Source organism: Lemur catta, chromosome 14, assembly GCF_020740605.2.
Source record: "Lemur catta isolate mLemCat1 chromosome 14, mLemCat1.pri, whole genome shotgun sequence".
Taxonomy (NCBI): domain Eukaryota; kingdom Metazoa; phylum Chordata; class Mammalia; order Primates; family Lemuridae; genus Lemur; species Lemur catta.
The window spans coordinates 51,228,999-51,297,698 of record NC_059141.1 but is presented as its reverse complement, the minus strand read 5'-3'; the positions used below and the strand labels follow the sequence as shown (position 1 = coordinate 51,297,698).

Sequence of the window (68,700 nt, the reverse complement as noted above, 5' to 3'; positions counted from 1 at the left end):
CTGTGCATGGTGCACCAGGCATCCTCTACTAACCAATGAGAGATGGCACGCCAGCCTGTGTGCTCCTTCTCACCCTGCTCCGGTGCGTCCCTGGTAGCCGTGGTTTATTGTGCGCTTCCTGTGAGCTGAGGCTGTGCTGAGCTCTTTGCACACACCTTCCATTCAATCCACTTGACAGCAAACTCTCAAGAGTTAGGCATCCCTCCAATTTTACAAATAAGCAAAACTGAAGCACAGAGGTGTTAAAACCTCATAGTGGCAGAGCCAGGATTCAAAGCCAAGCCTGTCTGTCTCCAAAGCCCAGGCTCTGAAACTGCTAGATACTTGGACTAAGCTAGCATCGGAGAAGGCCTGTGGTTTAGGGCTTGTTTAGGACTGCAGGTACAACAGTAACAAGATGAACTGGGCTGCAGTGGAAACTGAGACTCAGAGAACAAAGGAACATCAAAGATGCTTTCGTTAGCTCATTCATTCCTCGACACACAGTTGTTAGGTACCTACCACATGCCAGACATACTGTAGAGGCTGGGGATATAGTGGTCAAAAAAAAGAGACAAAACAGCCCATCCTAATTAGGGGAGACAAATAAATAAGTCAGTCAACTGTATTCTATGTTAGGTGATGTACGTGCTAAAGGGAAAAATAAAGGCTGGGTGTGGGGTGGAGAGAGCCATAGAGAGCTGTATGGACTCAAGCCTGGGAGATGAGGGATAACCCGGGGGCATGAGCTTCTTGGAGGGACTGATGCAGATAAGGAGAAAGGCCCTAATGAGGTGAGCCCTGATGCTCCCAAGGCACATGGTGATGCTGGGGTGTAAGTGGTAGGGGCAGCGGGCTTGTTGGGAACACGTGGAGTTCCAGAGGCCCTGTTCACTCTGCCAAAGACAGTGTGGCCAGGGTAGGGGCAGCCTTGTCCAGAATACACCCAGCCCGGCCCCTCCTTGTGCTGGCAGGTGTGGGGTGGAGGCAGAGTCCCATTCATGCATCATACATTTTCTGAGCACCTAATGAAATCAATTTCATTCTTCAGGGGTCTCTGACCACTGCCAGTCTCTGGCCCCATTGAAGGGCTTGGGATGAGGTGGGAGGTGAGTTTTTAGCACCTGAACCCTTACTTCCAGCAGAGCCATGAGCAGTGACCTATTAAGCCAAGAACAGTGGAGAATATGGTGACAGGGGTTTGTCACCAGCAACAAGGAGCTTGGAGTTTAGTTGGGAGAACAAGAGGACTGTGCACGAGTTTGCGAAGTAACCCAACATGGCTGTTGCTCACAGCACATAGCTACTGTCTCCCCAAGCTGTTAGATCAGCTAGACTTTGGGGGAAATAAAAATGCAAAAAGAAAATGGCCTTGCCAAGACTCTCTCCCTGGGTGCATGGGAAATATGGAAGGGAATGGAGGAGGAGGAAGAAATGTCATTCCCTGTAATTGGGACAGGGTTCGGAACTCTCATGGCTGGTTCCTTTGTCCACCTTGCCCCACCTCCCCCAGTGCTTTGTGGAGGCTCTCTCCTGGCGGCCCTGGAACAATAACTGGGCCTGCCCTGGATAACTTTCCCTCCAGGTGCTCTTCACCGGGGCAGTGAACACCCTGGAAGATGACTATTCAGTCTACCAGGAGTAGGTGGATACTTACATGTATGTGCGCATGCATGAGCATATAGACCTGCACTTATGTGTTCACTGCTTCCTTCAAACGCCCCCACGGTATCTGTGCTAGTTCTCAACTTATTGCTACTCAGGTCCAAATCTACCCACCAAAACCTGCTCTGTGATGATGGGCAGAATTCCCATAAACACCTCTCCTGTGCAGTGAGCACACTGTAAGCTTTCTCAGTAGAGGGTGCTGAGAGAACATTGCAGGAGGAAGGAGCTTCTCTTGCCGGTTTTGGCGACTATGAGGACATCCAGTATTGCTCTGCCCCTGCCATGTGCCCAGAAGGTCCAAGGCAGTCCTGGCCTGGCCTGTGATTCCCTTCCTAGGACCCTCCCAACACAGCCATGCTCCATGCCTTCAGTCCACACTGGAGACCTGACTCCCACGTGCCCACACACCCAGGTGTGCCACAGAGGTTTGTTTCCCGCTCGCCCAGTGATTACAGACCAGCTCTGGCCCAGGCAACCCAGCACATTTCTCTGCCATCTAGGGGCTGCAATGATACCTTCTCCAACAATGTCTGCTTCCCAGCCTGGGGAGGGGACCTCCTTCCAAAGTTGTCCCCTTGGGTACTCTTTCTCAGCTGTAGGGAGAGTAGCCCTGTAGGGTTCTGTTTTCATCATACAGTTTCTGTTTTATCATAGCTTTATAATTCTTTATATTAAACTTCCATTGTATAAACCACTAGGTGGTTTCTGTTTCTTTTTTTTTTTTTTTTGAGACAGTGACTCATTCTGTCACCCTGGGTAGAGTGCAGTGGCATCATCGTAGTTCACTACAACCGCAAACTCCTGGGCTCAAGTGATCCTCCTGCCTCAGCCTTCCGAGTAGCCGGGACTACAGGCACACGTCATGACCTAATTTTTATATGTTTAGTAGAGACGGGGTCTCTCTCTTGCTCAGGCTGGTCTCAAACTCCTGAGCTCAAGCAATCCTCCTGCCTCAGCCTCCCAGAGTGCTAGGGTTACAGGTATAAGCCACTGCGCCCAGCCTGGTTTCTGTCTTTCAATTGGACCCTGACAGATACAGTATTTGTGGCCCCCCAAATATTAAGATCCACCGTACCTTATCCCAGATAAAACAAAAATATAAAAACTCTCAGTGCATTGCCCAGCACATAGAAAGTAATCAATCTAAGTAGTGATGTTACTGCCATATGTTGGAGAGGGAGATCAGTTCCCGCAAAGGGTTGGCAGCTCTTAGATGTTCCCTCTCGCCTGTGTAGCTTGAGCTGCATTCTCTCCTGGTGTAGCAGCAACATAACGAGTCATTAGAACTACCATTTATGGAGCACACACTCCATAGCAAGCAGTGTGCCATGAGTTCCGCGTGCACCATTAGCCCCATTTTGCACATGAAGAAAGCTGAGGACTAACAGAGTTAGAAACCTGCCCGAGTTTGCACAGCTGACCTGGGAAGGGGTGGAATTTGAACCCACGTATATACAATTCCAAAGACCGACGCCTTAACTGCCACAGTGTATTTCTTCATGGCATCTATTGCTGTGTCATGCTCTGTGCTAAGCGGTTCACAGTAGTTATGTAACATGTTTCCCATAACAACTGTGTTTGGTAAGCAGTGTTTTTGTTCCTATTTTATAGATTAAGAGACTAAATGTCTTACTCAAGTCCTCTCAGTTAGTGCGGGGTGGAGGCGGGATTCAGAATTGGCCCTCCGACTCCAGAGCCCACGCTGCCAGTGTCTACGGTGTACCACCTCCCTGGCTCGCATGATAGGAGTGAACTTCGGGGTGAGAATGGACCTAGATCTGGGGACTGTGGTGGGTGAAACACTGGAAAGCACATGATATTTGACTCACATACGGTCCCTGCTGTTCCCAATGATGCCATCTATGTGTGTTAATAAAAGATAGAAAGCTGGTAAAGGAGAAGGGTAAGGGACCACACGGGCCATGCCATCTCCCTACTATACCTAACCCTAACCCTAACCCCAACCCTAACCCTAAGGAGCAGGAGTGATCTGCAGGCACCTGTACAAGGCTGGCTTAGGGGATCTATGAATGTTCATCTCCAACCCTTCCCCAGGGAGGGGATTCCCTGACATTCAACATCTGGACCTGCCCAGGGCAGGTTGGGCTGTTAACAAACCCAAAAGACAGGGGGGTTCTCTGTTGCTCACCGCACAGAAAGCCAATTACTGAGACAACAAGGATTGTCAAGGAAGAAGGGATTTATTGTGGAGGATACACCAACGGGGAAGTGGGAGGAATAGACTGCCTCAAATCTTCCCCCCCACAACCAATGGGGTCAGGGGTGTCTCTGGAGGTGAAATGAACAATGCATGAGGTGAGTGAGCATCGTTACATGTTTGAGGTGGCACGCGGGGCACGCAAGCACAGTGAGAAACCGTGCTAGCGATTTCATGATACATACATCTCATGATCAAAAAATGGTGGATAAGTCCCTCCCAGGGCGAGAATTTTAGTAGTATCATGAGCTGGGGGTTAAGATCGGTCATTCTTTAAGCCTCGTGTGCAGACAGGATGCAGGGAGTAGGCTGCTCAGTGGATTCCTGGGCACAATCTGTGGTGGGGCGTCGCTTATCTTGTCTCCGCTGGACAAACAGCTGGTGTAAGGCTTTGCAGTTATCTCGTGGCTGCAAGGAGGTTCTGCTGTTTCTGGGAAAGAAACTCAAAAGGGAATGCATCAGTGCGAAAGCAAGTTACAAGCTTCTGGTCAGCAAATTTTACTGGCCTGGGAACTTGAAACATAAGAGAACTACAATGAAAAAAACTATATAAAAAAAGTTTTCTTGCTTATGGAGCCAGTTACAGGGCCATTGGAGCCCTGTAAACCATGGGTACCCCATGTTATACCTCTATACCAACCAACCGTGCCAACCTGATTATAAAATTCAGAATATTTGTAGGTTGCTAATAAAAATCATGACTATTCCAGATACTGAGACCAAAGAGCATATTCTTCTCTAGGTCTTCTTCATAGAGAAGCCACGTCCTTGACAACATCCCTACAACAGATAGGGGATCGATGTTTACAACCATATTTTGTGTAATGTGTATAATGTCCTTAGTGTAGACTGAGGGCCACCAGCCAAAGCAAAAGCATTAAAAGAAATCCTTCAAGGAGCCAGTGGGAAGCAGTCAAACACACGCTTTGCTGCTCTGGCTAAACTGGTAATATATCTAAGAACATGTGTCTAGAGATCACATAGACTACATACTCTGCACCCGCTTATCTACAAATGGCTTGTCTCTTAGCCAAGCTTTTTAAAGTACAGTGTGGCTATGAGGTTGAGATTCTACTTGGAATGTTGATACTTTCCATTGCCAGTTCAGAGAAGAGCCACAGACCTTAATAATAAACGGAGCTGGGGCTTTGACTAGATAGCACCAGAAGGAACATGTTCCTGAAGAGAAGGCCAACCCACATCCTCTCCAAAGCGCATCAGGGGAGTCCCTGCAGGCAGAGCCAAGATTCTCTTCGGGAGAGACTTGGAGACATCTCTAACAATGCAACGAGTGGGTAATTGAGTCCCGGCAGGTCCACAGCATAATGTACACTAGCAATAAAAAATTAGCCTAAAAAAATTGTAAAGCAGGTGTGCAACCATAAGCCCTATTTGGCTTCCTGCCCCCCAAATCTGCAGCATATCTGATTTCAAGAAATGAGCCCCGCTAGTTAAACTGATTGTAAAATGGATACCCAAAGTAACTAAATAAGATGATGTACTGTTTACTATTATTTTCTATAGATCTCCCTGAAGTTGGAAGATAGCTGTTAAAATGATCATAGTTAGGCTTGCAAACTATTAAGCAAAAGCTATGCAAATGGATGTTGCTTATATAGGCTGGAGCAGGGTGATCAACTTGTTCTGGTTTGCCAGAGACTTTTCCCTGTTTTAGTGCTGAATGCCCCATATCCTGGGAAGCCCCTTGGTGCCTGGCAAACTGGGGAGGTTGGTGACCCTAGCTGGAGGCCAGGCGATCCCTGGCTGTGGATTCACATGTTGAGGTGAGGGGGCTTGTTGACTGATGGAATTTCCTGCAGGGTGTCAGCTCGTCACTGAGGGGACCAGCACGTATCAGCGTATCAGTCATTTGAGGCCCTTTGTCTGGGATGTTTGTTTTCTCCACAGATGAGTCCTCCAGTTCCCTATCTGTGGACTGTCAATCAGGTTGCTCACTTCCTGGGGACAGAGGCACCACCTAGTCAATATGCAGATTTTTTAAATTTAATTAAATTAATTAATTTTATTTATCTGTACAAATTTATGTATGTGGCACATGTAAAATTTTGTTCCATGTATAAAATGTGTAGTGACCAAGTCAGGATATTTAGGGTGTCCATCACCCAAGTACAATATATTTTCGTTTGATTATACAACACCCCACTCTGCTATAAAACATTGAATTTATTCCTTCCATCAAACTGTTTGTTTGTACCCTTTAACCCACTTCTCCTCATCCTCCGCCTGCCCACACTCACTGTCCCACTCTCTGTTGTCTATCTTCCCACCGTCTAACTCCATGTGATCAAATTTTTTAGCTCCCACATTTAAGTGAGAACATGTCAGTATGCAGATTTTTGCTTAATCTTTGTCTAGCCTCTGCCTCACATCCTCCCCCCAAATCCGTTGTGCCTCACACCCCCATTCTACAGCTCCCCCAGCTCAATGTATATGACAAATAAGTCTTCTTCCTCCCACGGGTGGGGGTCCCCTGGCTGAAAAGGGTGGGGAAAGTGGCCCAGGCTTTCCACTGATGCCCCTGTCCCCGTTTTCAGCCTCACACTGTACCTCCCTCACCTCTCTCTGTGCTGAGCCTCTCTGAGACTCTGGGGGTAGAGTGGGGAGAACCACTTGGCTTCCCCTGGTTTTTTCCCTCTGGGGCATCCAAGTTAAAGCATCTACTTCTGCCAGCTGCGTTATCACTCCTACATGTGCTTCCTAGCTTCAAAAAGTGTGTCAAAAATTCTTTTGACTGCTGTTTTCTCCTCTCTTGTTCCTTTTGTCCTGGCAGGATTTTACCTATGCTCTTCCTCTACTGTCATTTTATTTGGATTCAGGGAGGGAGAGGGAATAAACTTGTGCTGTGAATCAACCACGTTTAATTGGACACCCATTTCTCTAGGAGCCTCTCTTCTTGTAACACCCCCTGAGTGGATGCTGGCACTTCTGAAACTGTCTTCCATGTCTGTTAGCTTTTCTTCTCTACTTTGTGTTGATTTATCCCATTCTGCTGTTTACAGGGAGAATTACTTGGTGCAATCTTTCAGCTCACTAATTACCACTCAGCTGCATACATTCTACTACTTAGCTCATCACCTGAGGCTTTTTTTAAATTATAAATATATTTTCCATCTCCAACATCTCTAATTGTTTCTTTTTCATCCTCTTTTACTTGAGAATGTTAATTACACTTACTTCAAAGCTCATTACTGGTTGTCCTATTTGTTCTGCTTAATCTTGCGATCTGGAGCCAGACAGCCTGGGGTTACATTGTGGCTTCTCACATGAAGCTGTGTGACTCTAGGGGAAGTTACCCAATCACCTTACACCTTAGTGGCCTCATTTGTAAAATGGGGACAAAAACAGTTCCACCTTATAAGAGTTCTGATAGGATTAAAGTATTTTTTAAATATATGCAATATGTTTAGACTAGTGCCTGACATAAATGCTCAGTAAACATTAGCAATGGTTTTTATGTTTCCTCAAGTGTAAGTCTCCCTTTCATGGTGGTGATTTGTAAATGATACTTAATTTTTTGACAGTGAACTCATCTTTGCCCATGAGATTTTCTGCAAGAAATCCACTTGCATAGCTTGCTTTGACAGAGAAGTGAAAACCATTTCATGAATGTGTGTTCCATACAGCTTTCAAGGAGCATGCACCGTCGGGTGGATGCTCTCATAGCTGGTCTTAGGACTGTGGCTGCTACCCATTCTTCACTGGCTTTGCCAGTCATCTGGGGCCCTGTCCTATCTCTCACTCCCTAATATAGCTCATTGCAGGAGACAGACACTGCTGTCCTGGCCATCTTGTCTGCAGGGGTGGGGTTTAGGGAGACATGCAGGAGTCGACGCATCTAGCTGCTCCCATGGGAGTACTTGTCTAACCCTCCATTCCTTCATCAGTAGCCCTCTGGCCCCCTTTTGTCCTGGGCATTCATACCTCTGGCCATGGAGTGCCCTTGTTGCTGCTCCCACTTTTGCAGCATTTATTGCAGTACATACACACATGCAAGAACATACGTAGTATATTCTTGGCCACTGTTCATGAGCTGGGCTGCAACATTAAATCTGATCCTGTCTGCTTTGAGCCTCTTGGAAATGCCTCAATGCTTCTGATTCCCTGAACATTTTCTGCTATCTTTTTGAGGACACAAATTTTTTTCCTTCTCCGTCATTTCTGGAGTTTTCATCTAGGAGGACAGACTCAGCATGTGCTCAGTCCACTATCATGAAAAGGGAAGGCAGACAGTTTCTAGAAAAGATGAGAATTAGGCAGAATCTTGGAGAATAAGTAGGAAGAGCTGAAGCGAAAAGAGGAGATGAGAGCATGGAAGGCTGAGGAGACAGCTTGAGCAAAGGTGTGGGGAAGGAGATGCAGAGTGGTTGGTGGTGAAGATACCAGCAATTTGACATTTTGAGAGAGGCAGGAGTTGAATGGGCTGCAAAAGGAGAGGCCAGGGCACGAACAGTCTTATGCGTCCTGTTAAGGGGCCTAACTTTATCCTGGAGAGCCCCTGACAGTTTTATGAAAGTGACATGGTGTGATGTGCATCTTGTTCACCCTGGAGGGTGGATTCAAGGGGACTGAGACTGGATCCAGAAAGACCAGCTAGAAAGCCCCTGCACAAGTCCAGGCTAGAAACCAAAAGGACCGGAAGATCAGGTACATACGGGATGAAGAGTAGGGGTCAGATTCAACAAATATTTAGGAAGCAAAATCTATAGACAAGGAGGAGGATCTAACATTGTTTTCTTTAGATATAATAAAAAGGCCGGGCGCGGTGGCTCACACCTGTAATCCTAGCACTCTGGGAGGCCGAGGCGGGCGGATCGTTTGAGCTCAGGAGTTCAAGACCAGCCTGAGCAAGAGTGAGACCCTGTCTCTACTAAACATAGAAAGAAATTACATGGACAGCTAAAAATATATATAGAAAAATTAGCCGGGCATGGTGGTTGGATGCCTGTAGTCCCAGCTACTCGGGAGGCTGAGGCAGGAGGATTGCCTGAGCCCAGGAGTCAGGTTGCTGTGAGCAAGGTTGACGCCACGGCACTCTAGCCTGGGCAACAGAGTGAGACTCTGTCTCAAAAAAAAAAAAAAAAAAAGACACTTGAGCCTTCTTCCAGTATGGCCACATGCTTTTTAAAAATTTGCACAAGCTATTTTAACTGCAGTTAATATTGCTGGTAATAGCATGCAAATTTTTATGACTATGGTCAAAGTTGGAAATACTTCTATCAAGTTTCATGTATGAGCTATAAGATTACAGGGCATTTGAAGTTTTTCTATGCAGCATCTAAACTTAATGCTTCTTGAATGGATACAAGTATTATCCAGTTTGTCACAGATGGTCTTATTGTAATGATGGATTTAGTTTTATGTCATCCTTGTAGATGTATGTATTTCATACCAAGTTATAAAATTTAATCTTTTCCTAGTGTGTGCATCTAGAACTTGGGGACATCATCAGAATAATATATATCAGATAAGCTAAGCTGTGATCAGATACAGTGAGATGCATAAAACATTTCATTTCACATGAAAGCGTCCTTCTATTTGCAGTACACCTCCAGTTTGTGCCTTACTACACAGGGGTTCTATTAAAATATATTTCCTGAAATTACTCAAAAAGATGTATGCATATCTGTGTGTTATAACTGCGTATGTCATCTTATTGAGTATATTCCCTACAGGAGAGCACTTCCATTTTAAATAGGCATGGATGAAAATAACCTTACATGCTTAACACTGTATATATATGGTGGTTGAAAGACTTTACCATAGACTAGTTTCCACAGACTACATTTCAAGTCTTGGTTACAGGAGCTGTAAGGCATGTTTATTATCGGATACCATCTCTGGCCCTGCTGGCTGAATCAGAACAATGTTTCTGAAAGCCATTCCTGCGCTGGGAAGACTAGCAGAAATGCAACTATACAGAAATGACTGCAAAATACACAAACATATCTCATCCCTTCCCGATCCCAAAAATGCCTGTGGCCACTCCAACATGAGGAGCATGAGGAGAAATGAGCTGGAGGGGAAATCACAGTGGGAAGAGCCAGCCATCTCAACTATAGTCACGTGCTGCACATCGATGGTTCAGGCAATGATGGACCATTTATATCACAGTGGTTCCTTAAGATTATATCATATTTTTACTGCACCTTTTCTTTGTTTAGACATGTTTAGATATACAAATATTTACCATTGTATTACAATTGCCTACAGTATTCAGTACAGTAATATGCTGTACAGGTATGTAGCCTGGGAGCAACAGGCCATACCACATAGCCTAGGTGTATAGTAGGCTATACCATCTAGGTCGGTGGAAGTACATTCTATGATGTTTGCACAATGACAAAATCACCTAATGATACATTTCTTAGAATGTATCCCCATCATTAAGTGACTCATGACTGTATTTGCACTTAAAATAGCTTACTTTTGCAATTTCTATAAAAACATATGACCAAGTAAAACACTTCTCCCACTGTGACCTCGTAAGGAGCCCACGCCAGAGAGGGGCCTTGCAACTTCCTGGTGAATCCTCCTCTATTGACAGGACTTGAAAAGTGATTCTGGCAGTGGGAAATCCAGTTGCTATCAGAGCTTTACCTGAATGTCTTGGCAGAAAGTCGTACCCCATCTGGCAGATACAGAATCCAGAAGAAAAAGCAGGTTTGGGGGGGAAATATGGTTAGTTCATTTTTTGACACGATAAATTTGAGTTTTTTGAGGGATATTCTGGTAAAGATATCTAGTAGGCAGGTATTCATTGATGCATTTATAATTGTATTATTAGCCCTCTGTTAAAACAAAGAAAATTCAAACAATCCAAAGGAACGTAGGAAAACAGAAAAAAGAAACAATGAGAAAACATATTTCACATGATATTCAAAATATTAAGCCATCGGTATGACCTGTTTGCTAACCAATTAGAATCTTGGAAAAGGTCTTAGGGGCTCTTCCTGCAACAGGCATTGCCCCCTTTTTGCCAGATCAGGATAATGTCAGGGGCAATGGCACCGTGGGGTCTCAGGGCAACAGCTATTTACCAAGCTGGATGGAAGAATTCCCATTTGTAATGATTTATAGGGTTTTATCAATGTGCTCTAGATGAATATCAGCCCTGAGGGTATATGTATAACACAAAAGATGGCAGAAATAAGTCCAAATATTTCTGTAATCATTATCACATTGGCTAAATGCACCAATTAAAAGTAGATTCTCAGATGAATTTTTAAAATCTTGTAAAAAATAAAATGTCATTTCTGAGAGACAAACCTAAACAACAATATAGAAAGAGTAAAAAAGAGAGAGAGAGAAAGAAAATATATACTAGATAAATACAATCTTAGGATAGCAATATTAATAGAAAAAGTAAACAAGGGGATATGTCACAAAAGGATAAAACAATATTAACTTGTATGAACCTAATAATTTGTTCTCAAAATTATAAGGCAAATCAGACAGAATTATAGGGAGAAATAGACAAACTACAATAAAAGTGGGAAATGTTAAACCTACTCTCTCAGAAGTCAACAGATTGAACAGGAGAAAGGAAAAGAAAAAACAGGAGACAAAAGATCTAAGTACCTGCTTAGCAAGCTGGATGGAGAGATACAGAGAGAGAATCTTGCATATAAAAAAGTGAAGACACAGTCACAAAAACTGGGACAGCGGGATAAAGTTGTATATTAGGCCACAAAAGATGTCTCAGTAAATTCTAAAAGAGCACATTTTCTCATCCCTAAGCATTAAAATTAGAAGTCAATAACAAAATGATAGCTATTTTTAAAAAGCCATAATTTTGAAAACAACAACAAAAAAATGAAAACATAAATAATCTGTGCATTAAGGATAAAATCCTAATGAAAATAAAAAAATATTTATAACTAAGAGATAACATAAGCATGGCATAGTCAAACGTGTGATAATGCAGCTAAAGCAGGATTTAGAGGGAGACTTATAGTCATACACATTTACTAGAAAACCAAACATTTTTAAAATACATGACTCTAATGTTCAACTCTAGAAACCAGAAAAAGAACACTAGAGTAAACCCAAGAAGAGTAGAAGGAATGTAACTACAGAGACAAAAACAGAAATTAAAGCATTAGATAATTTTTTTTTAAAGAAGTAACATGACTTAAAAAATTATAAGTCAGTTCTTTGCAAAGTCTGGCGAGACCGATCAGAAGCCTTTCGGGATCCTGTCCTCTCACGTGTCCCCAAGGATCCTCTTTGAAGCCTCTGTTGTGTGGCCTTTATGATTTGTTTTCCATTCGATTATGAGTTGTGTTAAAAGCAAGGGAGTTTTCTTTCTCTCTATCCGCGGCACCAAGCACAGGGCCAGTGACATTGGTTGTACTCAATCCTTGTCTGTTGAATGAATCCGTATAAGAAAGGGTAATGATACTGTACTACTCACGGCTATACAGGATGTGACTTTTTTTTTTACAAGGCACTTACTTACCTTTACTTCTTTTTATGATTGTTTCAGTCCTGAGAAGCAATGAACCAGGGATAATTTTATGAATTTTTATAGATCATTTTGAAGATCTTATAGGGGCTCGGAGGACAGACACATCGCTTGCAAGTGTCAGGGTCAGAACCATTACCCAGGCGTGGCAACACTAGGTTTAGCGTCTTTTCCCTCAACCCGTGTTCTGTAGGGGCCTCAGAGCGGTGACCCGCGCCCATTGGCCTTGAGGACCAGGACCTTGGCTCCGGCCCTCTGCAGTACCTCCTCTGCCCCTAGGATCTTGCTGGCACTTAGGGCTCAACATGTTTGCTGAAAATAAATGGTTGAAAATTATAAAAAGGTGAGCACAATGGTAGCTATTCACCATTCTGGCCTTCAAGAGCTCTGACGCAGGAAAGTGTGTGCTACATACAGGAGGAATTCCACCCTAAATGATTTATTATTTTTTAACGTGGTGTTCAAAGAAACATGCGCTCAGCCACGGAGAAAAGTAGGCCATTCAAAGCAGCTCGCCTTTGCGGCCGCTGTGGGGCGGGGGACCCGGGCGCGGCTGTGCAGGCAGAGGGGCTGGGTCAGCGCCAGGTGACCTTCCCCGACCAATCCCCCTGGCCCAGAGAGAGTGCCGCGTGACAAAGGCTGCCCGAGAACGCGGCACCAGTTTCGTGGGGGCTTCACACCTGCCCCCCGGTCCCACCCGCTCCTGCGCCGAGGCGGGCGCCCCCACCAGGGTAATAAGCAACCCTGGGAGAGTCTTTCCCTGATGCCTTTGACCGTCCGCTCCTCTTCTGTTCCTAGAGGACATTTTCTCCGAGCCGCTCTGAAGCCCTTGGTCTCAATTTCACCCTCACCAGCCCACTCATGTCTAAAAAATGCTGCTAGAGCCGCGCCTAGAGGGGTGTGCGTTCTAGAGGCCACGGAAGATGACTGGACACCCAGGGCCCGCTGTGGGGCCGCAGCCAGGCTGCCCGAGGGCGCGGCTCCCGCTCTGCGCCCGCCCGCACGGCCTGCCGGGGCAGGGCCAGAGGCTGCCCTCCAGCCCCAGTCCTAACCGCTCTTGGAGTTCTGTGTGCCTTTAACATGCAAATAAGACCAGTAGCTTGTTTGCAACGGCCCAAAATAGGCAATAACCTAAATGTCCTTCAGTAAGGAGCTAAGTAATAAATGGTGACGCTCACAATTGTGTACACCGTGCAGTGGATAGGAAGCACCAGGACTATCCTGATGCCAGATGCGCTTGCATGGAAAGACCCTCCAAGATAAAGAGAGTGAAAAAGCACCTTGCAGAAAAGTACTGCAACACTATTTTGCAAACAATCCATTTACGTAAATAAACACGCACATACACAGTGTGTTTTAGAGAGAGCAATCTGGAAAGACACACCTAAAAGCGGGCTGAAGGAGTGAAGAGCGAATCTGAATTATTTTTTGAATATTTTATAACTACCATATATGCATATATTACGTGAGTGTCCCTTTTTCTAAAAACATTAACTTTTAGAACACTTTTAGATTTACAGAAAAATTGCAGATAATACAGGGAGTTCTCATAAACCTGGGTTTCTCCTATTATTAACATATTAGTGTGGTGCTTTTGCTACAATAAATGAATCAATATTGATGGATTTATTAAAGTCCATATATTACGCAGATGTCCTTAGTTTTTACCTACTGTCCCTTTTCCAGGATTCTGTCCAGGATACCACTTTACCTTTAGTCTTCCTCTTGGTTGTGACAGTGTCTCGGACTTTGCTCGTTTTGAATGACCTTGACAGTTTTGAGGCGTATTGGTCACGTATTTTGCAGAACGTTCCTCAACTGGGATATGTCTTGATGTTTTTCTCACGGTTACACTGGGGTAAGGTGTTCTTGGGAGGAAGCCCACAACCTGTGCACGCTATCAATATGATTTATCCCAGCTAATGTTAACCTTGATCTCCTGGCTTAGGTTGTCTGTCAGGTTTCTCTACTGCAAAACTACTTCCCCTACCCTCGTTCCGTACCGTGTGACCTTAAAGATTGTCACCTCCAAAGCACACTGGGCGGAAAGTGCTTAGGAAATGCCTTCCCCTCCAGGAGGCCGAACGCGGCTCAGGGCGGGACCGGGCGCGAGACGGGGTTATTGGTGCCTGGAGGGCCTCTGGGAGCCCGCGGCCTCCTCGACCCGCCCCGCCAACCACTTCCCCCCCCCCGCCCGAAAGCTGGAAGGCCCGCAGCTTGCTACCCCCGCGGGCGGGGACGGCTCCCCACGGGCCGGCCTAGCCCTCACCTGGGGGCGGAGCCGCGTCCAGGCCCCGCCTCTGGCGCGCGGGGCCGTCCGCGCCCGCGGAGTTTTCCGCTGAGCCGGCTCCTCCTCCCGCCCCGCCCTGACGGCTGCGGCGCCCGCGGGTCCCGAGTGCCCCGAGCGCCCCGACAGCAGGAGTGAGACCCAGCTCCGCGCGGAACCGAGGCGCCGCGCCCAGGACGTCCGCCGAGAGAGCCGCTCCTGCCCGCATCCACGTCGCCCCTCGTGTCCCCCGCCCCCGTGGCCAGGTGAGTGAGGGTCCCGTGCCGGCCGGGGCCTGGGACTGGGCGGCGACAGTGCGCCGCGGCCCCTGCGGGTGAGGCCCGGGGCTGCCCTGCGCCCCCTCCTGGCCCGGCCCGGCGGCTTCCTGGTTGCGGGAGTGGGGCAGGCGAAGGAGGTGGCAGGCTGCGTCCTGTGCCCGCCCGGCTGCCCAGCTCCACCAGCGGCGGCGTTGGGGCTGCCCTACCTGTGCGGTCGAAGTGCACTCTCTGGGTCCCCCATGGCCGGGGGTCAGAGGTCAGGGGTCAGTCTTGGCCTGGGTAAGGTCGAGGGCGCAAATCTCAGCCGGCTTGGAGCCAGTGAACTTGCGACCAAAGGCGACTGGCCCTCTGACCCAGCCAAGTTCCCCGGAGTGTGCGTGCCCTTCCGGGCAAGGCTTGTGCTGAGAAGAGCGAGTAGAGAAGGCTGCTTCGGGAACTTTCTCCCGGAACTGGGAGGACGCAAATTCCTGGGTGCTGCTGCTGTTGCAGTTTATTTGTAAGGAACGCTCCCAAGTGTTGGAGAGAAGGGGGGATCCGTCCCAGGTGCTGTGTTTCCCTCCCTGCCTTCCCCCTTTCTCCAACCTTGATCCCCAGTTTCAGAGAGCGATTCTTGGACTTGTATCTCCCCATGGGCTCAGGCCTGAAAGCTTATAAGGTAAAACTGGTCTGTGGTTTAAAGGAGTGACCTGACGATCCTCATCTAGAGACTTGGGAGGGGAAAAGTTAAGCGAGCCGCTGCCAGCCCAAGCTGGGAACAGTTCCCCGGAGCATTTCTGTCTCTGCTCCTCTAGTCAGTGAGCTCTCTGTGGAGGTTGGGTGTTTGGGCACAGACCCTGGCGTCCATGGTAGCCTGCCCCTCAGTTCCCTGCATCCCTGGAGCAGAGCTGTGAGAGTGAGCCCTGCCCGGCCTTCCCCACACAGCAGGGACTAAGGCTTGCAGGGCAGGGCCTGTGATGCGCACTTCTGCCTGGCTGTCATTATGTCCCTTTATTCCTTTCTTGCTGCAGTCAATTGTTGGGGATCCCGGGAGGATTAACAGGGCCCCTTCCCTCGAGGTATTCTCTGTGCTACCAGGTGTTCCCTGATAAGAGAGGCCAGGCGAGGTGCCAGGGCAGTTTGTTGCCCTGGCATTGGGTGCACAGCACCGTGGGCTTCTGCATACCTCCCTAATCTCACTTCTGACTAGTCTCTGTGCTTTGGTTTCCCCATCTGTAAAATGGGGATGATAATAGTGCCTACCTCATAGGCTTATTGAGAGGATTCAATGCATTAATATATTTAACAACCACACGGTGTTCAGGTACTGACCAGTCAGAACAGATGGTGACCAGTGCACCATACTTGTGTGTCCCAGGTGGGTGTCACCCACATTAGACATAAAGTGTCTAGGCTCATAAGTGACGAGATGTAAGTGTCAATGAATAATAATAGTAGCTGTTACTCCCTCCACACAGCAGAAGGTGCAGCAGAGCTGAACTGCCCCCGTCCTGGACCGGCTGTCTTGGCGCATGCTGCTCTGTCCTCCTGGAATGACCTCCTTCGCCCAGTGTGCCCTGGCTTCTCCCCACTCCCGGGAGTCCCCCAGGGGCATGCTCTGAGCTCATTCAGCCCCCCTTCCTCACTCCTCCAGCACTGACCCAGTTCACAGTACGCAGTACTTGCCTTGCCTTGCCTAGTGTTTGTATGGCCACGTGGCTTATGTCTGCCTTTTCCTCTGTCTCTGGAGGGCGGGGGCTGTTTCTGACTCACCTCTTGGTCTCTCCATCACATGGGCCTTACCTAATGTAGGTGCTCAGGAAATGTTAGTTGAATGAAAGAGGCAGGCCAGGGAAGTGGATTCCCTGTGGTTAGAATATTGGACCTAGAAGGCTTTGGATAGGCAGAGAAAAGTGGGGAGGATGAGATGGAAATGAATCCAGAGTGAGAGGCCAAGTAGGAACCCTGTCTGATGCCTTTGTGTAGCCAGGACAAAGATGATAGAAAGGGCCCATTCTGCATGGCTGTGTCTAGAAGGCCAGGATCGATTAGCCATGCCTTGGTCACAAGGTTAGGAGAGGTGGTGGGGGGCTTGGGGTGACAGGAGTGAGAGCTGAGACAAAATAGGTTAGTGTAAGTTCTTCTTGGGAACTCACTGCAGAATAGAGAAAAGAAACCAGTGTGGGCAGGAGGCAAATCCGAGCCACATGCTGGACCTTCGGAGGGCCCAGGACCTTTCTGGAATACCCTCTGCTTCCTCCTGGATTCACCCCACTCTCTCTCTCCCTTTTTAGCTGCCATCTTCCCTCTTAAGTGTAAAGCCGTTCCTGGTGCTTGGCCCGTGGGAAGCACACATGGGGGAGAGTCTGTGTGTGGGTGTGGCTCACCAGCACAGCCAAGGGAACAGGCTCTCCAGTTTCTTTGGATTTTTCTCTGTGACACCCTCTGATCCCACTGCCCCTGGAATATCAGGAGTTTTGAGTGATACCTAGATAGGAAAGCTCTTAGGGTAAATGAAGAAACAGGTTTTCTTGGTAGGAGTTTGCATTTTTAAAAGGAGTTGTTGAAATTCAATGAAACTTTCTTGTAACCACAGAAACTGTTCCACATTAGGCTTGCTGACCCTAACCTGTGAAATGAAGGTCTGATAGTCACATGATTGGTTGTTATTGGGGAGGATCCTAACAGTGTAGCCTGAACAGTGACCTGAGTCACAGAGGAAGTAGTGGGTGGGGGCACCCCAGGAGTTAGGGGACAGAGTTCTCGTCTGTGCTGGGTAACCTGGGACAAGCCATTTAGCCACACAGGGCCCCGGTGTTCTGGATGATAAAATGCCTGCCTCAAATGGAGAATCAGATGAGATGATGTTTGCAAAGGGATTTGAGATCTGTTGGGGGTGGAGATGACAACGTTGATATCGTGGGTGTGTTACTCCAGGGAACCAGGAAGCTAGGAGTGGAGCGGGTGGTGGTTGAAGCCTGGCTCTGTGAGCTCTTGGTGTCTAGTTTTCTGGGGGCTTGTGCTCTTCCTTAGCAGAAAAGAAAGGAGGAAGTTGAGATGAAAATCAGGTCCCCCCCAACACCTGGCAGGGGGAGGCTGGCTTGGAGGACAGCGAGGAGAAATGTGGGGGCTGCCGACAGGGAGGTGAGGGAGCATATGGCTCAGTCAGCCTGGGCAGGGCATCTCGGGGGAAAGGGTGTGTATGGGCAGGGCTCGTGGTAGCAGATGTGAGCTTGCTGTGTCCACTGAAAAGGTCACAGCTATTTTTAGGAAGTAGGTGAAAAGGCATGTTTCTCTTGAACTCTTCATTAGTGAGCACCCACCGTTTGCCTAGCCCTGTGCTGTGTGCACAAAAGGAGAGCCACCTTCACTCATTCCCCTGGATGTCCCTGAGAGATGGGACACTGGATGAGAACCAGGTTTAGAGGATGGCGAAGAGCGTGGATTTGGCTTTGGACCTGTTAAATTTGAGATGCCTTTGAGATACCAGATAGGCTGGTGGGTCTGGGGCTCAGGAGAGGCCTAGGCTAGACTGACATTTTTGTCTAGGTTGTGTGTGTATTTGAAGTCAAGGGCACAGTGCGATTGATGAACTCACCTCGGACGGCTGAGTAAAGGAAGATGAGCCTGTAAAGGAGTCAGAAAGAGAGCGGCCTGAGGGGCACAGCGCAGTTGTACCACAGCAGCCAGGATGCGTCCGTTTCAGTAGGGCAGAGTGGTCAGCAGTGGCCGTGCTGCCCGTAGCTGCGGCTGTGCTGGCGGGGCGATGGGAGCAGAGCCAGGCTGGAATGAATGGTGAGGAGCAGCAGCAGGTGAGGATCTGGGGATAGCACGTATAGCCAGGCTTTGAAATGCTGCCTTTAAGGGGAGGAGGACATCGTTGAGGGAGTCCCGCTCGCTTTCCACCCGAGAAAGTAGCATGTGGATAACCTGCAGATGACATCCCTCCCCGCCTCTCCCTGTGCTCACGCGGACACAGGCACCTGCAAAGGTTTGCTCCTTTCACATGATGGATTCATGCTGGACACCGTAATCTGCAGCTTTGGTTTCTGACTTACTTATCACACACAGTAACTCTGGGTTGCTGTTATTCTAGGTCAGTAGCAGCTGTGGAATGTTCTATAGTACGGAATTACCATGATTTATTCTTCCTTTCCCTTATCGATGGGTATTGAGATCATTTACTGTTTATTGACTTAAAATAGTATTGGAGTAAATAGCCTATAAGGACCCTGATAAATGTATTTGTTTATAAACAGTTGACATTTTTATGACACTTAGTTTTCAAAATCAAGGGCAGATTACAAACCTTGTAATATATCTTTACTAGATATTATGAATAGGACTCTAACCATATATGCTAAAATTTTAAATATATATATAAACATTCTTTTTTTCCTATTCATTGGTTATTAATTTCAACCTTATCTTTATTCATCCTTGTTAATTTTGGTTTATTTTGTTGCACTCCTTTTGATGTCTTAACTGGTACATTTATTTTAGTCTTTTAATTTAAAAAGCATGTAGTACTCAACATTTTCCTTTGAGTACAGTTCAAGCTGACTGGCTTTTGTATGAAGCGCTCACCTTTCCATTGCTTTCTAGTCACTATGTCAATTGGTTTTGATCCCAGGATTGTTTAGAAGATGGGGTCCTGAATTTCCAAGTAGATAGTTTTGTGTAGGGTGTGATCATATTTTATTGTTGACTGCTAGTTTTATTGCATTTTGATTTGTGTATGTGGTCTGCAAAAATCTCTTCTTATGGGATGGTATTAAATTTTCTTTGTGGCTATGATCAATATTAATATTGATTCATATGAATATGATCAATATTAAAATGTTCCATGTACATGAAGGAAGAAAATTTGTATTCTCTGTAGGACACAGACTTTAGACATATCTATTAACTTGAGCTTGCCCTTTATATCCTTGCTTACCCATCTGGCAGATTCTCAGAGGTGTATCAAAAACTCTCATTATAATTTTTTCTTTTACGAGACAGGGTCTTGCTTTGTTGCCCAGGCTGGAGTGCAGTGATGCCATCGTAGCTCACTGCAGCCTCCAAGTCCTGAGCTCAAGCAAGCCTCCTGGCTCGGCCTACTGAATAGCTACAACTACAGGTGTGCACCATCACACTCAGCTAATTTTTAAAATTTTTTGTAGAAATGGGGTCTCGCTGTGTTGCCCAGGCTGGTCTCAAACTTCTGGCCTCAAAGGCTCCTCCCACCTCGGCCTCCCTCAGTGCTGGGATTACAAATGTGAGCCACTGCTCCCTGCCAGATAAGTGCATTTTATAAGTAAATGAAAGGCTCAGAAATTGAGAGGCAAGCATCAAAGGGCATGCAAGTCATGCCCCTTATAGTTTCTATTTAGGCTCTCATGAAGCAGTTAGTAATCAGGTCTTGCTTCTCAGCTCACGACTGTCCTGATGGTCCCCATGATAGCCAGGTTTGTAGAAGGGATAAAAGGAGCTTTGCCTGCAGACTCCAGAGCCATGGCCCGGGAACCTCCTTTCTCTTTGGCAGTTCCTGCCCCCTTCCTTTAGGTCCGAGGAGACTGACCACTGACTTGCACTTATACATTATGTTTCCTTCCTCATTTGAGGTAGCAGTGTGAGCTTTCTCTTTTCTCCAAGGGATATAACAAAGTGGTTAGGACACAAAACTTTCCCTGGGCCAAGTGTCAGCTATAAAGACCCGGCCCCCAAGTCTTATGCTCTTCTCTATGCTTGTGTTTTAAGTCACATAAACTATCTCAACAGACTGGAATGGCCTGAGCATTGTTGTACCCTGAGACCCTACTGAGTAGTTCTCCAAGTCTTGTGTTTACAGACAAAGTCAAACGGCCAAAAAAAAGGGCTGGAAAAAACCCTTGGCTTACTGTGGCAGGATTATCAAGAACTCCTCAACACATTTTTAATATTAATATTTCCACCTCTGGTTTTTCTTTGGCATGTCTTCGCCCGGCCCTTGGTTTAAAATCTTTTCTTTTTCATTTAAAAAGAAATTTCTTTCTGTTATAATTGGCACATGGCTGGGGGTGGAGGGAGAAAGGATGGCAGAGGCCGTGATAGCAGCAACAAACTTCATTTGGTGGTTTCTGTCTTTGGTAGAGGAATTCAGACTGTTCACGTACTAGATATACTTGATTTTATTACTGTGTCCTGTTTGTTACTTATAATACTTGGTGGTTATTTCTTTCCTTTCCAGATTTTTGCTATCTTGGTTAAGTTTCTTATCCTTTTTCTTCCCCACCTAACCTGTATTCGGATTCAGGTTTGGGCCAGGCGTGGTGGTTCACGCCTGTAATCCTAGCACTCTGGGAGGCCGAGGCAGGCAGATCATTTGAGCTCAGGAGTTCGAGACCAGCCTAAGCAAGAGCGAGACCCTGTCTCTACTAAAAAAAAAAAAAAATAGAAAGAAATTAGTTGGACAACTAAAAATATGTAGAAAAAATTAGCCAGGTATGATGGCACATGCCTGTAGTCCCAGCTACTCAGGAGGGTGAGGCAGGAGGATCGCTTAAGCCCAGGAGTTTGAGGTTGCTGTGAGCTAGGCTGACGCCACGGCACTCACTCTAGCCTGGGCAACACAGCGAGACACTGTCTCAAAAAAAAAAAAAAAAGATTCAGGTATGGTTGTGAATGAAGGGAGGAGCTTCTCTCTCTTTCTCTCCATCTCCAGAAATCAGAGTCCAGGTTTGTAAGTGTCAGTTCCATGAGGTTGTCCAGGCACCAGGCTCCTTATGGAACGTTGTTCCCAGCATTCTCTAGGGTTGTGGTTTTCAAACTTGAGCATGTGTAAGAATAATGTGGAATCCTTGCAGATGTCACAGATTCCTGGACCTCACCCCAATGGTTCTGATGTAGGGGGTCTGTTGTGGGACCTGAGCATTTCAATTCCTAACAGGTGCCCTGGTTGTCGCTGACGCTGCTGGTCTTGGGGCTGCACTTGGGGTAGCACTGCCTCGGTGCGTCCCTTACTTGCAGGGCCCAGGACAGGTCACTTCCACATCCGCATGGTGGGCCCTGCCCTAGTGCCTAGGGAAGCTGGTAAACATGGTCCTTACTTGGGGCCACTGTGTGCCAGGCTGCAGTGAGTGTTCTGTTACTAAAGCAAGAGAGCGCAGATGGTTGAGGGGGACAACCAGAAGTTTCTGGAACACCACCTACTGCTCTCCTTAATTTGAAACTACTGCTCTGCTGATCAGTCTTGCCATAGGCTTAGCTAGTGTTCCTCAGGTTAGGAAGTGGGAATAGTAGCTCAGGACAGTGGCAAGCAAGGTAGCCTCTGTCCCTGTGGGCTGGTGAGTAGGTCCCAGCCGCTGCTGATTGTGGAAGCTCTGAGAGTCAGGGGGCTGCCCCGGCAGCCATGCGCTCTGCCTGGCACCACCTCCAGATCTTCCAGGCCCCACTGGATCTGAGTGGCCCCTACAAGACCCAACTTTGGGATGGGGAGTGTGCTGCTGCTTCCCAGCTTGCCTTCTTCAACCCCAAATATGACACTGAGGTGACTATTTCCAGGAGAGCTTGGGGGCGAAGCCATTTGAACCCTGAACTGAGCTGGGGCTGGTAATACTCTGCAGAGATGAGAGCAGTGACTGCCAACCCCTGCTCTCTGCTGTTGTCAGCCATGCATAAGTAGGTGAACTAGGGAGAAACTGTCACTCAGACTCCCCTGGAGCAGATGACACTTCTGTGTGGCTTGATTTTATGGGACATTATTTGGGAGGCAGCAGTCTCTTTCTCACTCTGTCTTTCCCAGAGTAACCTTCCCATTTCCCAAGTTCATACTCCAGCCTGGGAAGGGGATTGGAGCCCACAAATGTGCTGAGTGGTGGGGAGCCAGCCTGGACCCTAAAGCAGTAGCCTGGAAATCAAGAGACATCGTTCTAGTCATTGTCCTGTCCCCAGCCAGCCCTGAGACCTCAGGAAGGCCCTTCCAGCTCTGATATTTTAGGATTCCTGTGTAATCCAAATGTCAGTGCACTGGGAATTGACTTTTTATTTCTAAGAAGTGTCTTTCAGAGCCTACTCGTTCAAGTTCAGCCCCTTGGTGAGGCCCCAGACACTGCCCCGTTGCCACTCTGCCAGCCTGCCTTGCCAGGAATTTCCCCAGGCTGAGCTGTCCCGGAGGGTAGAGTCTGAGGCACAGCCTGGCTAATGATTGACACGGGCTCCGGCTATTTTTAATTCCTGGAGTGTGGGTGGGGAGTTGAAGGCTTAATAGCACCTTCTGTAGGCTTCTTGTTTAGTGCCTGGGAAAATTCGGTCAAGGTTGGTAGAGTGCTGCCCTGGGGCTGTCAGCCTTGCTTTGGTGACTTAATGGCATCTGTGACCCATGAGATCGGGCACTGCCGCTCTGCAGCCCCTGCTGGGGGCCCCCAGCCCCTTCCCAGAAGAGCTCTGGATGTTCATACACCCCCTTATGTCACTTAACATAAGGAGGGGCAGAGAGGAACGTCATAGATGTGTCCTCTCTGCCTCCAGAATTCCGGAGCCTACGTACTAGAGGCCATCAGAACAGGTGCCACCCAGGGTGTGGAAGAGATGAGTCAGGGTCCACTGGTATCCCTGCCAGTATTCATGTGTCAGGGACCTCCTGGTGCCAGCCCCGTGCCAGGTGGTGGTGGGAGGCAGAGAGGAGGAGAGGCGTCTCCTGCAGCCTGTAGTGCTGACTCCCTCCCGTTGAGGCCTAGAAAAAGGTGCCTGGCTCTGGCACTTGCTGGGTGCGTGACCTTTGCATGTCAAGAGTCATCTCTGAGCCATAGTTCCCTTGTTTATAAAAGGAGGGTGGGTGATAATATCTATGGGTAGGATCATTGTGAAGGTTAATGAGGTGATATATTACGTGTACCCATCCTAGGAATTAGAAAAGGGGGAGCTTTATTAGAACACTAGAGGAAACATTTTAGGCCAAGTGCTGGGGAGTTCAGGAAGAAGGATCAGTGTGGGAGGGGGATCAGGGTGGGCTTCCCAAAGGAGGTGGGACTCCACCTATTCTCACGGAAGGCCAGGACATGGGGTGATGGGCCAGCTGGAGGGACCATCTGAGCAGAAGTCCTGAAAAGGGAAAGTGCTGAGCTAAGGACATGCATTTTCCGTGGTTCTTCCCATCACACATGTACCTCTGGGACCTTCTGTTTTCCTTGCCGTTCCTCAGTGGCCCAGTGTACTCTTGGCCCAGGGCTGCCTGGTATAGCTTAGGATGCCAGCTGCGGAGGGTCCCGTCCCAAGATGAAGGGGAGTCTCCTCCAGAGTGATCTGTGGGTCCTTGCAGCTTCCAGTTGCATGAGGCTGAAAGGGGACTTTGTCACCATTAGAAGAGCAGCCCTTGGCCGGGCGCAGTGGCTCATGCCTATAATCCTAGCACTCTGGGAGGCCGAGGCAGGTGGATCGCTCGAGGTCAGGAGTTCGAGACCAGCCTGAGCAAGAGCAAGACCCCGTCTCTACTAAAAATAGAAAGAAATTATCTGGCCAACTAAAAATATATATAGAAAAAATTATCCGGGCATGGTGGCACATGCCTGTAGTCCCAGCTACTCGGGAGGCTGAGGCAGGAGGATCGCTTAAGCCCAGGAGTTTGAGGTTGCTGTGAGCTAGGCTGACGCCACGGCACTCACTCTAGCCTGGGAAACACAGCGAGACTCTGTCTCAAAAAAAAAAAAAAAAAGAAGAAGAAGAAGAGTAGCCCTTGATAAGGGACATTTGAAGGAGAGGTTTCCTGAGGCTTCTGGGCAGGGTGGGGGTGCCTCAGCCATTTGGAGCTGGAATAGACACTCTCTTGAGCCTTCTAGGTTTGAAGGGGCTGAGCTTCCCTGAGTGGTTTGAATAGGCCTTGAGCACTGGGTGGTGGGTGTTGGGGCCTCCCTGGGGGAGGGCAGGGGCTCCCTGCTGCTCTGGACCCTTGGTCTCACCCTCCATCTCCCCTCCCCCAGTCTGTGGTGAGAGAAGGGCCCTGCGTGAGCATCGGCTCCTGTGATCACAGGTGCAGATGCCTGCAGGGGCGGCCACTGCCAGCCCTAGCTGAGTGTCACCATGCAGAACGTGGGACTCTTATTGCCAGGTCCCCTAGTGTAACATTTTTTAAAAGATTTAAATCAGAGTCTCTTTTTCAACCCCCACCTCCCCTGAAATAAAAGTTCATGAGTTCAAACCATCACAGAGCCCCGGCTTCCAGGAGGCAGAAGTTGAAAACCGCTGAGCCCTTGCAGGCCCACTCATTGAACAGGTGATGTAGACAAGGCCAGGAGAGGCTTAGGTTTGTTAAGGCCCATCCGAGAGAAGCCAGTTTCCAAACAACCTTCCACTCAGCTTGCGAAGAACATATTTCCTGAATTCTCCATTTTCCTCCCCACTTTTCCTGGGAATGGCTCTTAAATGTGTGTGTGCATTTTCCTGGATTTGCACTATTCTTTTTATCTCCCCAGGTTGAGAAAAAGCGTAGTGCAGGCAGCACTTTATTTTTACCTTCCTGGTCCCCTGGAGTCTAGCCCCGCCCCTGTTGGCCTCGTAGCCCAGGTGGAATTACTGTAAAGTTAGTGAAATTTAAACTCAGGCCCCCCTCCCACACTTGTAGAGGCCCTAACAAGCCTCTGGGAGGGGCCCTAGCAGTGGGTTACAAAGTCTTACGGTTTTATAAAATTTACAAAAAAGTAAGATGTTTTGTATTCTTTTTCTTAAAGAGGGCCCCTAAAATTGTGTAAACTTCAAGCCCCACAAAACCTGGGCCTACTCCTACAGATGCTGGTAAAAATCCCAGAGATTGGCTGGGAGAAAGTGACTCTGGAAGTAAATGGTGTTTTGTTTTGTTTTAACTTTTACCTACAAAATATGTGTTTATTTTTTCAGAAAGTAGTTGAATATTATAATTCAACTGTGTTGATAACATTCTGTTTGCAAAGTTAGAAGAATGGTGCTTATTTTATTATTATGCTTTGTAATTGATATGTAATATATTTATTGCTACACTATAAAAATATTTCATAATAAAATGAGAAAAGTCAATATATTGATCCAAAGGCTTGTAATGAAGCCAGCAGTCCCCTGACGCACCCCTCCCCTTTCTCTCTCCAGAGCTAACCACTTTTAACTATTTATCTTTAATTAATAGGCTTATGTTACTGCTTCTTAATTTATCAGTTTTGACATTATGTGTTGATTTCCTGCCTGGATAGATAAGGAACCAATACATACATACATTCATCAGTATTTAATGCTTGCATTATTATGACTGTAAATTATATTGTTCAGTGCTGTGCCAGGTAATTTGCCACGGCCACACTTTCAGGAGTGCAACCCTTCATGATCCATTATTCCCCAAGTGAATACTCTCCCCCCTTTTTTGGCCTGATTTTCTGTGTATGTCTTGTTCCAAACTGGACTAGTTGCTCGCCAGGCCTGCTGCTCAGCTGTCATCAGGGACTTCCTCTTACAATCTTCCATGTTAGATTTCCCCTGTTCCTGGGACTTATATATTTTCTTTTCTTTATTTTCCTTATTTGTGTTCTCATTTTGCTGGAGTCCTCTGAAAGTTCCTTAGAAAAGTGCGTGGGAGGTAAGGTTTTGTTGTTGTTGTTGTTTTTTGTTTTTTGTTTTTTGAGGCTTTGTATGCCTGGAAATGTCTCTATTCCATACTCTCAGTAGTGGATAATTTAGCTGGCTATAAGAATTATAAAGTGAAGATAATTTCCTTTCAGAATGATGAACACATTATTCTGTTGTCTTCTAGTTTCCATTGATTGAAGTCCAGTCCCATTCTAGTTTCCAAGAAAAGGACCTGTGTTTTAGTGTCTTGTCTTTGCCTCTTGTGTTCTCAAATTTTGCAGTGATAATGCTTTGCTGTCTTTTTTTCAGTCATTGGGTTGTCACTAGGTGGTCCTTTCACCAGAGAGTTTTATTTCGGTGTTGGTCAAAGTTCTTGTATAATCACTGATAATTTTCTTGCCTCTGTTTTTCCTGTTCTTTTCTTCTAGAACTCCTTTCAGTCAGATATTGAGACTCTTACATCTGTTCATTTTCTTATCACTTCTCTTTCCTGTTTGATTTCTTTGTTGTTCTCTTTTCTGGATTTTCTTGACTTGATCGTCTAACCTTTCTGTTGAATTTTTTATTTCAGCCCTGCTTTAAATTTTTGAAAGCATTTTACCATTCTCTAATTATTCTGTTTTCGTAGCATCTGCTTTTTGTTTTATGGGTACAGTATTTTCTCTTACATCTGAGGATATTCATTATATTTTGCCCTCTACTTCTGTGCATTGTTTCCCCAGTTCCTTTTCTTCTGTTTTGAAGAAGGTCTCTTCTTGGAGACCTTTGTCAGATGTTCTGCAATCCTTTGCTGTCTGTTTATATGAGGATAAAGACAGTAAAAAGCTAGTTAATATTTAAAGCTGATTAGAGTCCCTGGGTGGGGCGAATAGGAGGGGGCAGGATTTCATAACATCTCTTCTCCCATCATGTTTTTCCTGGAAGGCTGTCATTCCCCCAAACTGCAAAATTCATCTCTCCTCAGCATTGGTGTTCTCACTTCACCTGCCTTTGCCTCAGGCTGAAAGCTATGCTTGAGCTCCCACTGGCTGCAGAGCCCTGGGATACAAGGAACAAAGAGAAACTTCTTGGAGAAGTAAGTCTGAGAACAGGAGGGCAGGAGGTTCTGGGCCAGCCTTCTTGGGGTCTTGCTGGGTCACCTTGGCCTGCCACTTCTACCCTTCTGGTTGTCAGTTTCCCCATTTGTGAAATGGAGTGAGGTGGGCTGGGATGGAACTGAGTCATCTCTAAGGGGCTGGGTGACCTCTGGCGCCCCAGGTGCGGGGTCCTGGCAGATGGGTGTGACTGCCCTGCCCTTGCAAATCAGCCTGCAGACCTTTTCCTCCTCAGCTCTGCATTGCTGGCTGGGCGTGTCTTGCCTGGCCTCACAGAACTCACCTGAGAGCCCGGGTCTCACCATGGTGACTCATGTTGACTGTTAATAGGCATGAGCAAGCCTTTATGGAGCTCTTATTGTAACACATGCAGGGGAGGCAGGCACCTGGTTCCTCCTGTCATTGTTAGAATAATGGATTTTTTGTGGTCTTGGTGATTTAATGCTTCCCTGGTCAAAGAAACCTTGCTACAGTTAGGTAGACTTGTTCACGGAGATTAGAGGCCTTTACAGAGATCACCGTGGAAGGGTCTGGAGGGAAGAGAGAAAGAATGGTCATGGGATATATTAGTTATTTATTTATTTTTTATTGTAAATTGACAATTTAGAATTGTATAAATGTATGGGGTACAAAGTGATACTATAATTTATCAGTACAATGTGGAATAATTAAATCAAGCTAGTTAACATCTCCATCTCCTCAAATACTTAACATTTTTTGATAAGAAAATTTGAAATATGCTCTCTTGGAAGTTTTGAAATGTACAATAATCTATTACTAACTCTATTCACCACACTGTACAACAGAACTCAAAGAAAAAACATATTCCTCCTGTCCAACTGTCTAACTGAGATTTTGTACCCATCACCTCCCCGTCGTCCCCCCCCCCACCCCAGTATATATAGTATATTAGTTTTCTGTTGCTGCTGTAACAAATTGCTACAAACATGTGGCTTAAAACCCCAGTAGTTTTTTGGGAGGTAAAATATGCATAGCATAAAATTCATTATTTTAACCATTTTTAGGTGTGTGGTTCAGTGGCATTAAGTACATTCACATTCTTGTGGCATGGTCACCACCGTCCATGTCCAGAATCTTTGCATCTTCCCAAACTCTCTGTACCTGTTTAGCATGAGCTCCCTAGTCCCTCTTCCCCCGGCTCCTGGCAGCAACATTTTAGTTTCTGTCTCCACGAATTTAATCACCCTAGATACTTCACATAAGTGGAATCATATAATATTTGTCCTTTTGTGACTGGCTTATTTCATTTAGCATAATGTTTCTAAGATTCCTCCATGTTGTAGCATGTGTTTATTGTGTATCTATAGTCTATTGTGTGTCCCCCACACTTTGTGCATCCATTCATCCATTGATGGACACTGGGTTGTTTGTTTCGACTGTGAGTAATGCTGCTAAGAATATGGGTGTACGAGTGTCTGTCTGAGTCCCTGCTTTCATTTCCTTTGGGTATACAGGTTGAGCAGCCCAAATGCAAAATATGATATGCTCCAAAATCTGAAACTTTTTGAGCGCTGACGTGACACTCAAAGGAAATGCTCATTGAAACATTTACAATTTTCAGATGCAGGGTGCTCAATGGTAAGTAAGGTGCAGATGTTCCAAAATCTGAAAAATCTGAAACCTGAAACACTTCTGGTCCCAAGCATTTCAGATAAGGGACACCCAACCTGCCTACCCAGAGGGAGTTGTGTGTTTAATTTTCTGAGGAACTGCCATATTGTTCTCCGCAGTGCTGCACCATTTTACCACGACTTTATTTTTTTTGGCAGAAAGGAACAGACCTGGAATCACATGACTTTATCCACAGTCTGATGGGTCTCATGGGTCTCCTGGTGCTAAAATCAAGGTGTTAGCAGCTCTGTCTTCCAGAGCTCTGGAGGAGAATCTATTTCCTTGCCTTTTCTAGCTTCTGGCGCCTGTCTGTGCTCCTTGGCTCATGGCCCCTTCCTCCATGGGTGGAATCCCTCTCCTGCTTGGAATCTCTCCTGCCCTTCCTTTTCCTCCTTAACCCAGCCAGGAAAGGATCTCTGCCTTTCAGGACCCTTGTAATTGGCTTGGGCCCACGTGGATAGTATAGGGTGGTCTCCCCGTCTCATGGTTGGTAACCTTCATCCCATCCAGACAGTCCCTTTTGCCATGTAAAGTAACATATTCACAGGTTCCAGGGAGATCCGGGTGTGAACTGTCGGGAATATCTGTGAAGGGCCTAGTCAAGGAAACTTAGTTCCCTGGTGGCTTAGTCTCAGGCTTTGAACACCCCTCCCATCTATCTCTTCCCCTTACCAACATTGTCCTGAAGCCCCCTGTGACCCTAACGGTTGGGTAGGCACTCCTGTCACTATGTGGGCTGGCCACCTGGTGGGTGGGTACTTGACATGGGACAAGTTTGGTGTGTGCCCAGGATCTTTGACAGTTTTCCCCTCTCCTGATGTCAGAGCCTGTCCTCACTGGCCCCTTGGGAGAGACCAACACTAGTTGAGTTGGTCACAGAGTGAAGATAACTGTCCCATACTTTACAAAGCTTGTTCTTGTTCTTACCACATTCAGTCCTCACAGTAATCCGAGGTAGGTGAGGCAGATGGCATGGAGGTTCAGAGAGGTTAAGTTGCCCAGGGAGCATCACACAGCAAGTGGTGGAATTAGGACCCAGATCCTGGCTCCCAGGCAAACGCTTCTTAGGAACAAGGTAAAGTTAACTGAGTACTTAACTATGTGTTGGATAGCTTTCTGTATGTATATCAGTGTATCAAATCCTCACAGCGTGTAGTAAGATGGATGTATTTTCCCCCATTGTACAGGTGAGGAGAAAGGCTCAGAGAGGTCAAGCAGTATGCCCAGGTCACACAGCTAACAAGTGGTAGAGCTAAAATTGAATCATTGTCACTGGACTCCACACCCTGTGTATCACTCCAGTGGCCCAGCAGCAGCGTTAGAAGATGGCGTGAGAGCTGTGTGAGCTGTGGGTAATACTCATCCAGCAGAACTGAGAAGTCTCTCGTGACTGTCCTGTGATTTTTGTGGCTCTTGATTGGGCAGTGTGGGCCATGAAGAGAGGGGGGAACGGGCCCATAGCGTAGGAGAGAGAGTAGTGGGGGCGGTAGCAGGGCCTGCCGAGAATCAGTGTGAGGTGTGGTGAAAGCCAGTGTCCGGAGGCTCAGGCTGCGTGTTCTGGGATGGGCCCTCAGCTTCCCCTTTCCCCACCCAGCTGTGGGGGAGTTAGAGGAGGAGTTCCCCATGTTCTCTTCCAGCTGTTTGAGGAGTTGCATTTGTGCAGACAGTCACTGCTGCAGGGCTTGGAGTGTGGAGCATCCCTGTGGGCTGAGCTGATCTGGAAGAAACTGGGTCAGACTTTGCAAGGACTGGAGAGTGCTGACAGCTAGAGGCTCAGGCGCCCTGGACTTGTGCTGGATGGGCCTCAGCCCACTCCCACTGTTCTGCTGGCCCCTGCTAGGCTGGTCCTGGGAGAAGCCCCTCTGCCCAGGTGTTGTAACTGGGAAAAGCTTCCCCTGCGCGGAAGTGGTGAAGCAAAGACACAGACCTGTCTCTCCCCCTGGCCTGAACCACACTTACAAAACAACCTGCAGTTTCCCTTTTTGGAGGTGAGTGTGTTTCCTTAGGTTCTGTCTTAATCTGTTCAGGTTGCTGTAGCAAATCATCATAGACTGGGAGACTTGTAGATAACGAAATTTATCGCTCACAGTTCTGGAGGCTGGAAGCCCAAGGTCAAGGTGCCAGCAGATTCAGTGTCTGATGAGGGCCTGCTTTTTGGTTCACAGCGGGTACCTTCTCCCTCCTCGCATGGTGGAGAGGGTGGGGAGGCTCTCAGGGGTTTCTTTTATTAAATATAAGGACACTAATTCCACTCATGAGGGCTCTGCTCTCATGACCTAGTCCCCTTTCAGAGGTCCCCCCCTCCAAATGCCATCACATTGGGGGTTAAGATTTTAACAAATGAATTTTGGGGGGGCACAAACCTTCAATCTATAGCAGGTCCTGACCATACCTTGGAGTCAGGACTTGGGTGTAGGACTTTTTTTTTTTGGTCACTGCCACTGTGTCTGTTACAAGAATCTTGTGGCATCTACTAGGACCGAGACCTGAGTGCCCCTCACATTCTGGCCTGGATGCCAGCCAGATAGTAATAGCATATCTGTGTGTGCCTTCTTCCTCTGTTGTCCACTTTCTGCTCCTCGCAAATCCAGGATTGGGCTTGGCATTGCACCCAGATGTTAAATGACAGGTGTTGGCTCTTCCGGGAGCCTGTTTGCTGTGGGCAGTCCTCAAAGGGGAGCTCTGCCACAGAGAGGGAGGAGAGGAAGGAATGGCCCAGGCTTGCCAAGAACCCCGCTGTGGGGTTTGACAGAGAGCCCTTGCGTGGGCTCCGCGTGCTCTTGGCATGCTTTTTGTAGAAAGTGAGCTCCTCCTAACTCACTCTCCCCTGCTCAGCTTCAAGGGCTGGTATGGAAAGGCAGGTGGGACTAGAGAAGGTGGTTTGTCAGTGCCCGAGCCAGAGGGAAAGTTCTGAGGACAGGCTGTGGGTGCCCTCGGGGTTGGAGCTCACGCAGGCCGCGGCCCTGCTTCTGCAGGTCCCTCCTCCTTGGCAGGTGTCCTCTCCAGGAGGCCTTTCAGGGGTGCCTCCCACACCCGTGGCCTCACCCTACCAGCAGTCTCTTGCCTCTGCTGCCCCCCTTACTCCTGGAGCCTGGAGCAGGTCCCCAGACCCAGGCGTGTGGGGGGATGGAAAGAAAACATTGCCCATTTCCTGTTGGGGCTTCTGCATCAGGAGGTTGGAAAATCCAACACAGCCAGTCCGCATGGACTCCACTCCTCCCATCCTCTGCCCTTCACGCTGTCCTGACCTTCCCACTTCATGTTTCTCCCCGACTCCACGCCCTCCCCCTCCACCCCTACGGTTCTCATCCTGGGTATTACCAAATGGCCCATGGTCTTCTGGGACCCTCGAATCCTGTTTTCTATTTAATATTGGGTAAACTGGTACAATAAGATGTTAAATAACGTCATGAGAACAAACTTGATATTAAATTGTCCCTATCCGCATTTTACAGATATGGAAAACTGAGGCACAGAAAGGTTAAGTAACCTGTCTGAGGTCACACAGCTAATAGGAAGCAGAATTAAGATTTGAACCTGAGCAGTCTAGCTTCAGAGTCCATGTTCTTCCCACCATTCTACACTGCCTTTAATGAAGTACCCGGGATCGCACAGTGAAAACTGGACGTAGAAACCAGATGTCCTAATTCCTAATTCCATTCTACTCTATCACACCAGTGTTTCTAAAGCTCAATCCTTGAAATATGAGTTCCTGGGTCCAGTGTGCTCAGTGAGGCAGTATAGTGTAGCAGTAAAAGTCTTGGGGTCTAGAGCCAGACTGCCTGGGTTTAGGTCTTGGCTCTGCCATTTACTAAATATAACCTTGGGCAAGTTACGTAACCTGTCCATACCTCAGTCTCTTCATTTCTAATATGAAGACGATAATTTTAGTATTTGTCTCATAGGCTTGCTGTAAAGTTAAATTCCATGTGAAGCATTTAACATAGTGCCTGGTACGTAGTAAGTATTCAATAAATGGTAACCGTTATTATGGCCTAATGTTTGGGGACTTTTGTTTTTTTAAGATACAGGGTCTCACTCTGTCACGCAGTTTGGAGTACAGTGGTATGATCATAGCTCACTATAACCTTGAGCTCTGGGGCTCAAATGACGCTCCTGCCTCAGCCTCCTATAGGCATGTGCTACCATGTCCAGCTAACTTTTTTTTTTTTTCGGTAGAGACATAGTCTCTATGTTGCACAGGCTGGTCTTGAGCTCCTGGCCTCAAGTGATCCCCCCACGTCAGCTTCCCAAAGTGCTGAGATTATAGGCATGAGCCACCGCTCCCAGCCGGTTTGGGGAATTTGAGGATAAAGTTAAGCAGGCTTCTTTGTTACAGGACTTCTCAGAGCTTTTATTATGCTATTGAGAATTGGTAGTTTCCTGGAAGGGGATGTAGTAGTTATAGTCCATAATTATAGTAGTCAGCATTTTCTAAACTTTTTGGACAACTAATATCTCTTTCTCTCTTTTTAAACTATATGCCGGCTAACTTCACAACTTGCAAGATATGAAGTTGGTGTCAGAGAATACAGTTCAGGAAGCACTGAGCTGTGCCCCGCGCTGCCTGCTTCTGCTCGGCGAGACTGAGCTGGGGGTGGGCTCCTGGTTAGATCTGAGCAAGACTCTGGGGGACGTGGGTGGTAGGAGCTCAGAAGTAAGCAGGTTTATAGTGAAAATGGATGGACTTGATGCCTGGAGGAAATGTTTGGATCATGTGTGCTCTAGGAACCTATAGCTGTTTGGCTGCCATCAGCGTGGACTGTCACATGCCAGGTGTGTCCTGCTCTACGGAAAGTCAATATGCAAAAATGTATATTGGGGAGCTTAATGTCCTCGCTAAGAGGACTTGATGCCTGGAGGAAATGTTTGGATCATGTGTGCTCTAGGAACCTATAGCTGTTTGGCTGCCATCAGCGTGGACTGTCACATGCCAGGTGTGTCCTGCTCTACGGAAAGTCAATATGCAAAAATGTATATTGGGGAGCTTAATGTCCTCGCTAAGAGCCTTGAATTTATAAGTGTTTATCATGCTGTTCCTTGCCCTGTGGGCCATATACCTCCTGTTTGATAATTAAGTGATCTTAGGAGCAAGTGAAAGAGAGACTATAAAGGAGAAAATTGAAGTTGAGGGATATTAAATGATGTGGCCAGGCTCGCTCAGCTACTGACTAGAGGCCAGGCCCGGGACCTCCATCCATTCTATGACATTCACAGATGACTGGGAGCATCGCCACTCAGTAGGCGCTCGCTGGTCCAGGGACTGGAGAGGTCCTGGGGAGGCGGGTTCTCTGGCCCTCATATATTGATTGACAGGTGCCCCTCAAGCATCCAGGCTCCCGCTTCTCCTGAGATGAATCAGTGCTGAGTCCTCTGCTGGCGTAGAAATCTAATCTTAACTTAGAGTTCCAGCTATACTGTAGTTATATACATACACGCACACACACACACACAGATGGTCCCCACAATTGTATGGTTTTCAACTTTACGTTGGGGTTGTGGTTTCTACTGAACATGTTTCACTTTTGTGCCATCGTAAAGTTGAAAAATCATTAACTTGAACCACAGGAAGTCTGAGACTGCTGTGTTGCCAGCATTAAATGCATTTTTGACTTAACGATATTCTTTTTTTTTTTTGAGACAGAGTCTCACTCTGTTGCCCGGGCTAGAGTGAGTGCCGTGGCGTCAGCCTAGCTCACAGCAACCTCAAACTCCTGGGCTCAAGCAATCCTCCTGCCTCAGCCTCCCGAGTAGCTGGGACTACAGGCATGCGCCACCATGCCTGGCTAATTTTTTCTATATATATTTTTAGTTGGCCAGATAATTTATTTCTATTTTTAGTAGAGACGGGGGTCTCACTCTTGCTCATGCTGGTCTCGAACTCCTGACCTCGAGCGATCCACCCGCCTCGGCCTCCCAGAGTGCTAGGATTATAGGCGTGAGCCACCGCGTCCGGCCTGACTTAACGATATTCTTAACTTCCAATGGGTTTATCAGGGTGTAACCCCATTATAAGTTGAGGAGCATATAAATGTATTTATTTTTAAAGTTCCTAGCATTTAGTGATATGAACAATTACGGTTGAAATAATATGCAATGCCTGGGATTTGCTTCACAATAATGCGGGGGAGGGGGTCAGGTCTGGATGGCTGAAGATTGGCCTTGAGGTGGTAATTGTTGAAGCTGAGGGATAACTATTTATTGTAACATTGTGTTTTGAATATAGTCTCCATAATAAAAAGTTGTAAAAACTGTCAATCATTATTAATTTGTGGTTCGCTCCTTGGAATTCCACAGCCTCTGTTCCGTGCATGGTGTACCGGGCCGGCTCCCACAGCTGCCTTTGCACGGGTGTGTGGGGCAGAGCTTGGGCTCTGTCTGCCTTCCCTCCTCCCCCATAGCTATGAGGGAGTGGAGTGGTGTGAACCAAGGCACTGAGGGTTTCTAGAACCTTCCAGCCATGAGGAATGTCCTTGACAGACCCCAATTCAAAGCACATTTACTGCACTGTCTCCTTCTGCCCTTGGGTCTTAGTGTAGGTCACCAGGGGCAGGAGCAGAGGGGCCACCAAACAAGCCAGCCAGGCTTGAGCTGAAGGGGTCACAGGTTTGCGATCAGCTTGGCGAGGTCAGGAAGGCAGGCACTGCATCAGCTGCCAGCGGGCCACGGTCTGCCAGGGACCCTCCCTTGCATGTTTGTGAGTTGAGCAAGCCTTGTCCCGGGGGTATTTTAGCTACAAAACTGAGGGGGTTGGAAACTAGATAATCTCCGAGATCCTTCCAGTGTGGAAGTTTGTGAGTCTGTAAGTCTGGGATTTGGGGTGAAGGCTGAAAGAGGTCTACTTCAGAAGTCCTAAGACCCCAGGGGAAGGAAGAGCTGTGAGAGGGGATGCCCTCATCTCGCCCACGGGACAAGCTTGGTCCGGGAGGGGAGGCTGGGCCCCAGGTCACTGGTTAAGATCCTTTTCCGGGTGAGATTCTTGGAACTGGGCTCCCTTAATTAAATAGACATTTCTGTCTTGCCTAGGACCTTCTGTCTTGCATTTCGGGCTCCAGGCCCCCATCTGCACCTTGCTCTGGGCTGTTGCCTCCCTGTCTCCTGCTCAGTGGCCTGGGGAGGAATGGCCAGCCGCTCCCAGGGCCGGCTGACTCCTCATCTCCCCACACTGCGCCAGGAGGTGCACCAGGCAGACATGTGGACTGAAAGGGAGAAAACCCCAAACAAAACTGCTTTTCCTTACGTGCTCATAGCACTCGCAGTACTCCACTCCTGTGACCAGGTGTGTGGGGGGTGTTGCCCACACTGACCAGTAGTCTGACACCAGCTGGGTGTCCTACAGCTCAGCTCGATTCTGACCCTACCTGGGGTTAATGCAGACCCTGCAGGTTAAAGGGCTCAGTCCCACAAGACTGCCAAATAATGTATTTCTTACTATGTCACAATATCACAGGGACCGTTACACCCGAATCTAGCTTAGTACTAGAGTGAAGAAAGTTTGCAGACGTGCAAATAAATCTCTTTCCTGTTTTTAAAAATGACACACATATATATGAGCATATGTAAACTAAATATACATAAGCACATTCATATATGTATACTTTTATATAACATATATACACATACACATTTCTGTTTGTGTGTTTGTGTGTGTGCCTTGAACTGTACATTAGAAACTGCTCAGTGGTGACCTTTACAGAGGACGACAGAGGGAAGAGTGACTTTTGCTTTTCACCTCATGCCTTTCTATTTTGTTTGAATATCCCTACAGTGTGCTTGTATTCCATGTATTTATTTTTAAAATAAAATTTACTTTTTAGCGTAGTTTTAGGTTCACAGCAAAATTGAGAAACGAGAGTTCCCATGCACGTCCTGCCCCTGCACATGCACAGCCTCCCCCCGCTGCACCCCTGTCAGTGGTGCGTTGTCACCGTCAGAACCAACACTGACACGTCAGTACCACCCACGGTCAGTTGTTTACAGTAGGGTGCACTCTCGGTCTTACAGCACTTTCTCTGGGTTTTGACTAATGTATAATGACGTGTCCACCATTGTCGTGCTGTACAGAATAGTTCCGCTGCCCTTGAAACCCCCTGTGCTCCAAGTCTTCACCACCCTCCCCCGACCTGCCCCTGCACGGGCACAGTGTCCCCCGTCAACATCCACTAACAACCCCTGATCTTTCTACTGTCTCCACAGTTTTGCCTTTTCCAGAATATTATGTAGTTGGAATTAGCCAGTGGGTAGCCTTTTCAGATTGGCTTCTTTCACTTAGCACTTTGCATTTAATATGCATTTATCTGTGTTTTTTCATGGCTAGATAGCTCATTTCTTTTTAGCACTGAATTGTCTGAGCGTACCATAGTTATCATTAACCTATTGAAGGACGTCTTGGTTGCTTCCAAGTTTTGGCCATTATTAATAAAACTACTGTGGACATTCACCTGCAGGTTTTTGTGTGTGGGCATAAGTTTTCAACTCATTTGGGTAAATGCCAAGAGCGTGATTGCTAGATTATTGGTAAAATTATGTTTAGTTTTGTAAGAAACTGCCAAAGTGTCTTCCACAGTGGCTGTACCATTTTACCTTCCCACCAGCAATGAATGAGAGTTCTTGTTGCTCCATATCCTCACCAGCATTTGGTTTTATCAGTGTTTTGGATTTTGGCTGTTCTAATAGATGTGTAGTGGTATATCATTTTAATTTGCAATTCCTGATTGACATGTTGAACATATTTTCATATGCTTATTTGCCTTGCATATGCTCTTTGGTAATGTCTGTTCAGGTCTTTTGCCTATTTTTAAAATAATATGGTTTGTTTTCTTGTTGAGTTTGAAGAGTTCTTTGTATATTTTGGATAACAGCCCCTTTATGAGATGTGTCTTTTGCAAATATTTTTTCCCATTCCACGGCTTGTCTTCTTTTCTTTTTATTTTAAAAAAATGTATTGGCAGGGATTTTCAGAGCCGCATGGTTAAACTGTTGTCTTAGTTCATTTTGTGCTGCTGTCACAGAATAGCACAGACTGGGTGATTTATAAGCAGTAGAAGTTCTGGAGGCTGGGAATATTGAGGGGCTCGATCTGGTAAGGTTTTCTTGCTGCGTCATAACATTGCAGAAAACATCACGTGGGTAAGAGAGAGAGAGCGCTAAACTCACTTTTAAAGAAACCCACTTCCTTGATAAAGACAATAATCTGTCTGTTAGGGCAGAGCCCTCATGATCTAATCATCTCTTTAAGGTCTCATCTCTCAACACAGTTGCACTGAGGATTGTTTCCAACACATGAACTTTGGGGACCATGTTCAGAACGTACCAACTACATATTTATAGTTTGCATAAAAACAGATTAAGGATTTAGTGTTAAAAAACTAGTACACAAATAAATATTTGAGCCACCAGGTTGGGGAAAGCCAGTGGAGGAGCATCCCACAAAAGCATCCGCTCTAGTCCAGGCCAGCTTGGTTTGCTGCTGGGCGCGGAGGGGCAGGAGGTCTCCTGCTGTGTGGTTTCTGGCCAGGGATGATGCTTCTGGGCCTTACCTGCTTCTCAGCATTAGCCCAGTGCAGGCTCTGTCCCCACGTGAGCCCTGTGCTGCCCTCTGGGGAGGACAGTTCTGTACCTGAGTGCCAGGCATGGCAGTGCCGCCCCCTCCCCTTCCATGTCCTGGAGCTCAGGCAGGATGCTGGCAGATGCAGGAAGGTGCGTGTGGCCCGGCCTTGCTGCTGACCAGAGCCTGTACCTCCACCTCCCACTGTTGGGAGGGGAAAGGGCAAGGCTTCCCACGGTGGGAGGGGGATGGCTGGGTGGGTGGAGTGAGGCCCTTCTTGTTCCGGGTAGTTTTGCCTGCTACCTAGCACAGCATTTCTAGATTCCTGTGTTAGGGGGCTCCCGCTAGTGCCCTTGAAATTGAATGGTGTGCTTTTGGACACATACACAGCTGTAGGGAACAGGCCCTTCTGCAGTCCCTGAGAAGCCCCCAGGTAGCTGCTCTATTCTCTCAACACTCCCTATGCACTTCTGCTGGGCTGCCTAGGTCTGCTGCCTGTATTCAGAGCCTACAGCGGGGAAGAGGAATGCGAGATCAGGCAAGCTAGACAGTGTCCAAGTTCCTTAGAGGAAAGAGGGTTTCTTAGAGTGTGGGCCACAGAAATCAGTTACATCAGACTTACTGGGCTGAGGCTGCAGTGTGTGTGCCTGTTTACATTTCTGATTCTTGGGCCTATCCCAGGGTGAAGGGCCCACAGTCACAGGGGCCAAGGTGACTCTCTCCTTGATCATCTCTCCAGGTGATCCTCATGGTGATGAAGCAGTGCTGCACCAAGTGTGGCCCGTGGCCACGCAGTATCCACATCACCTGGAAGTGTGTTGGAAATGCAGCTTCTCGGGCCCTGCCCCAGACCCGCTGATTCAGATATTGGGGCTGGGGCCCAGCCATCTGGGTTTTAACAGGCCCAACAGGTGACTGTTTTACAGAAGCACCGAGTTAGCTGGAGAGGGCCACAGCTGGATGAAGTCAGTGCACAGCTGCAGGCAGGTGGTCCCACTGAGGAAGGAAGGTGGTATTTACGCTGCAGCGTGCCCCAAGAGGCAGGACCGGAGGCCAGAAGTTCCCCAGAGGCAGGTTTCTAAGAATTGCAGCAATCCTAAGGAGGCCCTCTCCAGAGTCCCTGTGTCAGAGTGCCATGATTGGAAGTGGGCATAGAACCGGGGACATGCCCTGGCCTGTCAGCGTGCACCAGCTATGTTAAGCATGCCCTCACCCCTTGCACCTTTTTTCTTTGTGAAAGAGGTAGAAGAACGGCACTGGTCAGGGTGGAAGGTGTGGTGCTCATGGATGCCAGAGAGAAAGCAGATCTGCTGGACTATAACTCACTGTGTTCCCTTCTGTCATGGAGAGTTGGGGCTGGGCAGGGTTGGGAGGGGAAGGTGAGGTTTCTAGAAGTGCTGACAAGCCTGGATATGGTGGCCCCAGGGTGCCTTGCTCTCTCCAGGGACAATCCCTGGTGGTGGCTCCTTTTGAGAAAACTCAGAAGCCGAAGTTACCAGAAGACTGGACAGGTGGCAAAAGGGAGAAGGTTCTGTGCGTCCGGGAGTTGCGTGCTGGCCCTGCAGCCTCCTAGAGCATGGATCATTGGGGAGGAGAGAGGCAGGCGCTGGGAGCTGCGTCCACTGGAAGGTCGTGCCCAGTACTGGGCTGTGTTTACTTTTCTTCTGGGGCTAATTAGGCAGATAAGCTTCAGGGCTCTTGGTCTGGTGGATGTGTTAGGACCCTCACTTGAATCTGCTGGGGAAATGTGCACTGGGTTGTGGCATTTAGGTGGGGGACAGCTGGTGGAATGCCTGTACTTACAGTGGCACTTTGTGCCTGATGTCGAGCCGGGGAGTTGTCAGTGTGACAGTGCAGGAGTGTCCGTCATTGGCCCTTTTGTACTGGCTGCTTGGAAGAACACAAATGGCACACTTACCACACGGGTCTGTGGACATGAAACAAACCCGAGAGAGTGCAAAGGTGTTTGACGTCGGTCAGAATCGCAGATCTTGGCAGGTAGAACCCAAGGGAGAAATTTAACAGGAACCTATAGAAGGTTTCCCACATCCAGAAAACCCACCAGTGCCAATCTAGGCAGGTAGGGAGCTGTGTCCGTGGGAGGAAGGAGGTGACAGTCCTGCCCTGTGCTCTTCGGACCATACCTGGGGCCTTTGGTTCCGAAAAGAGCTGAGAGAGAGAGGAGAGTGGGGAGCAGGCTTGGAGCTGTTTCATGTGGGAAATGGTGGGCAGAAATGAGGCTCCTTTCAGAGGAGGGGAGGACTGGAGGGGTGTTGGGGGGGGAAGGATTCCACCTGCCCCGTGGGGCCCTCCAGGGCAGAGCTCGGTGCCAGGAGGCAGATTTTGACTCTTGCCAGGGAACTCCCTAAAAGCTGCCGCAGGAGTGAGACCATCATCACCCTGTGTGCAGGAGGCCAGCCTGCAGACCCTCCAGGCCTGGGTGAGGCCGCCTCGAGCTGAATGGACCCTGTGTGCCTTGTTTTAGTCTTGGAAGAGCAGCCACCACTCGGAGGGGCAGGAGGCAGCGGCCTCAAGTGAGCTCGGAAATCCCCGCCTGAATTGGGCGTTTTGAAAGTTGGTTTTTAAATAGGCAGCACATGCACGTGGCAGAAATGTAAAGTGTACGTCTATAAACAGGATGTCTCATTCTCTTGCAGAGACAACCAGTATTACCCAGTTCCTTGTGTATCATTCCAGGGATGGTCCATGCATGTGTATACATAATGAACCGCTTTGTATGTTTCTGGAGTTGTTTTTTTTTTTTTTTTTTTTTTTTTTTTTTTTTAGTTCAGCTGTGACTCCAGACAGGATCCAAAGAGGAGTTTTAAAAATCTCTTCTCTGGGTTTTATGGAGAGTTACTTTATCCTTCTGTGTTAGCCTCTTAAAGCACTGCGTCAACTTTAAAAGGGCACAGGAAAGGGCGACGGGGGATTTTTTTTTAAACAGGGCTCGCTGCTATTTCTTGCACTGCTCTCTGGTCAATACCTCATGGATCTCAGCAGTTTCTTTAATAAGTCCGAAAAACCCATCAGAAGCAGCTGTTTTGCTTGGTAAGCCCGTATATGGGAATTTCCTTTCTGCTAAGGGCAAGCCGGATTCCAGCCTCTGCACCAAACACCCGCCTGGCAACACCCCGGCCGCCATTGGCCATGTGCTCTGGGCCTGGGTCGTTTCATTTCACTCAAGGTCAGGGACATACCTGTGCTTAGTTAGAACTGAGGCCGCCGCACCTCCGCAGACGCTGGAGACAAACTCTCGAGCCAAGGTGGGCCTGAGGGGGGCTCTTGCGTCCGCAGGCAGGGTCCGCCCGAAACCCGCTACAAAGTGGCGGTGGATCAGCTGGGCACGCAAAGCGCAAGCTTGTTACCGCACGGCCAACAAGGGCAACCCCTACCCGGGCCACGAGCCGCCCTTCCCGCCAGAGGCGAAAGGCCAGAGACCTGTTTCTGGGTTTTCTAATTAGCTTAGTACACACACAGCAGTGTACCTTGATTAATAATCATGGTCATTTCCTAGCTCCATATATAGAGAGGGGCTAATTCTGAGAGTAGCTACGGAGCCTCCACTGTGGGGATCTGTTGTGATGTATTTAACCAGCCTCGTTGGTGGATGTTTAGGGGTTTGTTGTTGTTACAGATAATGCCGCAAAAGCGTCTGTCATTTCACAGGTGTGAGTTTGGGAAACAAATTTCTAGAAATAGAGTTACTGGGTCAAAACGTTTGTCATTTTTAATGTTGACATCTCTATTTTCAAGTGGTGTTTCTTTTGGCACATTAGTGAAGGTGAACATCTTTAGTTTTTTTTCTGTAACTGCATGTCATTTGACAGTTTCTCTAGTAGTTACTGGTCTTTTTCTTATTGTAAAACTTCCTAAGTTTGTCATTTCTCTTTATATTGTTTTCCTTATTTGTTTCTTATCATGCATAAATTTTACTTTATGTCTTTTGGGCTTGGGGCTGGCTACTTCTCACATTTAAACCTTTGGCCTGGCTGAAATTTATTTGGTTTAAGGAACAGACTGGTGTCCAGCTTTTATTCTTCCATTTTTTTTCCCCTCTTGCCTGGCTGTGGATGGGGCCTTTGGCCTCATTCCTCTGGGAGAAGATGAGCAGTGGAGAGTGGTTCTGTGGTGGCTACAGTGGCATCTCCAGAGGGGAAGGTATCAGAGACACAGTTCAGCTCACCCTGCTCTCTTGTGGGGCAGTTCCTCCTATCTGAAGGGTCCTGGCCCACCCATCATTCACTTTCCCCGGGCTCCTTCCTCACCAGTGACGTCTGAGGGTCTGGCAGAAGCTGGGCAGAAGGGTTGGGCTGTGGGCAGGCCGGAAAGGGCTTTGTGCTGAGGGCCCACCCAGCAGCAGGGAGGTGAGTCATACCCTGTCCAAAGGCAGTACCGCTGGGGACCTCAACCACCACTTGCCTAGGGCTTCAGAAAGACCAAAAGCTGTGCAAGGGGAAGGGTCTTTGGTCCACGCCACAGGTAGCTGATTCCAGCTTACTCCAAGGCCACTAGGCTCGTTGTTTTGCCTACAGTCACCTCTGGACCTACTGACCAAAACAAATGACCCCATAGGGCTGAGAACCAGGCCCACCCGTGGGGACCAGTGACACCTTAAGAAAGTCCTTCAGCTTCCTTAAAAACAACATGCCCACTTCTTCAGGGTGGATATGAATGCAACTGGAATCTTACAGGTGGATACAGTGCCCAGAGCAATGGTTGTCAAAGTGGGGACCCCAGACCAGTAACGTCACCTGGGAACTTGTTCAAAATGCAGATTCTGGTTCTACTGACTCAGAAACTCTTGGAGGTGGAGCCCAGCAATGTGCTTTTAACATTCCCTCCTGATTCTGATGCACATTGCAGTTTGAGACCCAGTGTGTAAGGAGCAGCAGCTCACCCCAGGCCAGCAGGTGGGATTGTTGAGGGACCCTACAGGTTTCCTCCCACGCCCTCACCTGCCATTCGGTGCCTCTGCAAACTGCAGCAACAGCTGCTATTAGCAAGAGTGGGCAGGTTGCGTGACAGTCTTTGCATGGCTGGTGTCACCGTGGATCTCTGTCCCTCCTGAGCAGTTTAATTGGCACGGGACACTGCAGAGGGATCAGTGTACAGGGGACTTTGTGAGAGCAGGTGTTCTACCTGGCACCAGCAGGCAAGAGTCCTGGGTTCCCTGCTTCTCTCCTTCCCTTACTGACCGATCTGCAAGTCGCTTGCTCACTGTTAGCGTCAGCTGCTTTCTCTCAGAAACAGGGTGGTGCCGCCTCATCTGCCCTGATTCTGACCCTGCGTCAGATGAGCCTCCTGAGGGCACTTCTTGCTTCTAGGAACAATGATTCCAAACCTTAGCAGGTCCCCTTGCGGGGTGAACCAGAGGTTGGGGAATGGAAAGTGTGGCTTAGGTCAGATCCAAGATGGGGGTGTCTGTGGACTGCTTGGGTCTATAGGTTGGGCCCCTGGACACAGGGGCCTCTGGCTTCCCCTGTTGCTGGATGGGTGGCGATAAGGACACAGGAAGATAAATACAGACAGACGTGGAGCCCTGAGAATAAGGCAGCGCGTGCCTTGGCTCTGAGGTTGGAGAACAGGTCCACACGCACTGTGTTGTCCCCAGAGGCGGCATGAAGCTTGGGTGAGAGGGGTTTTCAAGGAAACCCACAGGCTCATGGGTGGCGAATCCTCCTGCAGCCGTGGGTAGGGCTGCGATGTGGGCCTGGCACAGAAGTCGGGTGGCACGCTCTCTCTAGCTAGAGGCCCTGGCAGGAGAGGGCAGACTGGGCTGCCGTGAGCCGGGCCTGCTGCAGCTTCCCCTCCTGCGGGGTTCCGGTTGTGGTTGTTGCTGTTCTCTTGGGAAGCTGCGCAGGCAAGCCTGCTGTGGGCTCCCAGGCAGGGCCTGAGTATGCTTCCCTCTTCCCTTCCAGATCTGACCATGAGCTACCCAGGCTATCCCCCGCCACCAGGGGGCTACCCGCCAGCTCCACCAGGTAAGGAGGTCTGGGTGGGGCTGGGGTGGACGCCCCCTCTGTGCTGGCAGGAGTGGAGAGGGGGAGAATTGCTCTTTCCTCGCTCCCCAGCCTCCCCTGCAGCCCAGCCCAGCCCAGCGGGGGACCACAGGGACCACTGCCTGGGGCAGGGCTGGAGAACAGCACCCCCACTGCTGGGGCCTGGGAGGCCTGGGTTTGAAACAGGCTCTGGAGGGCCCCAGACCAGGTGGGAACTGGGTCTCCTGCCTTGCTGATAACAGCGGGCACATGCCTTCACTTCTGAGACTCTTTTCTTCTTTGCAAAATGGCTTTGAGGGTCTCTCCCTCCCTCCCTGGGCTGTCCTGGATGCTGGTGACATAGCCAGGTAAAGAAGCCTCTGGCATCATGTCCTTCAAAGCACTGCTGGGCAACAATTGCCCCTTGTCACTTGTTCTCAAGGTGCATGATTTTGCAGCAGCGGGGTAACCCCTGCTGAGGGAGGAAGTGGAGGGGGATGCAGGGGTCAAATGTCAGTCGCTGTGGCTGCTGGGAGCTGGGTGATGGGGTGAGGCTGCACCACGTGGTCAGGCGGGCAGGACCCGGCCCCAGCTGCAGCACTTCTCTCCACGCTTAGACAGCGTCTTCTCCCACCCAGGCCCCTCCTAGTTTTCCTGAGATTCTGCCTCCATGGTAGCAAAGGGAACTTGGGGGCCCCTGGGACCAGGGGAGACAGGGCCATTCCCAGGCTGGTTTTCTGAGGGTGCCTGTGCCGCTGCCGCCACCCCAGGGCAGCCCCAGGCATCATCCGTTTCCTCCAGTCTGAGGACCCAGGGCCGGCAGGTCATTCAGACCCTCCCTCTCACTTCACAGGTAAAGAACATGTCCAGCCAGGTAGGTGGCCCAGCCACTGTCCCAGGGCATGTCAGGGGCATGTCTCCCTCTGGACAAGCCCACCCCCAGTGTGCCGGCACTGGCCTTTGTCCCCTCTCTCCAGTAGAAATCCCACCACTGCCACCTTCGCCAGCACAGCTGAGCGGCCCCCGGGCAGCAAGAGAGGGAGGAGACAGGGATTAGGGAAGGTCTGCCCCGGGTTCCCAGAGTCCTGGAGCTCAGGAGCCAATTTGAGGCTGTGTGGACAGGGATGCATCTCCCAGGCTGGCTGCCCTGCTACTGGTCTCGGTGACAGGTCACGTATGAGCACCTGTTGGGCACCGAGCTGAGCCCTGCACAGTTTGACTCTGTCCTCATCACAGCAGTTTGAAGCACACGCTAATCATTATCCCATTTGCCAGCTGGGGAAATGAACCTGGAGCAGGGGAGGGCCTGGCCCCAGGGCACGCACCCGTCCTGCTGGTTTCAGAGCCCAGCTTTTCACCAGTTTCCCCCTGTCCCTTGTGGGCTGGTGTCTGTGTTTTCCATGACCCAGCCCTGTCTCCCTTCAGCCTTTCATCCTGCTCCTCCCTGCTTTTTACACACTTGTAGCAAACGGCCAGACTGGGAGGACCCCCTCAATACCTTTGCATCACGCGTGAATCCTCAGAGCTCCCTGCGCTTGCCACTGTCAGGGGCTCTGTGTGGTGTCCCACAACACTTGTCCTGTGTCTGTCCTCCTGCCCCGTGATGATGAGCTTGGGAAGGCACAGTCTGCCTGGGAAATCCTTATCTCCTTAATACCTTACAGAGGCCTTTCATCCTGGAAAGAGGGGAAGGCTTCCTCTCCTCTTCCTCTTTCTGCCCCCGTGTTTCCGTGTGGCCTGTAGTGCTGTCCCGAGGCTCTGCCTGGCCGCCTCTCCTGACCACCTAGGAGTTCTCTTCTCTGCCTTCCCCACCTGGCGGGGAACGGACGGGGCTTAAGGCTTGGTGTTGCTTTCAGGTGGCGGTGCCTGGGGAGGTCCTGGCTACCCTCCACCCAGCATGCCCCCCATCGGGCTGGATAACGTGGGCAACTACGCGGGGCAGTTCAACCAGGACTACCTCTCGGGAATGGTGAGTCCAGCCCTCCTGCCGAGGCTGCCTCTGGGCACACCTGTGTGGCCAGAAGGATGGGGCAGCTGGCTTCCTGGGGCTCAGAGTTGTCTGTGTGTGTGTTCACTGTGGCGTGGAGTGTGAGGAGCAGCATCTCAGAACACGGGGATTTTCACCAGGGTTCTGCCACCTGCTCACTGTCACTCTGTGGGTCTCATTCTTCCTGTCTGTAAAGTGAGGGGGAGGGGAATGCATTGGACAGGACAGTCTCCCAGGTCCCTTCAGCTTTGCAGGGTTGGGTAGGGTGTGGTGCCTTCATGGAGCATTCATTGCGCACCTGTTGTGAGCTCAGCACAGGGCCGAGAGGGCGGGAAGGATGTGTGCATGCGTGTTTGTGCCTGTGTGTGCCGTGTACGAGTGTCCATATGCCCGTGTGTATGTACTCGTACATATGGTGGACTCTTCCAATCGGGCCTGGGTGGGCGTACAGCAGGTAGCTTGGGAAGACATGCTACTTTTATTTGCTGTTTTGCTTTTAAAAATGATATATTTTGCCATGTGAAAACAAACGTGTGCTTCGTAGAAACAGTGCAACCAACACATGCCCTAATGTGTGCCAGGCCCAGTTCTAGGCACTAAGGATATGTGAATAAGCAAACAAAAATCTCAGCCCTGGTAGGTTTATCATCCCCTGAGAAGAGATAGGCAGTAACCTAAGTCCACTGTGGGCGTTACTAGAAGTGTGGGCGCTGTGGGAACAAGGCGAGTAGGGTAGAGGGGTTGGAAGGGGGGGGAATGTGGGGTAACGATTTTAAGTTGGGGGGGGTCAAGGTGGGCCTTGCAGAGAAGGGAGATTTGAGCAGACATCTGCAGCAGGGAGGGATGTGCTCTATGGATGTCTAGGGAGCCCAGCCCCCAAGGTGCCAGGGGGCTGGCAGGAGGCTGCTGTGGCTGAAGTGGAGAGGGAGGGGCCAGGTGAGAGACAGGTCTGGGGTCCAGCTCTCACAGGGTGTGGGAGGCCATCCATGGTAAGAATTTAGGCTTTTATTCTGGGTGAATCCACCTGAGCCACGCCGGCCAGAGGGGTCTGTGGCTAGCAGGCTGTTGTGATGGGGCCGCCCCCAAGCCTGCAGACGGGGCCCCATACCTTCTTGGGCTGGGAGCTCTTACCTTCACCCAGGTGGTCTGGGATAAGAGGGGCAGCCATTTGGAGAGGGAAGGCCATCTCCCCTGCAGAAGAGGTTGAGGATCTCAGGTTTGGATCCAGAGAGATCTAAGTCAAGACTCCAGCTGCACTGTTCATTGGCTATGTAGCTTTCAGCAAGTGACTTCACCTCTCTGAACCCATTTTGTCATCTGTGAAATGGGTATAATGCTACTTGGTATTCACAAGTGGAGATGCTGTGAGACTGAATCTGCTGAGCTATGAAAAGAGCTTGGCCTTGGCAGGGCCTGCCACAGGCACTGGGTGCTATGCTGGGGTCCGGGGGGGGGGGGGGTGAGTTCTGAGTGAGGCTTCTGGGGGCCATGCAGGGCTCAGGTCAGGGAAAGGCAGATGGACAGAGTGTGGCTGGGCCCCACTGGGCCCATTGGTCTTAGGCTCTGCTTTGTGTACTTTCAGGCGGCCAACATGTCTGGGACATTCGGAGGAGCCAACATGCCCAACCTGTACCCTGGGGCCCCTGGGGGCGGTTACCCGCCAGTGCCCCCTGGGGGATTCGGGCAGCCCCCCTCCGCCCAGCAGCCTGTTCCTCCATATGGGATGTACCCACCCCCTGGAGGAAACCCACCCGCTGGGATGCCCTCATATCCGCCCTACCCAGGGGCCCCTGTGCCAGGCCAGCCGATGCCGCCCCCCGGACAGCAGCCCCCAGGGGCCTACCCTGGACAGCCACCAATGACCTACCCTGGGCAGCCACCAGTGCCACCCCCTGGGCAGCAGCAGCCGGTGCCAAGCTACCCAGGATACGCAGGATCCGGGACCGTCACCCCCGCTGTGCCCCCAGCCCAGGTGAGTCCAGCCCAGTGCCACCCTCGGTTCAGGTCTGGACCCCAAATCCTGGAGACATGTGGCCCAATAGGTGGGAGGATGGGGGAAGGCTCAGGCCTCCAGCTACACTTTCTTGTTTTAGCAAGAGTGTCACTTTCTCACCTGGGTGTACTCCCCAAGGCCTAAGGGAGCTTCCCTGTTTCTCTGGGTTTGGTTAGACGTTCCACTATGCACTGGGTCAGGCATCCTGGTGGGCACTCTCCTCCTCCTTGTTAGTTACTGCCCAGGCCCCCGGTCCCAAGCCCAGCAGCTCGTAGTCCTCAGTCCCCGGGATGTGCCCTCCCAGACAGGCTTTGGAGGAAACTTAAAATCCCCTTTGGATGGGAAAGATTGTTGGCAGTTCCTCCAGGGTTGATCTTGGCTCATTTTGGAGAACAGTTCATGTTTGCAGAGCCTAGAATTCATTGTCATGGTTACATGGCTAGTGGTATGTGCTTGACAACTATTTTTAGACAAGAGGGTCCCCTTTGCTCCTCCCTCCACCACCACACACTCCCCCTCTCCATCCTCCCTCCCTTATGTTTTCTCTGAGCTTATCCCTGGCACTGTGTTATAACCGGTTTGTGCTAGCCACCAGGACGCCAGGCCACTGGTAGGCAGTTTAGCCTGGAAAGTTCAGGTTTGCAGGTTTGTGCAGCCACTGGAGTGTGGAGGAAGCCGGGCAGGTGGTAGTCGGGGAACAGTGCCAGGGAAGCGGTGCTGGTCAGAGGTAGTCAGGCTGCTGGGTTACCACCGTGGAGGCTGGATACCTGAGTCCACCTGGAGAGGGTACGTGCGCTAGCCTGGCCCTGACGTGTGCTCACATGTGCCGTGGTGGTGAGGAGTCATGGGGAGACCATGGCTCCTGCCCCCAAGGCCGACCCCTCGTCAGGAATCTGGGCCCCAGCCCTGGAGGGCCTGGGCGTAGGGCAGACTTTCAGCATCAGGACTCAGCTGTAGGTGGGCTCCCATCTCTGGGAGCCAGACGGAAGCTTCAGTACCAGACACAAGGCCAGACGGCAGTCAAGGTGGGCAGATTGGATGTAGAGTCCTCTGGGCCCTGATGGCGGGCCCCTTCGGGTACCTCAGCTTAGAGCAAGGGCCGTTCCCAGAGCCTGGGGTTGGAGCAGCCTCGCACCTGGGGAGAGCGACCAAGTCATCTCACCTGTGACTGTTTGTCCAAGTAGTTTGGAAAGCGAGGCACCATCACAGATGCTTCTGGCTTTGACCCCTTGCGAGATGCCGAGGTCCTGCGGAAGGCCATGAAAGGCTTTGGTGAGAGACCCCGGTGGCTGAAATCCTACCCCACTGATTCCCAGGCAGTTTCTGTTGCGGCGGGGCGGGGGGACGTGGGGTGGGCAGTGTGGCAGGCCTGGTCCCTGTGTGATGGAAGCAGAGGTGGCCGTGGGGATGTAGTTGGGATGCCAGGAGAGTCCCCAGCTGCAGAGCACCCTGTGAGCCCAGCCCTGTCCTGCCCACTCTCCCCCAGGGACAGATGAGCAGGCCATCATCGACTGCCTGGGGAGCCGCTCCAACAAGCAGCGGCAGCAGATCCTCCTGTCCTTCAAGACGGCTTATGGCAAGGTGAGTTGGGGGTGTGGGGGGATAGCAAGGCATGTCATTGGCTCAAGCACAGCCCTGCTCACCCTGCTTTCCCATGGGGCCAGGTGGCCTGGATCTCCTGGATGGATAGTAAGGTGCACAAGGGCCTTTCCTGCTACCAGTGGCCACCACCTGGTGGCATCTTTTAGAGGCGAAGGATGCCCCGAGGGAGAAACCCCAGAGCCATAGGGTACCCAGGTTTGGGAGAGGCTCCAGACGTCTGGGTTCCAGCCCAGCTCTGCCATGGCTCGCTGAGGTTGTGGCCATGTCGTCCCCTCCCTCCATCCCCACCTGGCCCTCAGTCTCCCTCCCGTGCCCTCTGCGTGAGCACCGTAGGAGCTTCCGCTGATGGAAGAGCCTTTAAGGAAAAAGCTTTAGGTACTGAACAAGTACAAAGGGGGTGTATTCTGAACTTTTGGGGTTTTGATTCTTAAGATAAAAATTGGATAAGTATCGGATAGGTTAGTAGTGTGCTAGCCCAGTGCTTCTTAAAGTTGAATGTGCCAAGCATCCCCTGCGTGTCGTGTTAAAATGCAGGCTCTGATGTGGGAGGTCTGGGCTGGGGCCCGAGGTCAGGCGTTGCTCCCAGGCCCGCAGGTGATGCAGGTGCTGCTGGTCCTCAGATCCGGGAAATTGTTCTTGTTAGTCACCTTCCGTGCATTCTCAAACTAGGCCTGTTTTTGTTTGTTTGACTCTCCAATCAGGATTTGATCAAAGATCTGAAATCTGAACTGTCAGGAAATTTTGAGAAGACAATCTTGGCTCTGATGAAGACCCCAGTCCTCTTTGACATTTATGAGATAAAGGAAGCCATCAAGGTGTGTACGTGTGTGTGTGTGTGTGTGTGTGTGTGTGTGTGTGTGTGTGTGTGTGTGTACACGCACGGCCCAGAAGGAGGCCTGGACCACGAGATGTGTTATTAGCTGCTATTGTCAGTGCGGCTCCTGGACCCTCCCGGGTTGGAGTCCACGTGCTACAGAAAGGGGAACTGCCAGTGGTTTCCCCCAGCGGCAAATGACATGTCATTTATCATTATCAAGCATCTGAATTTCTCTCCATCTTAAAACAATGGTGGGAGCCGGGGTTGTGAAGGAACTAGTGATCAGTGATAAGAAGAGGGGCAGGGGCCCTGGTTGGTAGCATTCTCGTTCATCAAGACTCTGTTATCAGCAAATAACAGAAACGTGCTAGAGTTTAAGCAAGACAAAGGTAGACAATCAGTTATCAGGATAAAAATGAGCTTCCTGGCACAGAGAGGGACAGGACCGGGGGTGTCAAGGGAAGAGACCCAGGCAGGACTTCTCTTGTCTCTGCTTCTTCCTGAGTGTCCACTTCGTTCCTCTGCCTGCTTCTGTGCTTCTCCTTCCGAGGCTGCTCCCAGGGGGTGCCTGTCAGCCACTCTCCATTTGCCCCCGAGACCCAGCTACAGAAGAGAGCGGCTGTCTCTACCGCATTCCATGAGGGGCAGGTTGCACTGACTCCGCGTGGGCTCACTACTCCCCCAGTCCAGTTGGTTTTGACCCAGCGGCAGGTCCTGTCCATCCTGTCCAGTCCTACAGCTCTGTGTGTGACCCTGTGTGTCGGGAGCAGGCAGCCCACGGAAGGAGGAATCCTTGTGAATCAGACAGGAGCCCCAGAAAGGCAGATTCCCCAGAAGGAATCTACTCACCAGAGGCCTATAGGCACAATGACTTTGCCCTCCCCCAAAAGGAGAAGCAGAGGGTTCAGTGTGGCGGCCTGGAAGGGAGAGCGGACGCTGTGGAAGTGCATCTGCCAGCTTCATTCCAGGGAGGGGTGCGGGAGGTAGTTGGGGAGGTGATGGGGCCCTGGAGGTGGCCCCCAGACATCTGTCCAGCTCCCGTCTCCAGCCGGATTCACAAGGTGGTGGCTGGGAGTGTGGAAGTAACACAGGTGTGGGGTCAGCTGTCGCTCGGCAGCTGTGTGTCCGTGAGCATCTGTGAGGTGGGGACAGATCTCTCAGGACACACGGTCAGCAGTGGGTAAGGTGGCTTATGCGTGAGCCCTTTGTAAACGCTGGGGAAGCTGACAGTGGCAGTATCGATACTCAGTAATCATAAATCAGCTGGCACAATGTCATGCTTCCTGCCTGACAGTCACTAAGTGCTCTACACACATTAACTCATTTAATCCTCATGACTTGCCTATGACGTAGGTACTAGCATCATTCCCATTTTATAGACAAGGAACCGGAGGCACAGAGAGGTTAAGTAATGGGCCCAAGGTCACACAGCTAGTAAGCCACAGAGGCTGCTGGCCCTGCCCTCTGCCTTCTCACTGTCCTTGGTGCAGCATCCCGTTCATTCTCTTTGCTACTGCCTTTCCCTAGATGTCTCCAGGCACTCCACCATCCACTCTAGGACTCTAGTTTTTCCACATGTCCACTCTGATCTTACTTGCTTTTAACCCACGTTCTCAGTTTGTCTTCTCACTCATGGCTGAACTCGGAATGAAACAGACCTTGGTCTACATCTAAACCTGACCATTTACTGTGTGGCCTTGGACAAGTCCCTACACCTCTCTGATTCTCAGTTTTCTCATCCATGGGGATGCCCTTAATGTGACCCGCTACTCATTGCCATTGTCACTGTCATTATCTGGTGCTTTCCTAGGGCTATGGAGGGGAGCTGGCACTCCAGGCCTGAGGACAGCATGATGGGTGTGTCTTGTCAGGGGCCTCTGCTGCTGGGGTTTGGGCCCTGGGGTCAGGGCAGCGCTGTGGCACCTGCTCTCTTTCCTGGGTGCTGGTGAGGGAGCCGTCACAAGCGTGTGGTTTGTTGTGTTCTCTGCCACCTCAGGGGGCTGGCACCGATGAAGCCTGCCTGATTGAGATCCTCGCTTCCCGCAGCAACGAGCACATCCAGGAGCTGAGCAGAGCCTACAAAGCAGGTCAGGCGGGGCCCAGGCCCTCTGCAGCTCCCTCTGCTGCCTCTGATTCCTTGCTGGCCTTCTTATCACTCCATCTCCTGTCACCCCCAACTCTCTGGGCTTTGACCCAAGACCCAACCCTGCCTGCTGTTTACACATGTTTACGCTCTTACCTTAGTCACTTACCTTAGTCTTACCTTAGACTAAGGTGGGAGGGCTGGGAAAACCTCTTGGGTGTTGCTTGAGCCAAGCTGGACCAGAGGCCAGGTCAGCCTGGAGGTCACAGGCTTGTAAGCCCTTGGAGGGCCAGGTGGGCCACCTGTCTCCTCGCATCTGAGACCCCCGGGCCTTTCTCTCAGTGGAGCCCACTGTCGACCGTGTCTGCAGTGGGCAGCTCCGTGCACGGTGTTCAGAGTGGACCTTATCTGCTTCTACCTTGCAGAATTCAAGAAGACCCTGGAGGAGGCCATTCGAAGTGACACATCAGGGCACTTCCAGCGACTCCTCATCTCTCTCTCTCAGGTATGTCTCCCAGGAGGGGAAATCAGAGAGGTGGGACTGAGCAATGGGGCAAGGGAAGGAGACGAGGAGGGAGTGGGCCTGACCGTACAACCTGCTTCCTTGCAGGGAAACCGAGATGAAAGCACAAACGTGGACATGTCCCTCGTCCAGAGAGATGTTCAGGTGAGTGAGGCCAGGCCAGCCACCCCACCTGGGCTTCCTAAACCAGGGATGTTTCCCACTTTCTTGCCTCACGAGAGAGGTGCTTGGGGATGGAAGGAGCAGTAGTTAAGCAGTGGGTTCCAGAAGTTACGAGTTTCAGATATGCTCTGCTGCTTCTCAGCTGTGTGACCTTGAGCATGTCACCCAGCCTTCATTTGGGCTTCAGTTTCCACGTATGTAAGAGGGAACATGTGAGACAGTAAATACTGCAGTGGTTCATAGATCACAGTTATGGACGTGGGATTTCATGTGACTTGGTTTCCTCATGTTTCATTGCGTTTACCATTATGTTTGCAAAGGGGCAGAATTTGCACTTGCCTATTAAGCTTTTGAGGGTTTGAGCCTAGAAACCTGCTGTCAAATTAGCTGTGCAGCTTTGGAATTCTGCCCTTGTCCTTGTGAGTTGCAGATAAAAGGGGAAAAGTCCAGGCATCTGAGCTCCTCTCTAGAGAAGTGTGGGCTTCCACGCATGAATTTAGACCAGTGTTCTGGCTGGAGAGAGCCACGGCTTCCTGGTGGGACAGAACTGGCCATACCTCGCTTTGTGCCCCTTCATTGCTCCTGCCACCCACAGCAGGGCACTCACCAGGAACTGCCGGTGGTCCGATCACCTCTGCCACCTGGCAGGGTGGGACAGGACCTTGTGGCATGTCCCCTTGTTAGGGCTAGAGGAGAGCTGCTCTTGTGGTCTGGTTCTTTTGCTTTCCAGATGAGGAAACTGAGGCTCAGAAATGTTGAGCCCTGTGCCCAGAGAACCCTGGAGACAGAGTATAGCCCCGTGGCTCTGTTTTCTTTGCCAAGGTAACACCTGTCTCTGCCTTGGTCCCAGACCTGCCTCAATGTCTCCCTGGCCTGTGACGTCCATCACCAATTCTGGATCAGGGCTGGACCCCTGAGGCTCCCAGGCCCAGTTTCAAGGTCTAGTGCTCTGCTTCTCTGTTCCAGACCTGCTGCAGCCTTATCTTGAACTGTGGGATCTTGAGCCCCTGACTTCTGCCCTCTGCCCTCGGGTATCAGTGCCCTTAGGTCCAAGGGCTGCTACCTGAGGCTTACAAGGCACTTTAGGCTGCCGCAGTGGCTCTCACCTGTAATCCTAGCACCCTGGGAGGTGGAGGTGGGAGGATCGCTTGAGCTCAGGAGCTCAAGACCAGCCTGAGCAAGAGTGAGACCTGTCTTTACTAAAAATAGAAAAATTAGCTGGACATGGTGGGACATGCCTATAGTTCCAGCTACTTGGGAGGCTGAGGCAGGAAGATTGGTTGACCCCGGATGAAGCCACTGCACTCTGGCCTGGGAGACAGAGCGAGACTCTGTCTCCAAAAAAAAAAAAGAAGGCACTTTAAGGGCCATCTTGGTCAGAGGTTGCAAATTGGCCAATATTTTGGACTCAAAGCTTCAAAAATTTAACAGGCAAATGTAAATTCTGCTCCTCTTGCAAACATAATGATAATATGCAGTGAAACATGGGGTAGGTACAAAATTACATGAACTCCACATCCAGAACTCTGATCTATCAACTGTTGCAATATTTATTGTCGCACATGTTGCTTCTTGTAGATAGGGAAACTACTTTTCCAGATTGGGAACTTGCACACAGAAGTCTGGATGTTTGGGTCTGGTGGCTGTGAGCTTGCGTGCCTCTAGCATAGTGCTCAGCAGGTGCCGAGAAGTAACCGCCCCACTGCGTGGTTAGCCAGGGTCCCCCCTTCTCAGCTTTATAGCTGGCCTGTTTCCAAAGGTAGGTCACAGTTGGCCACTGTGGGCTTTCAAGTTTGCAACCCTGTATCTCATCCAACCTTCACATTTTAGAAACGAGGAAACTAAGGCTTAGAGGGGGCCAGTGGCCTGCCTAGCGTCCCAGGGCAAGTTGGTAGCAGAGCCAGGACTTGAGCCCAGGCCTCTCCTTCTGTGTTCTTCTCTGTGGCACGACTCCCTTGGGTTAAGCCTGTTCCTTTCCCGACCTGTGCCCCAGTCGGCCTTGGCTGTCCTAGTCCAAGTTTCCCACAGCCTCCGTCCTCTGTGCCACCCAGTGAGGGGATGTGTGGCAGGTGTCTTGTTCAGCACAGTGAGTGGAGCACAGCAGGGGCCCCCTCAGCCGGGCACTGCCCCCGTTTCCTAGGTGACCTGGGCCCAGGCCTGGGTCTGGGGTGGGGCTCACTCTGCATGTGCGTCTTCCTCTCTGTCCAGGAGCTGTATGCGGCCGGGGAGAACCGCCTGGGAACAGATGAGTCCAAGTTCAACGCCATTCTGTGCTCCCGGAGCAGGGCCCACCTGGTGGCAGGTAAGACAGGCCTGGGTCCCTCCAGGGCCAGTTAGGTGAGGGGAGACAGGACACTGGGGAAACACCTCGTGGGAACACTTGTGGTCCCTCTGCTGGGGCTTTCGCTTCCTCAGAAGAGCCCCCTGGTGGTGGTTTGCAAGGTACTGTGGGAGGGTTTCCTGAGTCCGGCAAGCATTCGGTTCCAGAGGACGTGAAGGAAGAGGGGAGGAAATGGGCGCTTCCCCTTGCCCGGCACCTTTTTACGCTACAGTGTGGAATATTAGAGTTGGGAGGGCCCTTTGGGAGCACCTGATCCAGTCTTTTCCAAAGTGCAGCATAGAAACCAGCGTAACTATAACACCAGGCAGCATTTACTGTGCCCGTCTGTCAGGTGTGGGGCAGGCGTGAGGGAGCGGTAGGGAGCAGAGCACTGCAGTCTGTGCTGGCGGGGTGCACCTTTTTGTTTGGGGAGACAGACAGTAAACAGAAATGAGATGAAATCTGAATCAGATGGCAAATCCTGTAGAGAAGAATAAAGCTGGAAGCAGGGGTGGGGAGTGCTGGGCGTGGTCTGGCGTGGTCCCCACGGAGGCAGCGGCTCTGATTTGAAGACCCTAGGGAGGCGCAGGTGCAGAGGCCCTGCAGGGGGCTTCCCAGCCGCTGACAGCGCAGGGGCCTTGTGGCTGGAACAGACGCGTGAGTGAGGGCAGCAGGAGGTGAGGGCAGAGTCAGGAGAAGCCCTGCTGAAGTCTTCACGGAGTTAAGTATTTATCTTGAGAAAAACAGGAAGCCACTGGAGGGTCCTGAGTAGAGGTGGCTGCGCATGCTCACCAGCTGCGGTGCTGAGAATGGAGTGAAGGGCTCCCTGGCCAAGGTGGGGAGCCATCAGGAGGCTGCTGTGGCCACCCAGGGGAGAAACGGTGGTGGCTCAGAGCACGCGGGTAGGGCAGGGGGTGAGGAGGGGCAGGTTCCGGCCCTGCTTGCTGATGACTTGCACGTGGTGCGTGGGAGGAAGAAGAGTCGGGGCTGATGTGGGGTCTCTTTCGGCTGAGCTGGGGGAGCATGGAGTGGCCCTGGGCTGAGACTGGGGAGCCATGGGTGGAGCGGGCTTTAGGCGGGAGGACAGGAGAAGCCCGAGGGGTTGAATTGCAGGCAGGCAGTGGGCCGATGAGGCGGGAGGGCAGGAGGGGTCTGCACTGGATATGGGAGTTGGGAGCTGTGAGTGGCCGAAGGTGTCAGGCTCTGGGACTGCAAGAGCTCCCCTTGGGAGGGAGACTTGAGGAGGCCCAGTGGTTTGAGGACAGGGTGCTGGGCCAGTGAAGGAAACTAAGAAAGAGCAGCTGGTGAGGTGGGAGGACCCAGGGAAAGGGGGGTCCCAGAGACCAGTGTGTTGGAATGGCCCCTGCGAGTGGCAGGCAAGGTCTGAGGACAGTGACTACACTGACCAATGTGGACAGCTCCAGCCAGGGCTGCTTCAGTGGGTGGCGGGGGTGAAACTTGCTCTGCGCCGGGCCCTGGGCTAAGTTCTGAATGCATGTTAAGTCCTGTGGTACGTGCGTGCATCAGGTGCTGTGGTCCTGCCTGTTTCACAGTCGTGGTGGCAGACACAGGGTGGTTGGGTCGCACGGGTAGAAATGGCTGAGCTCGGATCTGAACCCAGGCCTTCTGGCCCCAGAGCACACATTTCAGCCTCTATGCTATCCTGTAATGGGATGTGAGTGGACATATTTTCATCTTAATCATTATTTATTGTAATGAGTATAGAATATACAGGTAGTACATCAAGTCCATGATTTCACAAACTTTTTTTTATTAAGAGAAAAGAGTAGCTGAGTTGAAGAAACTATTAATTAAAATGGATACAGATATAGCAGAAATCACAACTTTGATATGCAAGTGGAACGTGAGACCCAGGCCGGGGAAGGAGAGGTTTATATTCAGGGCAGAGCTAGAGCTGGTAGGACCAGGTCTCCGTGGTGCCACCTGCCTCTCTGGGAGCCTGCAGTCCACTCCCCTGGGTGCTCAGCGTGTCCTAGGTTGAGCTGGGTGGGGGGCAGGGAGGGCAGCAGAAAGCAAAGTCGGCTGGGCTGACTGGGCCCCAGCTCACAGTTGGACTCAGAAGGACTCATGCATGAGGTGATAGCGAGGGACCGGGGAACTGGACGTGTGGGGGACTTGGGGCAAGCGGGAACACCGTATAGTGGTGCTCAGGGGACATCTTGGAGGGGGATTAAGGTACAATTTGGTAAGCAGATTGGCAGTCCTGGCAAGGCAAGTCCACAAGGGAGGGGTGTCAGGCAGGGCACGTGACTTGTGCCAGAGTCGGGCTGCCTTGAGAGCTGGCAGGTACAGGCACAGGGAGGGACAGTGGGCTCCCTCGGGGCAGAGGCTGCCTCCCGTGAGTCCTCTCTTAGTCTGCTGGGGCTGCTGTGACAAAGTACCACAGACTGGGTGGCTTGAGCAACAGATATTTACTTTCTTATAGTCGTGGGGGCTGCAAGTCCAAGGTGACGGTGCAGGCAGGGTTGGTTTCTTCTGAGGCCTCTTCCTGGCTTGTGCTCACGTGGGCTTTCCCCCGTACAGACACGTCCCTGGGATCTCTCTGTGACCAGTCAGATTGGATGAGGGCCTTGTGGTAAATGATTATCCCTTTAGAGCCCTTATCTCCAAGTAGTTATATTCTAAGGGATTGGGGTTGGGACTTCAATGGATGAATTTTAGAGGGGGCACAGTTCAGTCCCTCACATACCCCTTTTGTCTTCCTACTAGTTTTCAACGAATATCAGAGAATGGCGGGTCGAGACATCGAGAAGAGTATCTGCCGGGAGATGTCGGGGGACCTGGAGCAGGGCATGCTGGCCGTGGGTGAGTGTCTCCGGCTCGCCTCGCCTGCCCGCCCAGCCCGCCGGGCTGGCCTGTCCTGCAAGTGCTCGGGACACCCACCCATCCTTAGTTTAGAGGTGGTGTAATGAAAGAACCACAGAATCCAAAATTGCTAAATCCAGAGTGTCCACATAGTGGGAAGTCATGCTGCTTCCCGGATCCCTGCGCTGTCCAGCCCCCAGCTGGGCCGGAGGTGTCCTGTTTGTGTTTCCAGCGCGGCCCTGGAGAAGGGAGCTGCGGTGTGGGTATTCGCGGGAAGGCATCCAGCTGCTCTCTTGGAGGAAGATGACTCATATCCTGCCAAGTTTCCTCTAAAAATACATCCCTGCAGGCAGTTGTCAGATGTTTGTGATGGAAACACGTGGAAAGATTTTTACTTGCAACAGCAAAACAGGCCCGTGCTGACGAGAGCTGGCTCAGGTCCCGGGACGGTGCTGTGCCCTTCCACGCGGGGCCTGGCGGGCTGCAGGTCCCGTGCGGAGTTGGGTCTGCGGCCTTCAAAACCCTCTCTATATTCACGTGGGAGAATCCGTTTGCCTTGTCTTTTGACTGTGCTTTTCTTGGGGCTTCCTGGGGGCGACAGATGGCAAATCCTCATTTCCCTCAGTGTCCCCGGGCAGGTCCTGTAGCCCAGGAGCCCTAGGGAGATGCTCACTCCGCTCGGCCTCCCGTCCTCTGTTAGAGTCTTGGCCTCTCCAGTGCACCCCTCCTGCCTGTGCAGCAATACAGCTCCTCTTCCCCAGCCGTGCTTCATCCCCACACGGGTCCAGCGTCACTGAATCCCTGGCTGCTCTAGTTCTTTCACCACAGTGGTTGCCAGGAAGGAGGTTGGGTTGGTGTCCAGGCTCTGCCTATTTCTATTCCAAAGAGCTGGAGCCGAGATCACAGGATAATTGAGCCTGCAAGAGGAGCAGGAGGAGAGATGGATGCAGTGATGCATTTGACATCTGGGCCTCCGACGAGGACACTTGGGTACTCCGTGCCCCCTTGGGCTGAGAGTTTTCTGCAGATCTAGTTACGCTGAGTTTCTCTCTTCTAGTGAAATGTCTCAAGAATACCCCGGCCTTCTTTGCTGAAAGGCTCAACAAGGCCATGAGGGTACGTGACTCCCATGTGCAGAGGGCCCAAGTCCGGGATGTCTCGGCCTCGCCTGCGACTGCCCCTAGGGCTGAGGGCGGGAGGCCTGGGGAGAGCCACACCTCAGCCAGGAGGTCTGCGGGCCCGGGAGGGTGGGGAGGCCAGGAGGCCTGTGCCTCATGCCCCTGGGCGGACTCTCTTTAGGGGGCAGGAACGAAGGACCGGACCCTGATTCGCATCATGGTGTCTCGCAGTGAGGTCGACCTCCTGGACATCAGATTGGAGTACAAGCGGATGTACGGCAAGTCGCTGTACCACGACATCACGGTATGAGCCCTCTGCGGGCTGACTGGGCCACCTTTTGGTGTCCCCATCACCTGGGCACCTTTCTGGCACCCCACCTTCTCTTCTTGGCACACCCATGTGCTTGGCCTCTGTGTCATGAGTGGGCAACTTGTTTATGGACCTCAGACTTAATCTTTTCAACTTGTTCATCTAGTTGCCCCCGAACAGATTATAATCTCCTGAGGGCAGGGCGGGTCTTGGGCCTGACCGTCGGAGTGTGATTCTGTGATCTGTCCATGAGAACCCACATCGGCTCGGGCTCACTCAGCTCTAGGGCAGAGACCACGAGGTCGGGCAGTCAGAGCGAGGGCCCTGGGCTCACGCTGCTTGGAGTCCAGTCCCAGCTAATTGTGATCTTGAGCAGCTTCCTCAAACCTCCCTGCACCCCAGCTCCATCGTGATGGGGAAAATCACAGTTCCTCCCTGAGAATGTTGTGGGTGTGGATCGCGGCAGTCCACGTAAAGTGCCTAATTAACGCTGGCCACTGTGTATCACCGTGCGCCAGGCCCAGGCTGACAAAACTTATTGTTGTCTGGGTGGTCTGCCAGTTAAACCCCGAACTCACGGGAACCTTGAAATTGAATCACGGGGACCAGGTTCTGATTTCAGACTCACTAGCGTCTGATGGTGTCGGCCTCCTGTTGAGGGAAACCAACCTCCAGGCCACACGAAGGATGCTGTGGGTAGAGAGTTAGTGATGGCTTACAGAGTATCTTCTGGGTGCCGGCAGGCTGTGCACGTCAGGAAGAGGCTGTAGGCCTCGCCCTCGGATCGCTTAGGGTGGAAGGAAACGATTAGGAATTAGCCAAGCCTGGCCTGCGCTCCTGGAGTGAGTGCAGTGGTCTCAGACAGAGGAGAGATTCATAGGAGCCGGGTGGCCTGAGTCCTCCATCGGATGGTTACACACGAGATTGTTTCCAGAGCAGGACTCACCGTTCCGTAATGGTATAACCCCAATTTGGTGTAACATAAATGCACTGGGAGAAGAACAGTATTGGTTAGTTCTGGGTAGTGGTTTTTAGGCTGATTTAAAATTTTTTTGTGATTATTTATCTGACTTGGATAATTGGGGCAAGTGCAGCTCTTTGTTTTTTAAGGGAGGAGGCCTGGGGGGGAAGGCTGTCCCACAACGTCTGTGCCGCCTGCTCCAGGCCCAGCGGGGTGGGACATCTCCCTGGGACGGGGCCTGCCTGTCCATAAGGACACTTGGGCCACAAGCAGAGGAGCCAGAAGAGTGAAAGTGGCTGTGCCTCCCTCACCTGACACCTGCTTCGTTTCCGTGGCCAGGGAGATACTTCGGGGGATTACCGGAAGATCCTGCTGAAGATCTGCGGTGGCAACGACTGAGCAGCGACTGGTGGCTCGCTCTGCCCCAACAGCAGTGCCAGGGAAAGGCCAAAAGAATGTCTGTTTCCGACAAATCCACAAATAGCCCCAAGGTGTGCCGTCCCCCACCCCTGCTGATCCGTGTGTCGCGCTGGAGGACCTGGGCCCGTCCGGAACTCTCTCAGGACGCCTTTCCCACTCCACCCGCCGCGGCCTCTTGCTGCTCGGTAGATGTTTTAGTTCCTGACTCGTGCCCTCATTCCACTTTGCTTGTGGCTAAGATTCTTGGCTTTATTTTAGTCATGTGATTTTATATTTTTACGTGGAGGCATTTTCTTTCTCACAGTCATGCCAGCCAAGGTGCACACGAGTCTGTCTGCTGCGTACACATTTCTGGGGAAAGTGATTGGTGGGGGGAGCACTGTGTCCTCACTGAGGAGAACAAGGGAGGACCCTGAAGGTTAATCTTTGTGTCTGGTGAGAATGTGTCATTAGCTTTGTTATTGCCAAACTCACTCCTTTTTAGAAAAAAGAAAAAAAAGACCAGAAAGTCATCTGTTCCATCTTCCATGCAGAACCATGAGAACAAAGCCAGTTCCCTGCCAGTGACAGGGCTTCTTGTAATTTGGAATGTGCCTTAAACCTAAATGTCTGTAGCCAAAACCTGTTTCCAAATTAAAAGCCAGCCAACTCTGGAACATTCTGGAAATGTCTTCCTGGTGCCAGCTTATTTTCTTCTGCTTCATGATTCTGCCCTGTGGATCAGGGTTCCAGCCTTATTAGCCAACAGAAATTCACATAATTTTAAGTAGAAGCGTGTGCTCAGGAAATCCTGGGCATAAGCTGATTTGCAGGGCCTGGGCTGTAAGGACATGAGGAGGGAGGCTCCTGCAGTCCATGCCGGGAGCTCAGACGCTGGGAAGGTGCAGGGATGTTGGTCAGGCGCAGGTGTAGTCCCCTGAAGGAGAGGTGAGCAGAATGTGGTCCTTCACCCAGGTCCTGAAGGACACAGGTGGGTAGAGGGGTATGTGCTAATTCCTGGGGTCTCTCTGCAGGGGGCCAGAGAGGAGGATGGGGACAACCCAGACAGGCCCAAGACCAGGGCCTTCCCTCAAGGACCCTCCAGTCTGAAAGGTGCTCCTGTGCCCTTTGGTTGGTTGTGTTAGGGAGAGGGGGAATCCAGAAGGGTCAGAATTTCTAGGAATGATGGTGTCACGTCCAGAAGCCCAGAGCTGGCCTTGCTGGTCAGGGGTCTCCACTCCCTTTCCAACCTCTTGTGTTGAAAAGTTTATAAAGGGGAGAATCCAGGGGGACTAGGCTAGATCAAGCTTGCTGGGCCCTGTCAGGGGCCCAAAGGAGTAACTTGTCTGCAGAGGAGACATTTGCTTGGGGACACCACCTGACTCCTCACTGCCCCTAAACATAGCGAGAGGAAGAGTGAAACCCAAGGGGTGTGGCACAGCTCTGAGCTGGGCACTGGCCTGGTCTACCCAGACCTGCCTTCCTGAGCCGAAGGCTGGTGGGCGCTGCAATTGATGGCAGGTCCTGGTCAACGTGTCAGCTCTGGCCCAGTGTCTGTGCTTGGAGCCCAAGCTGAGGCCCCACCCCTGTGGTCTCCCAAGAGCCCCTCTCCTAGGGTAGCTGCTTGCCCTTGAGTGCCAGGTGGGACCTGCCTGATGGCATGAACTGCTTGGCATTGTACAGCTTACTGTGAGCTCAGGCTGATCCTGGTGGCCTCCTGAGCTGCTACAGTGCTCTGATGTAACTGAATGCCCTGTGACATTACTTTGTTATCTACACCAGAGGTCTCAGTCTGGTGCCCAGCAGGCAGTGTGGAGCCTGTAGAGGCATTTACTTTGGTCCCCAAAGAGTCTGTAGAAAATTTAATTTTGTTGCCAACATTTAAACATTGGGAGACTTCATATTTTTAAAAAAGCTGGACTCCTGGCTTCTCTTGAAAACCCAGAACTTCTGGCATCACTGGGCCTGCATTCCTGCTGCCCTGGGTTGCAGCTACCCGCTTTAGGCAGGTACTCTCTGTTTGCCACAGGCCTGACCGCTCCCTATTGTATTACACCAAGCCCCAAGCCCATGGTACTTATTTGGTCCCTGTAGGCCTTTGAGTTTGAGACCCCTGGTCTACCCACTTGGGGACCACCTGTGCTTATCCCAGTCCTGGTTCTCCCTGCCTTCCTGTCTCTCTGGCTGTCCTCTTGGTCATGCTCAAGGGATCTGACCCATGGTAAGTGTGGGCTGGAGGACTGCCTGGGCTCCTCATTGTCATCTCCCTAGAGGCAAAGGCCTCCAAGAAAGTGGGCGATTGGGATCAACACTGTTGATTATGCTCAGGACAAAAGAGATGGGAGGAAGACATGTGACTTTACAGGTGATCTTTCTGAGAGAAAACACACTGGGTCTTTTCCTGCCTCCTGGAGATACTAGTCAAGTCCAGTCCGTACTACACGCACCTGATCTCACTTCTAAAATAGCAAGTAGAGAGAGGATGAAGCATCAGATAAATTCTGTCCCGAGTGAATTTTCAGCAGCTGTGGGGGTACTGAAGGGAACACTGTCTCTCAGGGGAAGGACCAGGACTAGGGTGAAGTGAGTGAGGTATTTGTCTCAAGTACAAACTTAAGAAAGCAGCCTTGGAGCGCTCACCTAGTGGATAGGCAGACAGTCCTAAAGGGGGTGGTTTTCTCAAGCCCTAGTGTGCATCAAGGTCATCTGGGGAGCTTGTTAAAGAGCAGGCCTCGGGCTGCACCCTCAGATTCTGAGCAGCTGTGGGGCTGGGAAACTGCATCTGTAACCTGCTATAATCTGATGCTGATCTAAATGTTGCTGTGGTGAGGCAGAGAACTGCTCCAGACTAGAGTGTTCGTGCAGAGGGCAGATGCGCAGATAGAAGGGTGTGCTTGGGATTCAGTCAGGTGATGGGAGATGGGATGAGGCACTCCTAGCTTTCGAAAGGTTCATTTGCAAAGATGAACCTTTGCAGATGCCCATGGTCAAAGCAACAGCTGAATGCCAGGCCATGTCCATCCTCTGTTGGCCTTGGCAGGGAGTTATAGGCCTTGCCTAGGACCTGGCCCCTTATTTTCGCTGTAGGCTCTTTCCTGCCCTGGCTCATACGGAGTGGAATGAGACCTGGAAACAAATCAAGCTAAATATATTTCGTCAGGCAGATAAAGGCTTGCATTTTCACCCCATCAAACCTGAAAACTCTCTCTGCCTGTGTTCCTCTAAGGGATAGGGACATCATGACTCAGTCCCTCACTGGGCCCCATACAGGGTCCCCTTTCAGTAAGAGTCAGTCAGCCCCCCAGCTCTACCAGGGACACTCACCCCTACCCCCTGCTCCTTGGAAAGCTGCCCCTTGGCCTAATACTGGTGTCCAGCCTGAGCCTGGTTCCTTCTCAACAGTAAGAGCTGACATAGTCCTGAAGCAAAAGCAGCTCTGGCCTGAGAATCTGTGAGGGGTAGAGTAGATCAAAGCTTCTGAATCTTTAATGTGGTCAACAAAAATGGAGGAGTAGGGAGCTCTGTCCTTTCACAAAAGCAGCAAGCAAGCTGGCAAAAACTGTCAGAATCAACTCTATCTGAACTCTGGAAACTAATTGAAAGTTTACAGCAACCGGAGGAATGCTTAAGAAAAAAACCAGAATTCAGTAAGAGCTTTGTTGTGTTTTAGCTTTTGTTGGCCCCATCCCCCACTCCCCAGCTTGGCAGCAGCATCGCAAACAATATCGCACATTCTCTGTATGTGTTCCTAGCACTGAAGGAAGCGGAATCAACCTTATTCTCAAGAAGTATTGCTTTTATTTTGATCTGTCAAGTTGCTCCTCAAAAGACAGGCTTAAATGGCTTACTGTAATTTTGCCTAATTTGGAACTCTCCCAAGGTGAAGGTGGCAACCTGAGGGGATGTTTCAAAGCCAATGTATTAGCACCGATGCCTGGGACAAGGAATGACAGTTGGGGCAAACTGAGGAGCAAAAAAACAATATATAGAAAACAAATTACAAAATGGCAGAAATCTTTCCTTGCTAGTAATTACTTTAAATGTAAATGGAATCAACTCTCCAATTAAAAGACAGAGATTGGCTCAATGGATTAAAAAAACACGAGGGACAAAGAAGGACATTTTATTCTGATAAAAGAATCAATCCATAAAAATATAAAAATTATAAACATATGCACCTAATGACAAAGCCTCAGAAAGTTTGAAACAAGAATTGAAGGCGGAAATTGTCTAAAAATAATAGTTGAAGACTTCAACATCCCACTTTCACTATTGGATAGGACAATTAGATAAAAGGTAAAAAAGATAACAACACTGTAAACCAACTAGACCTAACAGACATATGTATGAAACACCCAACAACAACTAATCATCAGGGAAATGCAAATTTAAACCACAATGAGATATCACCTTACTCCTGTTAGAATGGCTTTTATTAAAACGTCCAAAAACAATAGATGCTGGATGTGGATACACTCTTGGTGGGACTGCAAATTAGTACAACCTCTATGGAAAACAGTATGGAGATTCCTCAAAGAACTAAAAGTAGACCTAACCATCCTACCCAGTACTCCCACTACTGGGTATCTACCCAAAGGAAAAGAAGTCATTTTATCAAAAAGACACCTGCATGCAAATGTTTATTGTAGCACAATTTACAATTGCAGAGATGTGGAATCAACCCAAGTGCCCATCAACATGAGTGAATTAACAAAATATGGTATATGTATACCTTGGAGTACTACTCAGCCATCAAAAAGGATGAATTAATGCCTTTTGCAACAATTTTCAGGGAACTGGAGACCATTATCCTAAGTGAAGTATCTAAAGAATGGAAAAACAAACACCACAGGTACTTGGTATTAAATTGGAACCAACTGATGAGCACACATGTGCATAGAGGGAAATAAAACTCAGTGGAAATTAAGCATGGGGGAAGGGGGAAGAGGGGAGGGGTGATAATATACCTAACGGGTACAATGAACACTATTTGGGTGATGGGCACACTTATGTCTGTGACTCAGGCATTACAAAAGTGATCCATATAACCAAAAACATTTGTATTCCCTTAGTATTTTGAAATAAGAACAAAAAATGAATAGTAGAAAAACAACTCTTTAATCATTATCTGAATCAAAATATTTTAATCAAGAAAACTAAACAAATAAAATAGATGAGACACCCATCCTCAGATAAATATTCTTTTGGGGGTATGTCTTGTTAGTTCTAAACAGTTGGTTCCCCATTGGAACACCAAGCTAAACACTGGAATTAGGTGGCCTTTTAAAACTTGTTTTAATTATGTGGATTAAAAAAACAAACTCAAGTTTAAGGCAAAAAATAAAATTTATGGGATGCAGTGAAAGCAGTACCAAGAGGGAAATTTATAGCTGTAAATGCCTACATTAAAAGAGAAAAAAACTGAAATTGGTAACCTAAACTTCCCACTTTAAGTAATTAGAAAACAAAAAGCAAACAAAACCCAAGGCAACCAGAAAGAAAGGAAGGCCAGAGTGCAGATAAATGAAATGGAGAATAGGAAAACAACAGAATAGGACAAACAATGATTCTCTGAAAATATCAACAAAATTGACAAGCCTTCAGCTAGACTCACACAAACACATACATGTACACACAGAGAGAAGACTCAATTACTAAAATCAGAAAGTGGGGATATTACTAACAACCTTACAGAAATAAAAAGAAAAGAGTATAAGAAAATACTATGAACAATTGTATAGCAACATGTTAGATAACCTAGATGAAATGGACAAAGTCCTAGAAACACACAAATTACCAAAACTGACTCAAGAAACAATAGAAAATATGAATAGGTCTATAACCAGTAAAGGGATTAAATCAGTGATCCAAAACCTCCCAACAAGGAAAAGGCCGGGACCAGATAGCTTCACTGGTGAATTACATTAAATGTTTAAAGAAGCAACATCAATACTTCTCAACTTCTTCCCCCACACACACAAAAAGGAGAAAACACTTCCTAACTCATTCTGTGAGATCCGTATTACCCTGATGAGAAAGCCAAAGACACCACAACAAAACTACAGACCAATGTCCCTTATGAATATAGGTGCAAAAATCCTCAGTGAAATGCTAGCAAAGTGAATCCAGCAGCATATTAAAAGGGCTATATACCTCGACCAAGTGGGATTTATCCCAAGAATGCCAGGATTGTTTGTTATATGAAAATCGATTAATGTAATACATGTTATTAATAAAATGTAAGGGAAAAAAACACATGATCATCTCAATTAAATGCAAAAAAAAGCATTTGATAAAACAAACTCTCAACAAAGAATAGAATAGAAATTTCTCAACCTGATAGAGTGCATCTATGAAAAACCCATAGTTAACATTGCTGGTGGGGACGTAAAATCGTACAGCTGATGTGTAAGACAGTTTGATGATTCTGCAAAAAAGTTAAACATAGAATTACTGTTTGACTCAGCAATCTCATTGCTAGTTATAGATCCAAGAGACATGAAAATGTTGTGTCCACACAAAAACTTGTACATGAATGTTCATAGTAGCACTGTTCATAATAGCCAAAATGTGCAAACAACCCAAATGTTGATGAATGGATGAATAAAATGTGGTATATCCATAGAATGGCACACTATTCAGCCATAAAAAGGAATCAAGTACTGATTCATGATGTTACAGTATGCATGAATCTTGAAAACACTGTGCTTAGCTAAAGAAGCCAGATACAAAAGGCCACATATTGTGTGATTTCATTCATGGTAGTTCCCCTTATCCACAGGGGTGTGTTCCAAGGTTCCCGGTGGATGCCTGAAACCACCAGTAGTGCCAAACCCCACAATACTATGTTTTTTCCTATACATACACACCTATGATAAAGTTCAATTTATAAATTAGGCATAATAAGAGATTAATGGTAATCATAAAA

At 49.7% G+C, this 68,700-nt stretch overlaps 1 protein-coding gene and 1 non-coding gene across 8 annotated transcripts; one reads left to right on the top strand and one right to left on the bottom strand.

Moving 5' to 3' along the window:
- The first annotated feature begins 14,703 nt into the window (after positions 1-14,703).
- On the top strand, positions 14,704-62,464 carry ANXA11 (annexin A11). Of its 7 annotated transcripts, none has more exons than XM_045569090.1 (15): positions 14,704-14,882; positions 44,612-44,674; positions 46,528-46,640; positions 48,241-48,630; positions 49,836-49,923; positions 50,138-50,232; positions 50,955-51,068; positions 53,067-53,157; positions 53,579-53,658; positions 53,764-53,820; positions 56,047-56,140; positions 58,889-58,984; positions 60,042-60,100; positions 60,284-60,406; positions 61,713-62,464. In XM_045569090.1, the coding sequence occupies exons 2-15, from the start codon at positions 44,620-44,622 to the stop codon at positions 61,770-61,772; spliced, it is 1,515 nt and encodes a 504-aa protein (XP_045425046.1). In that variant the 5' UTR covers positions 14,704-14,882; positions 44,612-44,619; the 3' UTR covers positions 61,773-62,464. The 7 variants fall into 7 exon arrangements, with proteins under 7 accessions (XP_045425046.1, XP_045425044.1, XP_045425041.1 ...); XM_045569088.1 differs by lacking the exon at positions 14,704-14,882 and adding an exon at positions 15,373-15,390; XM_045569085.1 differs by lacking the exon at positions 14,704-14,882 and adding an exon at positions 15,420-15,437.
- Positions 41,481-41,603, bottom strand: LOC123650509. Its single transcript, XR_006739377.1, has one exon. It is a non-coding gene; the product is annotated as a small nucleolar RNA SNORA26 (small nucleolar RNA).
- Positions 62,465-68,700: the final 6,236 nt, after the last annotated feature.

Bases quoted from the DNA above. Each gene is read 5' to 3' on its own strand.
- ANXA11 (XM_045569090.1), top strand. From the start codon at position 44,620: ATGAGCTACCCAGGCTATCCCCCGCCACCAGGGGGCTACCCGCCAGCT. The intron at 44,675-46,527 runs GTAAGGAGGTCT...TGTTGCTTTCAG, and splicing joins CTACCCGCCAGCTCCACCAG to GTGGCGGTGCCTGGGGAGGT. The intron at 56,141-58,888 runs GTAAGACAGGCC...TCTTCCTACTAG, and splicing joins CAGGGCCCACCTGGTGGCAG to TTTTCAACGAATATCAGAGA.